Genomic DNA, 72,089 nt, shown 5'->3' with positions numbered 1-72,089 from the left:
CATTCGCCATTTACCATACATATTCGTGTATAAGTAGGGTCTTGAAACCTGAAAACTCGATCATAAAGTCAGACCCTGACTTATACGACTGTTCAAAAATGCGACACTTACATTTTTTTTTTTACATTTCCTCCAATCTCGCACCAGTTTCACAGACACATCGAATTTTGTTGCAGCAGTGCAGTTACCAATTTCTTTCGCCACTTCAATGACTTTTAATTTATTTTTTTTTTTTTATTTATTTATTTATTAATTTTATTACAATCAATACATAGCAATCAAGTTTTTACAAAAAAAAAGAATTATGCTAAGAACAGATCGATCCCCACCCTTGAGAGAGAGAGCAAGCCAAACGGTGTAAAATTTAAGGCTTTTAAAAATACCTAAATCAACAAATTCTCTGTGCTTTATAAAATCATTTCAAAATATTACTGATTAGATCCTGCCATGTTTTGAAAAAGTCTGCACAGATCCTCTAACTGAGTATTTGATTTTTTCCAATTTTAAATAATATAACACATCAGTTTCCCACTGACTTAAAAGAGGAGAGTTTGGGTTCTTCCAGTTTATCAGAATAAGTCTGCGTGCCAACAGTGTAGTGAATGCAATCACAGTTTGTTTGTCTTTCTCCACTTTAAGACCCTCTGGAAGAACCCCAAACACAGCTGTTAATGGGTTAGGAGGGATTGTGAGTCCAAGACTGTCTGAGAGGTAATTAAAAATTTTTGTCCAGAATAATGTTAATTTGGAGCAGGCCCAGAACATGTGACCTAGTGAGGCTGGGGCTTGGTTGCAACGTTCGCAGGTTGGATCATGCCCTGGAAACATTTTGAGAGTTTTAGTCGAGACAGATGTGCTCGATATATAATTTTGAGTTGTATAATTGTATGCTTTGCATATGGAGCTTGAGTGAATTCTCTGCATTGCTACTTTCCACTCCTTTTCTGATATATTAATTGAGAGGTCATTTTCCCAGTGTCCTCTTGGATCTTTGAAAGGAAGGGATTGTAAAAGGATTTTATATATTGTAGAGATGGAGTCTAACTCCTTGAAATTGAGCAATAATTTTTCCAGCGTGGATGAGGGTGCAAGATGAGGAAAATCTGGAAGGTTCTGTTTAACAAAGTTCCTGATTTGAAGATAGTGAAAGAAATTTGTAGCTGGAATGTTAAATTTGGAACGTAATTGTTCATAGGATGCAAAGACGTTGTCTATATAAAGGTCTCTAAGCAAGTTAATTCCAAATTTTTCCAGATATTAAAACTGCATATGTTTGTGAGGGTTGAAAGAGGTGGTTCTTTTGCAGGGTGCCACAGAAAGAAGCTTCTCCGTCTTAAAATGCTTTCTACATTGGTTCCAGATTCTAAGTGAGTGGAGCACAATTGGGTTATTAGTGTATTGCCGATAACGTGTGTTTATTGGAGCACAAAGCAAGGAATACAAAGAAGTACTGCAGGATTTTACTTCTATTGCGGTCCATGCCTGTGTATGTTCTTCTATTTGTGTCCAGGTTCTTATCGACTGTATATTTGCGCCCAGTAATAAAACTGGAAGTTAGGTAGAGCCATGCCGCCTTCTGCCTTTTGTCTTTGTAGGGTCGCTCTTTTGATGCGTGGATGTTTAGAATTCCAAATAAATGAGGTTATTGTTGAATCTAATTGCTTAAAGAACGATTTATTAATGTATATTGGTATGTTTTGAAATAAAAAGGAGCTTAGGAAGAATATTCATCTTAACAGTGTTAATTCTTCCAGCTAGTGTGAGATGAAGGGTTGACCATCTATGCAAGTCTTGTTTAATTTTTTCCATACAGACGACGAAATTTTTTGATAAAGAGCTTTATGTTTACTTGTGATGTTTACCCGAGGTATTTAAACTGTTCTGCAATGATAAAAGGAAGGGTGTCTAATCTAATATTATATGCTTGCGAATTCACGGAAAGAGTACACTTTTATTCAGATTAATTCTGAGACCAGAGAGCTTTTGAAATTCTGTGAGTGCTGCTAAGACTGCAGGCACAGAATTTTCTGGGTCCGATATATACAGTACCATGTCATCTGCATATAATGAGATTTTCTGTTCCAGTCCTTCTCTGCTAATCCCCTTTATCTGATCAGTATTTCGACAATGTATTGCCAGTGGTTCAATGGCAATTGCAAACAGCAGTGGTGACAAAGGGCATCCTTGTCTTGTGCCACGTTCTAGTTTAAAGTAGTCTGAGCAAATGTTATTGATGCAAACTGAAGCTTCTGGGTTAGTATACAGTAATTTAATCCATGCACAAATGTTCGGGCCAAACCCAAACTTCTCCAAAATAGTAAAAGGTATTTCCATTCAATCATGTCGAATGCTTTTCTGCATCCAATGATAATAATATTTCTGGGGTGTTTGATTTAGTTGGTGAGTATATTACATTAAACAGGCGTCAAGATTTGAAGATAAGTGTCGGCCCCTAATAAATCCAGTTTGGTCTTGTGATATTATTGAGGGAGCACTTTCTCCATCCTTCTAGCTATGATTTTAGAGAGTATTTTAACGTCGTTATTCAGAAGTGAAATTGGTCTGTATGATGCACATTGTAATAAGTCCTTATTTTGTTTTGGAAAGACAGTGATTAGTGCTTGGCGAAAGGTTTGTGGAAGAGATTGGTTATCTCTGGCTTCTGTAAATGTTGCTAATAGGAGGGAGCTAGCTGAGCGGAGAATTTCTTGTAAAACTCTGCAGGGTAGCCATCAGGGCCTGCTGCTTTTCCACCTTGGAGTGACTTTATAGCATCCAGTAATTCTGATAATGACAGAGGTTTATCGAGCTCCTCCACACTAATAGCGTCAATTTGTGGTATCTGTAATTTATCCAGAAATGCATTAGATTGTATATTGTCTTCTTTAAACTCAGTAGTATATAGGGATTTATAGTAGTCTCTAAAAGTGCACATTATATTTTTGTGTTCGATGATTTTATCTCCATTCGTGTTAGTAATTACCGAGATTGCGTTGCGCACTTCTTGCTTGTGAATTTGTTGCGCTAAAAGCTTATTAGCTTTCTCTCCATGTTCATAATAATGATGTCTGGATTTGTAAATTAGTTGTTCGGTTTCTTTAGTTGTCAAGAGGTTTAATTCTGAATGTAGAGCCTGCCTCCTCTTATGTAGAGTCTCGCTTGGTAGTCTGGCATGTTCTTCATCTATTTTAGTAATTTCGCTTTTTATCTCTGCTACTTTCTTCGCTTCGGATTTATTTCTGTGGGAAAGATATGAGATAATCTGTCCTCTTAAGAAGGCCTTAAGAGTTTCCCAGAGTGTTCCTGCAGAGATCTCAGGGGATGTATTTGTCTCTAGAAAGAATTCAATTTGTTTGGATATAAATTCAGTACAATTCTCGTCAGCTAATAGAAGCGGATTGAGACGCCATCTGCGGGGTGAGTGTATGGGGCTTAGTAATTTCAGCTCCAAGATCATCGGAGCATGGTCTGAAATAACAATAGCATCGTATTTACAAGATTTAATCTTAGGCAAGAAGTTATTATCTATAAAGAAGTAATCAATCCTTGAGTAGCAATGATGTACTGGTGAGTAGAAAGAATATGTTCTTGAATTTGGGTTTAAAAACCTCCAGGGATCTGATAAGTTGTGATCAGTTATAAACTTTGTAATTATCTTTGCGGTGTTAGTTGCGTTCCCCTGTGGAGGAAGTCTTATCTAAAAGTGGATTTAGAACACAATTAAAGTCCCCAGCCATTATAAGTTTATGAGTGTTCAGATTGGGAATGGATGCAAATAAATTTTGTATAAATTCCTTATCATCAACATTAGGTGCATAAACATTTATCAAAATCATTTTACAGTTAGATAAGTCTCCCATGACCATCACATATCTCCCTTCAGGATCCAATACTACATCTGATGCTACAAATGGTACTGTTCTATGTATGAGAATTCCCACCCCTCTAGTTTTCTTTGTAAAACTAGAATGGAACATTTGGCCAGTCCAGTCTTTTGCAGCGGAACTGATCCTTACTTAGTAAGTGGGTTTCCTGTAAAAATACTATTTTAGCATTTAGACCTGTTAGGTGAGAAAGTACTTTCTTTCTCTTTAATTCGTGATTCAGGCCTTTAACATTCCAGCTTACGAAGTTAACTGTCCCATCATGGAGACACTGATTCTGAGTTTTTGGTGTCATATTATAGTCTTAACTGGAAGTGAAATAGTTTAGGTCTTAATTTCCTATTCCCCCAAGAGTTGTTGCCATGCAGCTTATTATTACGTTGATAGTTATAATTATAAAGATTGAGATGATAGATTAGATATAGATCAAGCCTGCTCTCTTTCTCTTCCCCTTAACCCCCACCCTCCCTTTTTGCCTCCCCAGGTGAGGCTAAAACCCACTTCATGCAGTCCCAGTCCTCTGACATACCCAGAGACAGAGCACGTCCAAAGCACATCAAGCCCCCATGCAGTGGCGCTTTAAGGTTAAAAGATAGAGATATCTGTTACCAATATAGTCTTTAAAAGAGAGAAAAAAAAAAAAAGAAAAGAATTTTGCACTTAATATATATATATATATATATACATACACATATATATATATATATATATATACATACATACATACATATAATCTTCATCAATTTTAGTGCATTAAGATGATATCCCCAGATAATAAACCCAGGTGATGGTGTTAAAGATGTGTCCAAAACAAGCATAACAAGTCTTAATGCAGTAATAGCAATAACAGCAAACCAAGGGTATGATATTGAACAGTCTCATTTAGGGTACACATGAAATAATTAGAAAAGAAAAAAAAAGAGGAGGAAAACGTAATTAAGCACAATAAAACACAAACATTTAGCCCTAGTAATACTAAGTAATGATAAGTAATAAGTAAGTAATAATAATATAAGAATATGAGAATATATGCTGATAAAAACCCGTATTTTAAAACAAATAGATCAGACAGTAGATTATTAATCCTAGCTTTATCATTTACCGCCATGACTCACAATTATGTATCAGAATAGTCCGGGATCAGCTTTCTTAACTCATTTTCTGCCTCCTCCTTGCTAGCGAAAACATAGAAATGCCCTGCCATTCCACTTTCAGTTTTGCGGATACAGGAGGCCGTATTTGACATTGGCTTGCCGTAGCGCTGTTTAATATTATAGAAGGCGGCGTTTGATAGCTGTTGCTGGAGAGAAGTCAGGGAAGACGCGAATGTGGCAATCTTCATATATAATATCTTCCTTTTTTTCCTGAGGAGTTCCATCACCTCTAACTTAAATGATAATCGTTCAAAACGGACTATAAAAGATCTTGGTCGGGGTCTGGCGGTGTTTGATCAGCGTCGTGTAAGCCGCTGCTATCTCAGATTCTGCTTTAAAGTCGCCCCGATTATTTTAGAAAAAGTTCAGTTCGAATTTCACGGGTTTAAACTTTCGATTCTCCGGCAAGCCTTCAATTCTGACATTATACCTTCTATTCCCATCTTCTAAAGCAGCCAGTCTGTCTCCAAGTTTTTCTCCGAGTTTTTTACATTCGAACTGACATTTACTGCTCTTTCCTCGGCACTGGCAGCTAGATGTTCGGCTATTTCGATCCGATTCGTGAATGTCTCACTAAGATGCTCCAATCGATCAGCAAGCGTGCTCAGTTTAGCGAGTTTTTCTCAATGCGCTCTTCAATTTTACCCAGCACCTGTCGAAGTTCAAGCTGTACCTCTTGGCGAAGCCTTTCATTTGCCTGTTGGATTTCCTGTCGCAGACATTCATTGGCCTGTTTCATCTCCTGTTTCAGTCTCTCATGTGCCTTTGCCGTTGCTTTCTCATTAGCCTTCTCGCTTTTCTTTATATCTTGCCTGAGGTCAGCGAGCAACACTTTCAGTTCAGATAGCTCAAATGTGCCTTCTTGTACCGTAGATGAAGCAGCAGACTCTGCTGAAGCGGTGTCCCGCTGCTCCAGTCCCGCGTGATTGCGTAACTGAAGCCGCGGACCTCCCGGCCTTTTCCAGTTTCAGGTAATCCTCTCCAATCGGCGAGCTATCCACATCTGCACTCACGATCGCACCTTCGCTCCCCTTTTCGCTCTCAGCAGGCGACGATGTAGCGGACCGTGGTCCCGAGGAGTCTGTACTTTCGCCCATCTGATCCAGGTCTGTCTCTGAGTAGCCGTATCTCGAACTAGGGCTTGCTGATCGCAGCTTGGATGTAGCTTTAGTCTTCGATTCTTTCGGACCCCCCTTCTTGTTGGCCATGTTTATATGTGTTTACATATACTGTAGCGGTCCCTCTCGGGTTGAATAAATACAGGATATCTCAGAATAATAAGCAAATAATATGAAAAATAGCACCACTGCTAGCGGAGCTCCACTTCAGACGTCCATCTCTCGCATCGGACGAGACCAAAACTTTTAATTTAAAACCAGCTTCATATTTTTTTCCTGATCAAACACTCCATCATAGATAAGGGATGCTCTTACGATAAAGGTGTATGAGGGTGTGAGATACAAAAGACACAAATCAGTGCAAATGTTGCTTCGGAGTAGTTTCGGTATTACTGTATGGTCACGTAGGCATAATACATAGAAAAAAGGCAGTGTTCTCTGTGGTTACTCTTTCAGGTGGGCGTTAGCATATAATCTCTTGGACCAATAGCGCGAGATTTCCACGTTCAACTTATATGACCGACATTATAAAATACCAGAAATTATACGGTAAAATCAAGTTGCGACTAATCTGTGGGAGAACTTATCCACGAGTATATACAGTATGCCATTAATATTATTTCAAATACAATAGAAAGAGTAATGGTCCAAGCATAGACCCCTGATGGACTCCATCACTATCCTCACCACACAGATAGCATTCTTCTCTTATCTCCTACCCATCATCAGCTTAAAAAACAACCCTTCTGCTTACCAATTCTTTACTCTAAGATATGCCTAATACCAATGGAAATTGCTACCATAAAGTGCCTCCTAAAACCAACTCTTAAACAGACAAATGTTGATAATTTTATAAAGAAGAACAAGCAGTTCCATGAATTAATCTTGCTGCACCAAGTTTCCAGAAAAATCACAATAAAGTTATTTTCCTTCAACATTATGACTCAGTAATTAGCTGCAGCTTCCCTAAGACTTGTTGAGAAGAAGAGTACAAATGTGAAGGCACTTCACATGAATTTCTGAGTGTCCCTGAATACATGACAGGAACTGCACGTAATTATCACTCTTGATGCATTTGAATATTGCATGTACCAATCAAAGCTAGAAGGTGCAAATATTTATGAAATTAGTAATTAGAGTAACGTCTGTCCATCCATCAGCTGGATTCATCCAATCCCAACTGTATTTTCAGGGAATTGCTCAGGTATGTATATATTGAAATTACTCTTAAATAATGTATGCATTCTTTAACTTATTAATCAATCCTAAAAGCAATCATTTAGATTAAAATGTATTTATTGTATAGTTGGTACCAGTGACATTTTTGGAATTTATCTCTGTCTGTGTAGATGTTTACATTAACTAAACTAACAACATTGGTCAATCTTCTGGTCATGACTTTTGAAAAAGTACTGCACTGGACACTATCGATGGACCTCACAGATAGTGAGGAGAGGTCTGATACTGTATCACCACTTCTAGCAGGTGTAGCAGTGATGCACAGTCCAGTTTTGTGAAGTCCTCAACACAGATATGAACAACCAGCAATGTGCCAGGCAACAAGACCACTGCTGTAGGTAAGACGCTCCAAACATTGGCAAACCTGAATTGTAGCCACCGATGTATAAGGTGAAGTCAGGCATGGGTAAGATGCGTGTCAAAGAAATCTCACAGTCCAAAAGTTTGTTTTAAAATATTTAGTGAAAGTTAAAAGCAAATAATCCACACAAGAATAAAAAGAAAAATAGTTACACACATAGAATAACGGCAAAAAAAAAGAAAAAATGTATCTTCTATAAACTTAGCTTTTCTTAAGAAGCTTTGGTTATTTCTGTACTTAAAGATTATTTATTTCTTCTTCTGTATGCTTTAAGCATACGGTTCAACACTTAAATCTTTTATTTTACGAGTTACCTCACACTCAAAAGGCCCGTAGGCCGTTGGCACATAGACATGTGCCCAGGCACGGTCACGTGCGCAAGCACGAACGCGAGCACAAACAAAAACACGTTTAAAAAAACGTATGCCTCTGTACCTTACACAAGACGAGGCTAGACACTAACTGGAAAACATTGTTTACTCAAAACTGTTAAAAAATAACAGGAAAATACCAACTCAATTCTATTCACGGGGGTTATAGGAACCTCCCATATTTTATGCATTATCATCTAGTAAATATTCATACATTTTATAGAACTAGGAAAATGGCTCTTACATGAATGAATGATCATCTTTACAGTCTTTTATTTGGTTTGACCCCAGAATGCTCTGTTACCCTTTTGCTACAAAGTGGTATTAGCATTTTCAAAATGTTTAACTGTGGCTCATTACCTGTTTCCACAGATGATGATGTTGCACTCATCAATTAGTTTGTGACATTCACTCCAATACAGTACTTATTAAAAAGGGAAGGTGATGATGACCTAGTAGAAGTTTTTGGGACTTTTTTCTACTTCAATTCCTGATATATTATTAACATATCAGAAGTTCAGAAGTTGTGAGTATGTGTGTCTGACTGCTGGCGGTGTCTTCAGTTTAGGTAGAGAGGTGAATAAGGGCTTTTCAATCTTTGAAACTCTGGGGCCTGTGGGGGGTCTTAATCTGGCCTAGATCATATTTTACTGCCCGAGGTTCGATCCCTGCGAGGGGTGCAGTGGAGTGTGTACACCGGATGAGCCCAAATAAGGGCCAAACACGTGTCGCATACACTTTGCATTATTTGACAGTAAACTATGTAACATTCTCTCACAGCTGAGAGGGCCCATGGAGGATGTTTGCAGACTGGCAGACTAACCACATGCGTTACCTGGTAGATAACCACCCATACAGTCAGATCGGGACTCAGACTACAAATGCTATGAATATATATATATATATATATATATATATATATATATTTATATACACTAGCTGTGTTACCTGGTTTGCCCAGAATTTGTAAGACAACAGGCGTCAGTTATTACAGGATGTATCAGAAGTTGTATGTAGCGAAGTGCTTTTGTGTACACAATATTTGTAGATTTTTCCCCAAACACTGACATTATTGGCTGGCAGTGTGGTGTAGTGGCTAAGGCTTTACAGTTCAAACCCTGAGGTTGTGGGTTCAAATCCTATTAAGTCACTTCACCCACCTATGCTCCAAATGGAAAATGTACGTATCTCAAATGTTGGATGTCTCCTTGGATAAAGGTGTCAGTCGGGTAAACAGTAATAATAATATCAGAAGGTCACTGGAGCTGCTTACTCTTGAACATGCAATACACAATTGCACATGAGTAAAACATTCCTGCATTTAATCAAATTTAATTCCTGCTTTTCCTAGTGACCTGACTTTTGTTAATGGTTATTCAGTCAGTCAGTCATTGTCCAACTCGCTATATCCTAACACAGGGTCACGAGGGTCTGCTGGAGCAAAACATAATTTTATAGGAAACTGTATTCTTTTAAATTGAAACGGGAAATCAATAGGAACAATGTGAAATTTGAGTATATATTATTATCATGTTTAGATGTTTACATCATTCACTCAAGTATTTCTTGTGTTTTAACCCATTCAAAGTAAGAAGACGCACATGCAAATGTAAACAATTTTGAAGACTGGGGGTGTGGGTCCCCTTTAAAAGTCTGTAAGTGTGAGTGAATTTTACAATGAAATAGCTTGTGAGGGACTCATTAAGTTTAAACCAACGTGTTCAATCCCCCATATCTTGTATCCTGGGACACCACATGTGCCTCTACTTCACTCTCCTTCACTTTATGCTTCTAGCAAAACAACACCAACTTTCACAGCCTCGGTGAACAGCATCGGCACTGAAGGATTTAAGTGAAGTTCGTTATCTTCCTTGAACTTGACCAGGCTTTGTCCTTCTATTTCACACTTCACTGTACATGGGAAATGCGATTATGTCCCTTTATCTTGTTCAGGGCACACTCCCCTCTTCTGTTATCCATCCACCCTATTCGTTAGCAGTGCTGTAGTGTGGCCCATCATTTTCTTCTGCTGTGCTGTTCATTTGCATAAAGCCACCTGCAAGTGCAGCGCAGAGTATATATCCTAGCAAAATATTAGTATAAATGACAATAAATCAAAAATGTGCCCACAAATAAAAAAATGGGGCAGCTAATTTTCTTTTTTCTATAACATCACCAAATTTCAATCAAATTAGTATTTTTGAGATTTTGGGTTATTTACTTTTTCTATTGGTAGATTCATGTAGATACATATACATGGTAAATTCATGTCTTTTCTTAGCGGATACCTACTGACCTAGATGTTAAAATCTGCTGTAGTAAGTAATGCTTTTGTTGATGAGTGAGTGACTGAGTCAGTCAACACCACAAAATGTGTAGAAAGTGAAGGGGTCCAAATATAATAATAGTAATAACAATAATATGGTTTCTGTATTATATTATATATAATTATACAATTTATATATGAATTTTTGCAATAAATTGAAGAGATGCTGCTGTCAACACATACCCGTACACCAGCCTGCCTCTCAGACAAGCCATGAAACGTCACACAATGAGTGTAAAGGATCTGATAGCTACCTATGTCTATAACATCTGCAAATATTATAAGGTGCTCTCAGGAGAGTCAAGTGGGATATATTAAATGTCCCTCTATTCATCTGGTAGGACTGTGATCACCACTACCTAAAGAGCCCCGTTATTGGGGTACTGTTGAGAACCTGCTCACCCCTATTATTTCAAATGCTATTTTACTGCAGGACCAATTTCTTCAGACTTAGTGGAAAAAGCAGAAGGGGACTGGAGATGTTTGTGAAAGTGCAATGTTGAAAAAGGGTGCAAGCTACAATTAAAACTAAAAAGTATGATCAAGTTGTTGAAATAAGGGCTGAATTCATCCATGTCACTGCCCAAGAAAGTAAGTTGCATCACCCTGGGTTACTCAGCAACAGAAATGATTCATTTTGTATGAACATCTTAATGATGAATCATTCTGAATGCTGGTGACTTAAAACAAGGAATCAAGTGTCTTTAGGCCTTTTCAGTCGTGGACCATGCTCTGTTCAAATATTAATGCCTTTAAATATAATCCTGTGGTACAATCTGAGCAGGTCTGACCTCATCTCACTGCCACTTGTAAGATGATACACATAATCTTTATTCATAATGACATTCTACAGTGTGTCTGTCAGAAGTATAATAAGAAATATTTCAATGCAGGTTAAAATGACTCAAAGGGCCTCCTTACCAGATTTCCACAAAGACAATCACAAAGCATATATTTAATTTTTGCAGTAAGAAAAAAAAAACATTTTTAGGCTAAACTAAATAGTCAAAAACTAGTATGTCGTGTCAAATGAAGTTACAGGCAGCAGATGGGCAAAAGCGAGAAAATCTGCAGCAGTTATTAGATAAGAATATATCTGATAAGAAAAAGAAAACAACTAGCGCTTTCCACATCAAGCAAGTGGCACAACATGACATTGCCATAGGCCCAAAGATAACATCTATGTTAAAAAAAGTTTAAAATTCCCAATATTTCATTATTATGTTATTGCTACAGCAGTTATCCTCCGAACTGCAACACATTAGTCAGGCACAGTGCAGGTTTAATTTAGACACTTACCTTGTTTGTTTGGATAGTTTTCTGACTTAAGTGAAGAGGCAAACAAGTTAGAAGTACAGGAATACAGTTAACTATGTACTGTTTTTCTAGGGACTAACAGAAGTGTTAAATGCAGGAAATTGTCAAGGATTTCTTAGGATCCCGTTCGTACCATCCTGGGTTCTCGTGGTCAGGGGTTTGTTTTTTTGTATATATTTGCAGTGCAATTATTTTTAGGATTAATAGTTTTCATCCAGTTTAAAATGTCCTGATTCTGATTTGGTCTTTTTAATCTGTTGAATTATTTATTTTGTTTTTGATTGTTAATCCGTTTCATGAATGATGCTTGTATAGTTGTTATTTTTCAGAAAGTACTCATAGTGCCCTCATAATGACCATTTTTGCATCCAAAGTGTTCACATCACTCTTAGCAGTCCTGTCTCCTGTCCTTTGGGCCACTTGTTTCTATGTACAGTAGGCTTGGGCGGTAAAACGGTAATATGGTATCCTGCGGGATCTAAAAATAGCAACGGTGTCAGTTTCAATACCGTTATACCGTCATAAAAACAATGCACTTATATAGGAGACAAGGATTAAATATTAAATATAATTTATTTAATGCCTAAAAATGCGTACGCGATGCATGGCTGTCATCACGTGACAGCGTGATGGAGAAAGAGAGAGGTGGGGAAAGATGGCGAGTCGCACACCAAGTGACCTGGTCTCGAAAAAGAACACAACTTCTGCAGTTTGGCAGTATTTCGGGTTTCGGCCGAACGAGAAGGGAGAGGCGGTAAATACGGACGAGGCAATTTGCAAATTGTCCAACAAAAAGGTGACCGGGTGAGATGGAAATACCTCGAACCTAAGGTCGCATATATGAAACCACCATTCACTCACTGCTGCGAGGATGGACCCGAGTTCACTCAGTGCAACAGTTTCAACTCCTCCCGATGCAGGACCAACAACATTTAGGTCCACCGCCAGTACGCAACCGACGATAATGGGGGCCTTCGGGAAAGCAACAAAGTACAAAAGGGACAGTGTCCGTTGCAAAACCTGTACTGATGCAGTGACAAAATACTTGGCGAAGGAAATGGTCTCTTTCCACACAGTGGAAAAAAAGTCATTTACGGACATGGTAAATGTCCTAGATGCCCAGTACGAGCTGCCTGGACGGAAATATTTCTTACAAACAGCCGTCCCACATTTATATAGTAAAGTTAGAGACAATGTTCAAGTGCTGCTGTCAGCGTCACACAGTTATTCCTTAACAACTGACATGTGGTCGTCAGTTAACATGACACCATATATGTCTCTGACTGTCTGTACTATTACACCTGACTGGAAACTTGAATCCAAATGCCTCCAAACTACGTATTTTCCTGAGAGTCATACAGCAGACAATCTTGCTGCTGCGCTCAGAGCTGCACTTCAGGAATGGCAACTTAACGAGAAAAAACTTTCAGCCATAACCACTGACAACGCTGCCAACATTCATGCCGCAATCAGGTCCCTGCATTGGCCGTGGTGACTTTGGGGAGTATGCTGCAAAAAAAATCTGATGCAATGGTAGGTCCCATCGGCATCGGCACCGTAGAGGACCGAGTCGGAGCTGAAATAACAGCCTACTGTTTGGAGCCAGTTACTCAAGGAGACGAGGACCCACTTCTCTGGTGGAAAAATGCTGCCAGACGTTTTCCCCAGATGTCGCGAGTGGCACGAAAGTACCTGTGCATCTGTGCCACAAGCACACCATCGAGCGGGTTTTCAGCACCGCAGGTAAAGTTGTCGGTCCACAACGTGCCCTGTTAAAGCCGGACAAAGTAAACATGCTGGTTTTCTAGCGAAATCTTGAATAGATTGATGCCACTTGCCATTCGTTCCTTTTCGCACTGTGTTTATTTTTATTTCATTGATTCAAGTATTTTTATTTGGTTTACGTTAAAAACGATATTGGAAAGAAGACGTTTTTGTTTAGGACTATTGCTTTGCAATACTTTTTATAATATGGATGATGTTTATGTTAATTCAACTCTGGTTGACTGTTGTGGGTCGATTTGCCCATTTTATAAGCTGCTCATCTTTGTTATTAAAAGTTGTTCAGGCGGTCTGATTTAATTTAATTGATTTGTGTGCGCGTCTCCGCGGGAAAACTGTTCTGGATGTTTATGTTAATTTAATTCTGTTTGACTGTTGTATTTGCACTTTTTTATAAACTGCTATTTGTTGCTAATAAAAGTTGTTAATATTGTTCTGCATGTTATTTTGTTATTGTTTCAGTATTAGTGTTTGATATTCAGTTTCTGAACGGTTTAGGCACAAGCCAACAGTCTGGTGACGCTGTCTGAGCCTTACGTCACAAATTTTTTTATTATTCACGGTAATACCGTATACCGAGGTAAAATAGGGAGGAGGTTTGACGGTATTAAAATTTGGATACCGCCCAACCCTAATGTACAGTACATCAGCAGGGTTAAATTTGCTGAAATCATCAGCTCTGATCTTTCGTTTCTTGAGTCTCTTCTTTGTCATAGTGATCTGACGAATTTGTGGATGTCCTACACTTTGATTTGAAGTAGAGCAGCAACCAGCATGTTTTCATTTGCATCTCTCTGACAAAATTGTGTTATTCATTTTGTCCATGCAGGGCACATTCAGGATAAACTGATGTGGATCAGTTAGAAAATGTATCTGAGCAATCAAAAAAACAGATATAAGCAAAAATCTGAATGTAGTCACTAAGAGTAAGCTTAATAGACTCTCACGTCTTCTGACATGTGCTTTTTTATATCAATAACAGTTAAATGTGTGAAAATATGTGTGAAATAAACAACAATCCAAAATCAAAAAATAACCAGATATGAGACACAAATCAGAAAAGAGAAAATCAAGATTGAGTCACTTTTAGCTACCATGTGAATGCAGCCTTAAAAAACTCACACCTAAGATAATGGCTGATTCATGTCAACAACAACAACATCCAAAAAACATTACATGCGTGAAAATACTAAACAAGGTGGTCTTAAATTGAGGTTCTATTGCAAATGCTTTTTTGTTTCTATTACAGGAGGGCCCACCTATTCTGTGCTACACCACTGGCGAAAGGTAGAAGAAGGACAACAGAGAGTATGTGTAAAAAATGAGCTCATGAGAAATTTGTGTCATCTGTACAAAATATATTTCTTTAGCGTTAAATTTCCGTTGTCTGTTCATTCATTCATCCATTCATCCATTCATGTTTCCAACTTCTTCTAATTCAGGGTATCAAGGGGTCCAGCTCAAGGTTAGAAGCAACCGTACCACAATGTAACTCACATATTCCACATGTGCTTGGGACCCCAAGAAAACCCGAGGAGATATAAAGACGTTCAGACCGCCGTAACAAGGCGAGAACCACTGGATTTTGCCAGACAACAGTGCTAACTAACCACAGCACTGCCGTGCTTCCAGAGTCAGAAAGTATACAGCAATTGTATTTGTACCGTAAATGTGTATAAAATAAAAAGGCAGATAAAGGCACATTCTGGCATTCTTCATAATTCAGCATGATCTGCTGCTGTGTTTGCTTGTAATAATAGTTTTTTTGAAACTTAAAGTGGGTGTTTTTTAAAACGTATGTCAAGGCCTGTTAGATTTATAATTTCACACAGCAGTAACAGATACTAAGCAAAAAATACTGACACATTTATGTGAAGTAGCTAAAAAACAATGGCTGTAATGGCAAAACATTTCTTGAAGTGCATTGTCACAGCTTTATCTCCTGCTGCTCTCATAGACACTGAATAACGTGGACAGAACCATGGCTTTTCCTTTTTTTTTCTTTCCTTGTATTTGCAGTCAATTTTTTAAGTGAAGTGAATGAAAAGTATTCTGTACATACAGCTACAATAACACATTTTATAAGGCAAGAACACCCATGTTGTGATGCGAAACACTCCAGCCATCACATTCCTAGCACAACTAAATTGAATTAGTTGCATGTGCAAATTAAACTTCCTCATAACTTTCACCCTCCCCTCAACGTTTATAATCTTCTTGCTTTATTTTAATTTTTCAAAGTTGCGGTGAGCTGCTGAGGTGCAATCAAGGAAGAGATCACTATGAAAACACTCCATCATCTTCAAACCTATTGCTACAGCTTAGCTCTGAAATCCAATATGAAGGGGTATTGGCAGGTCATGAGGTGTCACTTTCAATTCTTAGCAGCTTGTTCCTCTTGTGTCTCTTGAGTCGTTAGATTAAATTAAAGGAGCGAACACCCCACGTTAATCCCTGGGCCTGTCCAAATAGAGTTTTAACGTTTTACTAGCCTCAGTTCATGTGTCCACCTCTTTAAGGTGTGTGCAGTGTCCTCTTTGGGCAGGATGCTCCAGGATATTATACAGACCTTTCCTTATTTAATTATTGTAAGTATGTGAAGAGTGCTATAAAAGTTGTTACCATTGGTGCTGATTGAATTCCAGCCTGGTCGCTGTCCACATGAACTCTTCATGTCTGCACAGGTCTTTTTTTCCATTAATCAGCTGTTAGCTCAATATTCAAAAAAAAAAGAAAAACATGCAGGCAACCCCAAACTGGTTTGGTATGAGTAAGCGTGGGTGAGTAGATGTGTGTGGCCAGTAAGGGACTGGCACTCTGTGCTGTGCCTGAAGTCATCAGGATTGATTTTGACTTCAGAAAGTGCAGAAGATGGATGGAGGTAGATTAATGTGCCTGAATTAGTTTTGTATTTTTAATTCTGTCATTATACTGGGGCTTCCACTACATAGTTGAGTTAGATAGAAGTGTGGATGTGTTCTGCATCCAGCTCAGATCAAACAATCTCTAAAACATGCTGGCATTTACCTTAGGAAGTGTCGTATAATGGTACTATATGAGGGGATGAGGGTGACCTGTAATGGACTGGCAAACTTCCCAGGGTCATTCTCCTTCTTGCATTTAATAATAATAATAATAATAATTCATTACATTTATATAGCGCTTGACACCTTCTTGGTAGAATGTGGCTTCCCACAGAAGAACAAGTTCAGGAAACACCTGAATGGACAGAAATGTCAGACATTTTACAAATACGAGGGGAACACTCAGTCCATAAGACTTAGTGGTGGCAGAACAGTTTGATACAATTCATATCCATCATCTGTCTTTCACACAAGGCGACTATCATGTCCTACGGTGACTGTTTGGCATAAGCTAAAGGTTTTAGCAATATTATTTTGCATTTTTGCAAAACATTTCAATGCTTAATTTATTTGAATATTTGAAGTGGCTTCACGCAGCACTACATTATATGAAATTAAGGGATTAATCAAGATAATTTTGGATTAACATCTTTTTTTGTGAAGTGGATAACAAAAGCCATATTTGCATTTAGTTACAAGGGAGCTCTTTATTTTAGATTTTTTTTTTCTTTTCTTAAAATATAACATCCAGGGTAAAACAATAGGCTGTGTCACAGGTGGCTGGGGGTGGTACCCAGCCGGGATGCCCCGGAGGAGGGCTTACGCCTCCCCCAGACCATGTGGGGGCGACTGTTCTGCTGGCTTTGGGGACCACGGAAACGGAGCTTAGAAGCTCAGCCCTATAGGGGCCCGTGGTCACTGCCAGGGGGCGCCCCAATGCCTGAGGAGCCCTGGCCCTCAGCACTTCCTCCACACCCGGAAGTGCTGGGGGGAAGAAGACCAGGGACACCCGGTGCGCAGCCGGTACTTCCGCCATACTGGGGAGTGCCAGCAGAAGATAATCGGGAGGTACCTGGAGCATGTCCGGGTGGGAATAAAAGGGGCTGCCTCCCTCCATTCGATGGCTGGAGTTGGGTGGAAGAGTACAGAGCTCGTGAGGAGAGGAGTGGAGGCAGTCAGAGACAAAGAGGAGGCATTGGATAGAGAGGCCTGGACTTTGGGGGAGTTTGTGGGTTGTGTGCACAATTGTAAATAGTAGACTTGGAAATATACGTGTGGTGGCGCTGAATATGATGTCTGCCTGTCTGTGTCCGGGTCACGTTCCACAGCTGTAAAATACACTCACCACCACTTTATTAGGTACACCTGTTTGCTTGTTAACGCAAATATCTAATAAGCCAATCACATGGCAGCAACCCAATGCATTTAGGCATGTACACATTGTCAAGTCGACCTGCTGAAGTTCAGACCAAGCATCAGAATGGGGAATGAAGGTGATTTAAGTGACTTTGAATGTGGCATTGCTATTGATGACAGACGGGTTGGTCAGAGAATTTTAGAAATTGCTACTCTACTAGGATTTTCATGCACAACCATCTTCTAGGGTTTACAGAGAACAGTCCAAAAATACGGAAAATATCCAGTGAGTGTCAGTTCTCCTGGTAAAAATGCCTTGTTGATGCCAGAGGTCAGAGAAGAATGGCTGGCTTGTTTTCAGTTGATATAAAAGCAACAGCAACTCAAATCATCACTAGTTTCAACCGAGGGATGCAGAACAGCATCTCTGAATGCACAATACGTCACACCTTTAAGCAGATGGGCTACAGCAGCAGGAGACCACAGTGGGTACCATTTCTGTCAGCTAAGAACAGGCAACTGAGGCTATAATTCACACAGGCTCTCCAAAAATGGACAACAGAAGACTGAAAAAATGTTGCTTGGTCTGATGAGTCTCGGTTTCTGCTGCAACATTCGGATGCTAGGGTCAGAATTAGGCGTCAACAACATGAAAGGATGGATCCATCTTGCCTTATATCAATGGTTCAGACTGGTGGCGGCATAATGGTATGGGAGATATTTTCTTGGCACACTTTGGACTCCTTAGTACCAAATGAGCAATGTTTAATTGCCACAGGCTACCTGAGTATTGTTGCCGGCCATATCCATCCCTTTATGACCGCACTGTACTGTATCCATCTTCTGATGGCTAATTCTAGCAGGATAACACGCTTTGTCACAAAGCTCAAATCAACTCAAACTGGTTTCTTAAACATGACAATGAGTTCATTGTACTCAAATGGCCTCCACAGTCACCAGATCTCAATCCAATAGAGCACATCAATGATGTGGTGGAATGAGAGATTCACATCATTGATATGCAGTCGACAAATCTGCAGCAACTTATACTATCATGTTAGTATGGACCAAAATCCCTGAGGAATGTTTCAAGTATCTTGTTGAATCTATGCCACGAAGCAGAAAGGAGGTGCAACCCAGTACTAGCAAGGTGAACCTAATAAAGTAGCCAGTGAGTGTAAAAAAATTATTACTTAACTAGCTGTGTAAGCCTGTGCTGTAAAAAGCATAGGGTCCTATAAAGTATTGAAATCGTCAGAAAAAAACTGAAATGTAGAGATGACAGGTAATTTAAAGGAGCTACTCTGAGTGTCTCTCTCCTTGGAGGTTTTGTTTTGCCACTAAGCAACTGTCTTTCTTCAGAGGTTTCGTTTTGCCGATGTGCTCGCCTCACTTCTCTATTAGCCATTAAGTGAGTGACTCTTTCTTCGGAGGTTTCGTTTTGCTGACGTGCTTGCCTTTGTTTGTGTATCCCTGGAAGTGGAGCCCTCACCCTGACTCTACCTCTCACTTCTGGGACAGACAGACACGCACACTTCCACGCGTAGACATTTATATATAAGATAAGAGCGTACTTGAGTTTTCTTTATTTTTGTAATGTGAGTTATAAGTCACTTAAAGGGGAACGAAATGCTCATCCATCCATCCATTTTCAAACCCACTTAATTCAGTTCATGTCTATACATGCAGGAAAGGCACAAGGTGGGAACCAATCTGTCAGCGGGCTTGCTCGCTCACTCACTCATTCATGCCGGGCCAGTTAAAAACAGTGTCTACAAAATACTTCATAAATTCACAAAATCATTATAGTCATCTCTTTTCTGAATGTAATGTGTAAATTTTAAAATTGCTGGGAACCAGAGACTAACACCTCAGCATCAAAGACAAGGTGGAGTTCAAATGGAGCTGGTGCAGGGCTGCCTCACTTAATGGATATTTCCATGCTGAAACGGAAAGAAGGTAAAAAGGACAACGTTACCCTGCATAGACTTCATCGACTGAAAAGGAAGGAGCGGGTAACATACATAAGAGGGGGACAGGAAACAAAACCAGGGCAGATGATTGAAGAAAAGGTGATAGTAGGTGAGAAACAAAAGAAATTAGAGAAGATGAGGAAAAAGATTCAATCATTAGTTGATGAAAGGAAATCAGCGGTGAGTTTACAATAAAAGGAAAATAGGCAAATTTTGTTTAATGACCTGTGGGAGAGATCAGATTCGGGTGGAATGGTAGACTTTTACAGAGCTTCAAAGACCCTTTTCAGAAATAATCAGAAGTTAAGCTCCCTCTCACATTGCATCACACATTTCTCCAGGTCTTACTGACACACTCATTTCTTAATCTTTCTGTATCCGATGGAGAGCCCTGCCTTCAATTCAGAAACATGACCCAAACTCTTAAAGATAATGGTCCTTTATTGTGTTTTTTACTGGGTTGTGTGGTTCGCTGTAAAGTCCTTGCTTGACAAAGCACCATTCCATGTAAAGTTGATTCTTTATGCTTTAAAAAATGTATTAATATATAGAAAAACAAACTGATATCTTTAATTTATGGTAGGCTACCTAGCAGGACACTAACAGATTAAGGAAACCTGAACTTAGCCTGTGTTATTGTATACAGCAAGAGTCATACTAAAATCAGGAGCCACTGGTATTTCACAAATCTGTTACCATCTATTCATGGATATTTACTGTATAGTGCCTGTTAGGGATCTAAATAAATAAAAGTTCTTTTTGGAACCTTAATGCCGATGGGTCTTTTGGGAACCAGAAATGGCTTCCCTATGGCATCGCTCCAAAGTACTGCTCTGGCACTTTTATTTTTATGAGTGCAGTGTGAATGGATTCTGGATGGTGGCCTCCAGTCATTTCTATTTAACAACATTTTAGCCAAGAAATGTGTGCATTTCGGTTGTGTTCAGTTCAGGTTGCCATGACTTGCCATGGATTATGTGACCCGTGAGGTATTTTTTTCCTGGACGTTTTGACAGTGTTTGCCGTTTTCCAGTGTTGGTTACCACTTGCTTACATTAAAGCATAAACTTTGTTAGCTCCATTATGTGTGAAAACATGAGATTTCAGATTTTTCTCAGCCATCACTACATTGGCTAGGTAACCATTTTTGGGTGGAGTATTCCTTTAATAGAAAACTGTGAATAATAATATGTGGACTGACAGAGACGTCCTTCTTTTGCGCTTCGGTGACTTGTGCACTGTCATGTATCAGCACATTATATTTCAGTATAAGTACTCCATGAGAACTGTTCTATTTTGATAGGATCTTAAGCAGTTGGTGTGTTAAAAGCTTTTCTTTGAACAGCCAGTTTAACCTTCTCTGAAATCTTGGATTAACTTCTTAGTGACCTTGCAGCTGCACTCAATTTCCAGTCCCAGGTTTAAAGTTCCCTCAATTTGCCAGCATGGCACCACTGCTTTGTTGTCTCGGTTACCCAAGCGTCTCAGTGTTCACCTGCACCTCATTTGCTTCGCTTTCTTCCTCTGTTCTGTTATTAAAATCTCCATATTTATGGAGTTATTGAGGGTCTGCTTTGGAAAAAGAAAAGAAAAAGTTAAAGATGATTTCCATAATAAAAAAATTGAAAGTTAAAGAGATGAATGTTAGCTGTTTAGTCGTCATTAGGTGTTAAGTATCAGGACATCTCATATAAAACTTGTGATGCAATGGAAGCAATTAACAATGCACAGGAAATAATTACTAGGATCTAAAGTATTCGTCCTTTCATTGGTCATACTTTGTAAGTTTACAGTAAGGGAACATAATGTATATATAATTGTGCACTTTCCATAGATTACCTCAATAACCCCTGCAATCTGTAGGTGAAAAAAAATTTGTATCCTCCATGCTTTTATTCAACATATCCTGGCAGCATCAGCCACAAAGCAGACAACCTGACTGAGACGCACTCTGCCATACTGACACTAGCCTATCTAGAGGGTCAACAAAATATCACTGTCTTTGGAATATGACAGGGAAAACAGGATATCCAGAGAAAAATAACAACACAGACGCTGGGAGAAATGTAGAAATCCACTCAGACAGTGACCAGGGGAGAGCAGCCCTAACCATTGTGCAGCCAAAATCTTCTAAATTACTATTTAATTTTTAGAAAATGACACTGGGTAGAGGCAACTTTTGTCAAAAGTTACAGTCATTTATCTTTAGGCTATGTCTTTACCAGCTTTGCATACCTAGATACAGTATAACATTTTCTGGTCATTCTTCAAAGAAAACCGCGGCCTGAGACTATTAACTCCAGCTCCATTTTCTCAAAAGGATTCAGGTCAGAGCTTTGACTGAGACACTCCAGAATGCTGCTCTTTTGTTTTTAAGCCAACCCAGTGAGCCTTTGAGTGTAAGCTTGGAGTTGTTTTAATAAGTTTTTATTATTTTAATAAGTCCTGGAATTAAGCCTGCAGAAAGATCAATTGTTTTCTAAGCCCTAGGCCCATTTCCAGATAGACAATAGCAGCATGTTTCCACATGGACTTTTTCTGTGTTTTGCTGAATTCATCAAACAGTGGCTAAGGCAAATTACTGTTTGAAAGCAGGCATAAGATCAAAAAGTACGGGAGGCACTAAACACACAGAAAACAACTGGAAAGCCGACATGTGGAGCTGTAAATAACTGCAGATACACAGCACTGGTCCTTTTAGTAACAACGTTCTTTAATGTGGAACACACATGCAAAGACCTGCTATTGAGCTACATTATTTGTATGAAAATGTGCTATATAAATAAACTGACAAACAGATCGTATTTCTATTTAAAAACATTAAATGTAACCGCTTCCATGGCGATTATTACAATCCCTGCCTTGCTCTGCTCCAGTTAGCAATGGTCTTTCATGCTTTATTCACATTTTCACATATGGATTGTCGGAATTTGACAATACCGTCATTCAGCATTGTGGGTCATGTTCAGTACGCAAATACGTATGTGAATAAAGTGGGCGAATATGGCCTGGATTGGACAGCAGTGCAGTAGCTCTACACTTGATCCATGTAGCACACACTAGTACACAGTGAATCGTGCCACTTTGAATTTACTGCTCACTGTGGCCTGCACAGAAACCGAAAACAGAAGATGCAGAGTGAATGTATGCAACACGTGTCGGCACCATAGAGACAGCGACTGATCTGGAAGTCATGGCTAACCATTGCATCACTGAACAACGATGTGCCATACGAGTACTTCTTGGTTTAGGCAGCACCACATAGAAAAAAAAACAAATTGCTAAGCCACACAAATTTTAACCAACTACACCTATAACCCTATTCTAACCTGAAACTTCTGGACATACTGTAATGACCTACCTTGCACTAATCTGTCAACTGAATCAGTTTGCATATGCTCTTCAAAACCTATTTTGACTCCTATGTGAAAGCCACAGAGTGGTACACAGCTCACATTGGATACCATTACCCAAGTGGGATACTATAAGCACTAGATCTCAACTGTAAATGTGACATGATCCCCTAGTCTGCAATTTGGCAGCAACAATCCTCTTCTGCTGTAGTTTAGGCTCCTGGGATTTGTAATTGTTGCAGGAATGTCTACAGGATTGTGGATGACAAAGCAGTGCTTCCTGTCAGGATGGATTGGCATTGGAAGTACTCCTGGATCTAATCTTATCAGGACCTCCATCTACTCAGTCTGAGGAGTTTGGAGTCTGGTGAGTAGGAAGAGGTGGAAAAGGAGGTCAGTATGTAGCCATCGGGATGAGCTGCTTAGATTCTCACCATTTTTAAAACAGTGATTTATTTATTTTATTTCAGGGACACCATGGCACCCCCAATTTAAACTGACTGAGTGGGTGAACCAGACCCTGAAGGCCATGTTCACATCTTTTGTCGGAGACCACCATCATGAGTGGATTAAGCAGCTGTCTGAATTCCAGTTTGTATTGAACATGGTAGTGCATGAGGTTACAGTTGAGGCCCCTGCATACAGGGTGGTCCATGTCTAATTATGCAGATCCAGTTCATCTGGATGACTTTGTTTTATGCGGGGATGATTCCAGTTCGGCGCGAAGACGATTCTTTATGTCATCAGTTCGCACACTTCTCGAATGGTCCATGATTTTTCGGGTGATTTTCTATGTAAGAAACTTAATAAGTTAGAGCGTAATGAAAATTCCATAATTAGATCTGGACCACCCTATAGTTAGCTTTAATTTACGGGTCCTCTACAAAGGGTACTCGGTCACAGTCCACTCAAACCAGACTCACCTAGTTATGAAAAGCTCCAGACCATCCACCTCATTACACAACGGTTGAAGAGGATGATGATGGCAGCCCAGTGCAGACAATCTTGGTCATACAACCTTGTGTCTGCTTTTTTCTCATTTAATGAGAACGCCTGGATCAGGATGCATCTCCTCTCCAAATCCACAATGGCCAGGGTGTGGCAAATGTAGTAGTACTACTTAAATGGCCTATAAATTCCAATAGCCCTGATAGTATTACGCCATTGGGCAACTTCAGAGTGGCACAGGGGTTGCTGGGAAGAAGAATGATTAGGTGTTATCTTTAAAAAGGAGCTGAAAGACTCTGAAATGAATCACAATCTTCTGTGTCTATTTGGTCTCTACACTTCACATCTGATGGATTACAAATACAACCACCGTGGATTACAGCTCTTTCCGGATTTATGTGCTTGTCTTGTGCCTGCTTGTCTAAGCGATTTCGTCTTGGTTGGATACGTCCCAGTCAAGCCAGATCTTCACACAATAACGGGAACTTTGAATGACAAAACCATACCTTTCATTCAAGAGGAAGTGTTTCATTCTACTCACATTCATCATCCACCCCAGGTGTACTGGTCTGTGTTTGGACTGAGACGGTAGGGGTAATTGTCGCAGTGCCTGATGTTTCATTTAGTTTCACTTGTTCTGTGTTTGTTAAATAATTAGCACTGCCGGGTGACTTTGGGTGAGATTTTGTGCATGTGTTATTTGTTTATGGATTGTTTTTTGCTTTCTTTGTTTAGGTAATATATTCTTTGTCTATTCATTTTGAGCTGCTCTATTACACGTCTCTGTTTGTAAGTGTGTGAATTGGGCCAAGGCTCTTTGTGTCCCTAAGGTCCTTGAAATAAAATAAATAAAGCACCATTTTAAAAGCAGTGAGAATCTGAGCAGCTTATTCCAACTGGAAGAGAAAGACTGGAAGAGAACAGGAGAGAGATAGTTAAAGTCAAGCCACGGTCATGTACAGGGAAATTCTTACTTGCATGGCTCCTCTGAACAGTTGACAATAAAGCAACACCAACAAACACACACAAAAAAAATGTCATGCAACATACAGTATGCACATATAGTCATATTCTATATATACAATATGAATTTGCAAATACTATATACAGCATTTATACACATAATTCATTATATGACAATACAGTACTTGTTCTTATGATTGATTGTTCAACAACTGCCCCTGAGTCTACTGTGCTAACGACAATGGACCTGTGATGTGTGCAGAAGGGTTGAGTGACAAACATGGCTGTGCAGGATGGCGGAGGTCTTTAATTATACTATTTGCCTTCTAAGTTAGTGTGTTGTATGTGTCATTATGAAAATGGCAGCTGAGTACTGGTAATACCCTCTGATGCCTTCACCTTATATATTTAAATAACCACCATGAAAAGTATATGTAGGCCCAATTTGACATAGACTATAAGTTTGGCTCTCCTTTGCTGTGCCGTGTTCACTCTGTCCATTGTACCCTCCCTATTGTGTGTTATTTTGCTGGAAAATTGTCTTCTTGTTACTGATCTGAACTATAATGGTTTTTTGCTGTTGTACTCCATCTGCTTCAGGGTACACACTTTCTTCATCCTGAATTGCCCTTCTGCACATTACTGTTCTAAAGAGACATCATTTAAGTATTTGTGGCCTTTCCTGTTGGTGGCTATTGTCCTTTGACCTTACCAAGGACTTTTAACACAGAGAACTGCTGCTCACAAATTTATTTGTTCATTGTGCCATTCTCTGTGTTTTAAAGCCTTTGACTCATTAAAGAAATCTGAAGCTTCTAATTGACGGTAGTGAGGTAAAGGGAGATGTTGAAGGATCTCCTTGGATAAATCTTGTATGTGGCTATTTTTGATCTATTTTGCATCTGAGAAGCTCAGCTTTGGTCATTATTCCCAGGTATTTATATCTCCAGAAGAAGTATTTCAGGCATTCAAAACATTCTCCACCATTGGTGGAGGACTGCATGAAACTTGGAGTTCTAATAGAAAGCCCTGCCGTTTCTCGTAGGAGCCGCCAGAGGAAGCTGTGGGGGAGGTTTCGTCATTTTAGGAAGGGTCCACCTGTCCGCCTGAAGTGCTACCCATTATGCAATGAGGTAGAAGTGGAAGTATTCCCGGGTCTGGTATAAAGGAAACCACTCGAGAAATCAGTCGGGTGGAAGAGGACAAAGCTCACTAAGGAGGAGTGGAGGAGGGGGATGAGAAAGAAAAGAAACATTTTTGCTTTTAATTGTGCTTGTCCAACCTTTGGAGAAGTCTATGAGAGGCACTTGTGCACAATCTATCATTTGGTTGCAGTGGTTGTTTGTGGAGGGCTGCAATGTCTCCTGCTGGTCACAGTATATATTAAATCAAAGAGCAGTGGGGAGGTCCAAGTGAGAAGTAAACGGTTGTGATACACAGCTACTTACTGCCAGTAGACCATACCGTACCACTTCAAGCCCTGCTCTAGAGGTATTATAGGGTAACTAGGAGGCTTGTTGGGGCTCTGTTCTAGGAGGTAAACATTTTTCACATTGACTGCTTGGGGTTCGGGTCTTAGGTTGGGGTTCTGGCTTGGGCACCTGTATGCTGTCATGACTATGCTTTGCTCTATGTCCACTTGTCATTTCCTTCTTCAGCATTGGCTTTTTATTTCTCTCATTCTTTCTTGACATCTAATCATTCAGTAGCCCTGTGGAATGCCCAGGGCCTGGGAATACATGTTAGCTGAGATCAGCAGGAAAAAGATGGCACAATGTGTAGTGTATTGACAAACACTTTAGAAATCAAACTTTCTACTGTACTAAATGAGATAATCCTCCAACTGAAAGATTATGAGATCATTTTGGCATTTCTGCTTAATAAACATGTCAACATTTTACAAATTTGTCCCTGATCTGAATTTGGTTGATTGCTTTTAATTCCTTAACCTTAACTGCCAAACTATTCTTGTTATTTTCTCCTTGTCATTGCACTTATTCTAGGATTGTTTTATTTCTCAGTTGTAAGCTGGATTCCTCCCTGATGGACATTTGGAACAGGCATCGCTCTCCATTTACCGCTGTGCTATGTTTCACTTTAACCTGCCATTGCTTTTTGTACATGCTGCCTGCTGGCAGTTTAATTCCTCCCTACTTCAGAATCTAGAGTTTGGTACTGTACAAATCTTTTCTCTGTGTTGAACGAGATTGTAGAAAAAAATTCAAAATCTGTAACTGTCATGATCAGGCTCGAGATTTTTTTTTTTTTTTGATCTTTGAACCTTAAAACATATTCAGGTTTAGTTTCTGGGGTTTTGAGGCTAAGTAATCTATTGGTTATATTAATTTGTTTTAACACCATGACGTTAACTCAATGGTTCATGGATAATTTTGTTGTCATGTGTATGCCACTGCTAGGTCTCATGACTGGGAGTATGAAACGTGTGACCAGTGGCGTCTCTCCAGGGGTGTTTGATGAGAGACCAAACAACCTGCTCAATGAAACGATCAGGTCTCCACGGACTGAAATCACCAAGGATACACCTTTCCGGGACAGCATAAAGACTAGCATTGTAGTGTCAGTTCTATTTTTTAAATATGAGTTTACTTTTTCTGCGGTGGGCTGGCACCCTGCCTGGGGTTTGTTTCCTGCCTTGGGAACCTGTGTTGGGTGGGATTGGCTCCAGCAGACCCCCATGACCCTGCAGTTAGGACATAGCGGGTTGGATAATGGATGGTTATTCATTTTAGGTAAATTGCTATAAAAATAGTCTAACCCTCTCGATGGAAATCTCCTGATTGTTTTTTATTTTACTGTATGAAGAGCTTTCTTTTTTAACTCAATTTTCTTTTAAATTTCCATAGCATGGATCAACATATCACTTGGTCCTAAAATTGAAAGGTGCAAATTAATGGTGATGCTAGTCAGTTGTACACTGCACTGACTTTGCTCTTAACGGTTGTTTTTCTCTTAATTTATTCCTTTAATTCTCTCCTGTGGTGACTACACGTAGCTCAGGCAGCCTTAAGCCTTTTGGTTTGTTATATCCTTAAAGGGCTGGCCTGTGTTTGGAGGGTAGTGGATGGTGGATGGGGATGGGGGATGCTTGTATTTTTAGTTCCTCAGAACTTGATATTTGAATAAAAAGAAAAAAATGAAATAAAAAATAGAAAACTAATCAAGCTCAATGGCTGTTTAGATTAGATTAACTTTGTTAGTCCCTAAGGGGAAATTCAAATGCATACCACAGCAAGACAAAAAATGTAAAATACGTAGATAATGACTCAAATAGAATAAAACATACATACAATAAAGTAATAATGCAATAAAGACTTGTATTCTGCTCTAAAATAACTGAAGTAAATTGAAAGTTGTACTATTTTCCTATGGTTTTTGGCTGGAGTGAAAGAAGGGACGTTGGGAAGGGAGGGCCTAATGGAAGCATGCAGAAAAGATCCCCATGGATGCTTCTTATTACACCCTGAAGGTATGTGCCTGTGGTTAAAAGTACTCCAAGAAAGCACCCTCAGGAGGGGGATAGGCAAAATTATTTGTGATGGCATCCAACTTTGCTACCATAATCTTTTCCGCAACAGCTTCCGCAGTGTCCAGTGATGGAGCTGGCCTTACTGATAAGTTTGCTCAGGAGACCACCGTGTAGAACACCACACTTGCTATAACGAACTGGTAAAACATTTCCAGCAGCTTGCTGCACAAATCATATGACCCGAGTCTCTTCAGGAATACAGTCTACACTGGTTCTTGTTATACAGCACTATTTATATGGACCCCCAAATATTTGTAACTCTGCACCACCTCCACTTATTCCCCCTGGATGGTGACTGGTCTTAGGGCCACCACAAGATGCCAGAAGTTCAGTACCAACTATTTTGTCCTGTTGATGTTGATCTACAGGTGGCTACCCTTGCACCACAAGACAAAGTCCTTCACTGGCCACCTGTATTCTGACATGTCTCTCTTATCTACACAGCCTATGATGGAGAAGTCGTCGGAGAATTTCAGTAAATGGCAAGTGCTGCTATTATACTTGAAATCCGTTGTGTAGAGGGTAAACAAGAAGGGAGACAGGACAGTTTTCAGAGGTGCTCCATCTCTGACACATTGCCCTTAACCTCACAAGCTGCTGTTTTTTGGTCATGTAATCCATGATCTAGGACTGGACTCAAGACTGTGGAGCATCAAGGTTCACAGCACTTTGCATGCCCCTTAGCCTGAAAGGCAATGTAGTGTTAAAGATACTGGAGAAATCAAAGATGATGATGCCGATTGTGGTGCTGGCTTTGTCCAGGTGGGAGTAGGCTATGTGGAGCACATAAATCAGTTCATTCACCACAACTACCTGTATATGAGCCGGGAAGGTAAAATGCAGTGGATCAAGATAGTCTGTAATCAGGGGTAGGAGATATTTCAAGACTAGCCTCTTACAGCTCCTCATCATATTCCATGCAGTTCTTGTGTATTTGTAAGTAAATGTTTATGTTACTGAATACTTTAAGTTGTATTTTTTACTTGCAGTCTTCATGCGATTAAAGCTTTTGACTTTGCCGCATGCACAGGCTGGGATTACATGTGAATGAATTTCGCCCCACAATAAGCAAATCTGGCAGGGCTCTGTGTACACGTCATGCTCTTTATTAGCTAGAAGAGAAGAGCAGGCATCTTGTTATTGTTGAGCTATAATAGTAATACATACCGGATTACACCTTACTGTCAGGATCTCCTATGTCTCTAAAGGGAAGTATTATGGATTTTAATGGAAAATGGTAACAAACGCAAAGGAGATAATGGAAAAAAATAGTAATGCTAGCAACTGTGATTTCCATTGTGTGTAAAGGGGTTACATAATTATTAGGGAACATATCTATGAAATCTCTTTTGCAACATGAAATGTGTGAAGTGCATTCTTACTTCAATTTCCTTTAGTAGATCTTTATTTTGTTGGTGAATGTTTACAATATGGGCTTTGATTTATCATGAAAGCAACCAAAAAAGGCACTTCAGCCTCCAAATTTTATTTTTTATTGGTGGAAAAGTTAGTTCTGGAAATGCCTAATAAACTTATTTTACATGTACAGTACACCATGCAATACTTATTAGTGCAATCCTAAATATGGACTGGGTGCCTCTGTAAAGGATTCAACACCGAAACTTGACAATGGATGAGACCAAAGGCTTTCGGTTTCTTCCACTGCAAGGCCTGAACCTCTGAATACCCTAGCAAGGGAAGAAGCCTGCTGCTGCTACCAGGATCACAGAACACAGCCCGTTCCCAGTTTGCTACCTCTGAAAGGATTTTACCTGAACGAGCACCACTTATATATATATAACATCTTAACATTTATGACCTGAGTTACATTTATAGTGACAGTTAACAACAGGGCAGTTTCAGTTAGACATCACCCAAACACTTTTTGCAATCTAAATGTATGCTTATTTGTAGAGAAACCATGCATATGAAATACTAAAAATCATACCAGAAGAAAACATAAACCTGAATGATTCAAATCAATGTCGCACAGCATGCTTTGCGACAGGTGGCTAGTTCACTTTTGGTTACTACTGTCTTTGTCTTCTTAAGTCAAATGTGATGTTTGTTCTCTCTTCTCAACTCTTTCTTTATATACCAGTGTTGATGTCTCTGACAAAGATGTTCAAACCCTTTTCATTTATAAAATGCCTCGGTGGCTGATAACTATAATTACATTGGTCAAAATCACATAATTTCTCCTTTCCCATGGTCATCTTACTTGTCAGTCAAGCTACCTTTATCTAAATATGAAATCATATTGACAGGAAGATCCCAACCCTTTATTTCACATCTTTTTAGAAGCATATACACATTGGTTGGTTTATCTGCAGTATGTTAAGTGTATACATTCTAATAATAATATCTCTTTTAGGATTTTGGTCTTGTTTGTTGTTGGAGATCTGTTAGCAGTGGTGATTTTCTACCCTTTTTAAAAATACCATTCAGAGATATCCTGTATTTACTTCTAATAACACCACACACAAGTAAAAAATAACCATAAGCAGCAAACAAAGGGCTCAGAAAGAAAAGGAAAAGGATAAGGCAGCAAAAGCCCTGTCAAAGACTAAACCAGCCTCAAGTTCATGGTATGGCCTCCCAAGGGCAGACCTGGAACAGTTGGGCAAAGGTATGGACCGGCCAGGATCTGACACTACAGTGACAGCTCCAGCCAAGAGCGCTAGTGGGGGAGAAACTGCAAGTGAGGAGGGCAAGGAGTATTTGTCAATGCCAGGAGGACTATTGGAGCCGAGCATGGCCTTTTTATCCCCACATTCAACTTCAACTAATACCCCCCATGAGTCTGCCACATCTTCCCCCTCTGGACTTGCAACTCCGCCTGCAAAGATCAAGGGTGATTGAAACGCACTCTCTGATCTGAAGGTAATTTTTACCTTGCTCAGGGCCTCGCTCTGGAGGGATCATAAATAATATAAAATCAGAAATAAGGAAATAAAGAAAGGAATAAGGGTCCTAAACGAGAAAAATGAGACACATCATCAGGATATAAAAGACCTGGAGATACATTTAAGTACTAAGTTTACTATAACCTTTACAGAAATGGTATGAGAAATTGTTGAAAAAAATACAAGAAAATTTGAGTAAGTTAGAGAGGAAAATTAGAACACTAGCTGTTCAGCTTGAAGATGTCAAGCAATCATTTACAACTTATACTGAATCAGTTGAACAATCGGCTTCCATCACGGATAAAAAACCAATGGCTGCAAAATCAGAATGCAAAGTGCTCACTGACAAACTGGCTGCGCTGGAAGATAGATGTAGAAGGAACAACATCAGTATTGACAAACGGGAAGTCCCAACCTTGTGAAATTCATAGCTTAGCTATTATATAAAACTGAAAGTGGTTATTGAAGATTAGTTTTGCATTTTTAGGTCTCTGGATGAAGCAGATAAAGAGTTAAGAAAGAGCTAAGAAGACTGACACTCTTTTGAAACATGCAACCATGAGTCATACCGTATTCCAGCAAGGCACAAAGGCTTGCATTCTGGACCGTTTATAATGTGACATTTTTTGCCAAAACTATATGTTGTTAAATTTATTTATTTATTTATTACTTTTTTCCACTTCAGCAATCCCTTTCCTTTTTTTTTTTAGCTGCCACTGATATTTATTTAATTAATTATATGCACATTTTGGTTTGGCTACTATGGCTACATCTTGGCTAATTGGTTACCGAAAAGTAAATGGCTATTGATAGTATGTTTAAGCTATAGTTATTATATTGATATTACTTTCCATTAATTATATGAACACTTTAGGCTCCACAGTTTTTTTAACAACATACCCTTGTTTTATTATATTTGAACTGTTTAACATCATATCCTTAGTTTATTGTAACTGAACTGTATCTGCACAAGGTTTCTCAGTTTTTAAGCTTCTCTACAGCGCTGCTGGGGGGTTCGATTTGCTCTAGACATGCTATGTCTCTTGGCATGTCAGAGGACTAGACTGGGACTGGGGTTATCGGAGGATCAGAGCAACACCATTTGTCTTTATTATTATTATCCAAATAACTGCTGCTTTACTTTTGTAAGAATGTGAAATGTACCTTAACTTAAGACTACAACATATCAACAAAAGTTCATAGGCAAAATTTCTATAACCAAATATTGAAATTTGTTACCTGTAATGTCAAGAGTCTCAATCATAAATTAAAGAGAAAGAAAGCACTCTCGCACTCAACAAGTCTAAATGCCTAAGATAGTGTTTTTACAGAAGACCCACTTATTAAGCAAGGACCAGTTTCAGTTGCAACGAGATTGGTCTGGACAAATTTTTCACTCCAGCTATAAAAAGAAAAGCAGGGGTGTGAGAATCTTATTCCACAGAACTATTCCATTTGTAGTGTCAGATGCAATATCAGATTCTGAAGGGAGATATGTCATGGTGACAGGTAATCTATCTAATACTAAAATGATTTCGATTAATACCTATGAACCTAACATGGAAGATATGCCTTCTTCCAAAATATATTTGCATCTATCCCTAATGCAAACACTTATTATAATGAATGGAGACTTAAATTTTGTTTTAAATACAGGTCTGGATAGATCCTGAGCTACAACAGAGATATCATCTAATACTGCAAAAAGACCATAATGTATCAGGCCCATGGAGGTTTTTAAATTCTAACCTAAGAGCATATTTCATTTTTTCATCCATACGTCATTGCTATTCAACAATTGATTATTTTCTCAAAAACAATCATTTTTGGTCAACTATCAAATCTTGCAAGTCCAATGCTTTTATAATCTCTAACAATGCCCCTCTGACCACTGTGCTTAAATTACTGCACCCTAAACACTCATCACGGAGCTGGTGTCTTAACTCCTTGTCAATAGCTAATGAGAACTGCATAGAATTCATACCATTTTACTGAGACAAATGCATCCTCGGAGGTCTCAGCAGATACACTCTGAAGGCATTTTTAACACTAGAATCCCTGAAGCCTACAAAAAAAGTCATGATGCCGGCCCATCTTAAACTCCTTCACACCTCTTCATCAGTGTCTTTGTTTTGCTATCCCATCCCCCCACTGATGCAGCTGAAGTTCTTCCAGCTCAAGTCTGTTTATCTGGGTGTGAGGTGTTAGGAATTGTATTGGGTAAATAATATATCGTTATTTGAAATACAGGGTGCTCCAGATTTAATTATGCAATTATAAAAACACATCGCACCCGCTGTTCGACTGACAACCATCTCCCTGCCATTTTGGAATGCAGGGCAGGTGCTGCCATCTTTCGACAAGAAAATTTTTTTTTGTGAATTCTCTATGTAATAAACTTAAGTTATACTGTAGCATAATGAAAATTGCATCTAAACACTAGCGTGGAGAGTCGCTCGTGTACTGAAGAGTCTATAGCTGCAGGTGGAAGCTGCCGTCGCTGTACTTTGTATATCAGAGCCAGATCAAATGTTATTTACCTATTTACCTTGATTTATTTACTTATTTCCTACAACGTAAAGTCACAAGTAGACTGCAGAGCTTCCCATGTACATATACAAAGTACAGCAACGGCAAAAGTGCAATGTGTATTCTTTCTCCAATGTAGAACTGTGGTCATCATCTGAGTTCACCTCTGTTATAGCACATCTTTATGTGAAAACAGCAGTGTCACATTTATGTGGGATTGTGAATGCGGCTGAGAGAATAAAACTGAATAAAAAAACCAAAGCTAACCTTTACAAGTATCATAAATTTACACCGGCTGTTACAGATTCAAATCAAATGTATGTTTTTATTCTAAAACAGTAAGAATAAGAGCAGCTCTCTTCTCAAAACAGACTCGTCCAGGGTCGAACCCATGAAATTTTGATTACCAGCCAACAATTGATACAATTGCACCACCGAAGCGGTCGTATCAAAGGGGTGTGAATGTCACACCCTAATGCAGGTTCTTTTTCTGCAGTTATATTCTTGAATAGAAGCGCACTTGCGGCAGTGGGGGGGATGTAATAGTAGGCTGCTTGCTGCTTATCGACACATTTACAGGACAAAAGATGTTGGCGGAGAGGGATTTAAGGTGAGACGGATCCATGAGTTTTATATTAGGCTTTGGTAATTCTAGTGTTAAGAGAACAGATTATTTCATATCTTTCTCACAAAAATAAACTGGAAACCAAGAAGGTATCTGAGTTAATCAGTGATATTTCCAGAATACATCTAGAATATGCTAAATCTCCAAATAAAGCACTTTATAGGAAAAATCAGGTTTTGCAATCACAATTTAACCTCTTGACTACTAAAGAAATGGAACAGCTTATCTTTAAATTGTGACATCATTATTATGAACACGGAGAAAAGGCCAATACACTGTGTGCACAATTATTAGGCAAGTGAGTATTTTGACCATATCATCATTTTTAATGCGTATATTCCAACTCCAAGCTGTATTAACTTGAATGCTTATTGGATTTAAGCACGTCAGGTGATGTGTATTTGTGTAATGAGGGAGGGTGTGGCCTAAGGAGATCAACACCCTATATCAAGGTGTGCAGAATTATTAGGCAGCTAGTTTTCCTCAGGCAAAATGGGCCAAAAAAGAGATTTAACTGACTCTGAAATGTCAAAAATTGTAAAAAGTCTTTCAGAGGGATGCAGCACTTTTGGAATTGCTAAGATATTGGTGTGTGATCACAGAACCATCAAACATTTTGTTGCAAATAGTCAACAGGGTCGCAAGAAACATGTTGAGAACAAATTAGCTGCCAAAGATTTGAGAAGAATCAAACGTGAAGCTACCAGGAACCCATTATCCTCCAGTACTTTCATATTCCAGAGCTGCAACCTACCTGGAGTGCCCAGAAGTACAAGGTGTTCAGTGCTCAAAGACATGGCCAAGGTAAGGAGGGCTGAAACCCAACCACCACTGAACAAGAAACATAAGTTGAAACGTCAAAACTGGGCCAAGAAATATCTGAAGACAGATTTTTTCAAAGGTTTTATGGACCGATGAGATGAGAGTGACTCTTGATGGACCAGATGGATGGACCTGTGGATCAGTAATGGGCACAGAGCTCCACTCCAACGTGGAGGTGGGGTACTGGTATGAGCTGGTATTTTTAAAGATGAGCTAGTTGGACCTTTTTGCATTGAAGATGAACTCAAAATCAACTCCCAAACCTACTGCCAGTTTTTCGAAGACACTTTCTTCAAACAGTGATACAGGAAAAAGACCATGATTTTTATGCAGGCCAATGCTCCATCACTTGCATTGAAGTTCTCCACTGCGTGGCCAGCCAGTAAAGACCTTAAAGATGAAGGAATAATGACATGGCCCCTTCCTCATCTGACCTAAACCCTATCGAGAACTTGTGGGCACTTCTTAAACGCTAGATTTACGGGGGAGAAAAACAATACACCTCTCTGAAGAGTGTCTGGGAGGCTGTAGTCACTGCTCCACAAAAAGCTGATCGTCAACAGATCAAGAAACTGACAGACTCCATGAATGGAAAGGCTTATGACTGTTATTGGAAAGAAGGGTGGCTATATTGGTCATTGAGTGATTGATTTATTTTTTTTGAAATGTCAGAGATGTTTATTTGTAAATTTTGAGGTGTTTGTTTATTATTCTCACTATAACAGATGAAAATAAACAAGTGAGATGGGAAAATTTTCATTTTTCCTTTAGTTGTATAATAAATCTGCACACTAATAGTTGCCTAATAATTGTGCGCACATATGTATTCCCCTGATGATGTTCACACTCACATTTCCGTTGTGAAACATTCAGGTTTCAAGTTTATTAACATTTTGGATTGACTGATAGCACTGTGTTTGTTCCATATTAAAATTAATCCTCAAAAATACAACTCGCCTAATAATTCTGCACTCCCTGTAAGATCATAGCCCAACAAATCCACAAGCAAGAAATCCATAATGCAATAACAGCAATTAACAACACAGACAAAGAAAAAAATCATTGACCATAAAAATATAACCTACACAATATGAGAGTAGTATAAGTATTTATATTCTATTCAATTTAAAGAAGATAAGACACAATTAAATGAGTTTCTTGATTTATTGCAAATACCACAGCTAGATACTCTTAGTACTATGGAACAGGATAAACCTCTGACACTCTCAGAATTACTAGATGCTATAAACACACTACAAAGTGGGAAAGCAGCCAGTCCTGTTGGCTACCCAGTGGAATTTTCTAAACAATTTTCAAATAAATTAGCTCCACTATTTTTAACAACATTTATAGAAGCTAAAGACAAAAAATTCTACCTCAAACCTTTCGCCAAGCATTAATTACCATCTTTCCTAAGAAAAATAAGGACTTATTTCAATGTGCATCACACTGACCAATAACTCTACTGAATAATGATGTTATGATACTCTCCAAAGTGCCAGTCAGAAGGACTGAGAAAGTGCTTCCTTCTTTAATATCACAAGGCCAAACCAGATCTATTAAATGCAGAAACTTAACTCATAACCTTCGATGTTTGCTTAATGTAATATATTCACCCATTAAGTCTAATACCCCAGAGATCTTATTGTCTTTAGATGCAGAACAAGCATTTGATATGGTTGAATGGGATTACCTATTCACCACATTGCAAAAATCTGGGTTTGGCCCAATCATATGTGCATGGATCAAGCTACTTTTTACTAGTCCAGATGCCTCAGTTTGTGTTAACATTATTTCAAATAAGAAAGTGGTACTCGACAAGGATGCCCCTTATCACCTTTGCTCTTTGCAATCACCATTGAACAACTGGCTGTCTACTTTGAAATGCATCAGGGGTAAAAGGGAATCTCAGAGAAGGTCTTGAACAAAAAATATCACTATATGCATATATAGGGATATGTATGCACTACAGTGCATCCGGAAAGTAATCACAGCACATCACTTTTTCCACATTTTGTTATGTTACAGCCTTATTCCAAAATGGATTAAATTCATTTTTTTCCTCAGAATTCTACACACAACAACCCATAATGACAACATGAAAAACGTTTACTTGAGGTTTTTGCAAATTTATTAAAAATAAAAAACTGAGAAATCACATGTATTCACAGCCTTTGCTCAATACTTTGTCGATGCACCTTTTGCAGCAATTACAGCCTCAAGTCTTTTTGAATATGATGCCACAAGTTTGGCACACCTATCCTTGGCCAGTTTCGCCCATTCCTCTTTGCAGCACCTCTCAAGCTCCATCAGGTTGGATGGGAAGCGTCGGTGCACAGCCATTTTAAGATCTCTCCAGAGATTTTCAATCGGATTCAAGTCTGGGCTCTGGCTGGGCCACTCAAGGACATTCACAGAGTTGTCCTGAAGCCACTCCTTTGATATCTTGGCTGTGTGCTTAGGGTCGTTGTCCTGCTGAAAGATGAACCGTCTCCCCAGTCTGAGGTCATAAGAGCTCTGGAGCAGGTTTTCATCCAGGATGTCTCTGTAAATTGCTGCAGTCATCTTTCCCTTTATCCTGACTAGTCTCCTAGTTCCTGCCACTGAAAAACATCCCCACAGCATGATGCTGCCACCACTATGCTTCACTGTAGGGATGGTATTGGCCTGGTGGTGAGTGGTGCCTGGTTTCCTCCAAACGTGATACCTGACATTCACACCGAAGAGTTCAATCTTTGTCTCATCAGACCAGAGAATTTTGTTTCTCATGGTCTGAGAGTCCTTCAGGTGCCTTTTGGCAAACTCCAGGTGGGCTGCCATGTGCCTTTTACTAAGGAGTGGCTTCCGTCTGGCCAGTCTACCATACAGGCCTGATTGGTGGATTGCTGCAGAGATGGTTGTCCTTCTGGAAGGTTCTCCTCTCTCCACAGAGGACCTTCGGAGCTCTGACAGAGTGACCATTGGGGTTTGGTCAACTCCCTGACTAAGGCCCTTCTCCCCCGATCGCTCAGTTTAGATGGCCGGCCAGCTCTAGGAAGAGTCCTGGGGCCTCATGTATAACGCCATGCATAGAATTCACACTATAACATGACGTAAGCACATGTGCTTATGCACAGAAAAATCCAGATGCAGGAATCTGTGCGTACTCCAACTTCCACGTTCTTCCGCTCCATAAATCCCGGTCAGCGTGAAAAGTAACGTTCGTGCACGCGCCTTCTGTCCCACCCCAACTCCTCCCAGAATTATGCCTCTTTGAATATGCAAATCAATATAAATCGCCCTTAAGCTCAGCCATCTGTGAAAAGACAATGGGAAAAACACGGGGGAAAATATAAGAATTTCAGCGAATACCAAGTAGAGGCAAAGGAAAAACATACTATTTGTTCAAATAAACCGTGGTATAATCAACAAAGTGAAGTTGATCGAGTGACATCGCGTGTTGGAGAAACTTGAAAGCTCACGTTTACAAAGTCGCACAGTGCCGGAAATAAAAAAGAACTTGTCAGATATCAAAGTCGCCATGAAAAGGCGAATCGTAGCCCAATGTCTGTCATATGAAAGCTTATTAGGGCACAGAGGAAAAAAAGGCACACAGTGGGAAAAAGCACGAAATGTCAACTTCAATCTCGAAATTTCCACTTTAATCATGTAGTTTATTTTGTCATTAAAGTAGAACATCATAAACTTCATCTTAAAATCGTTTAATTAACCAGTTTCTCAAATCACATCGTAATTAAAGTAGCACGTTAAATGCTTTGTTTTGTATGTGATCTTCTCTGTGCTCTATGTGTGTGAATCACTACGTGCTTCTTAAACCGGTTCTCTTCCTCCGACTGGACACAGAATCCATTACATTCATGATATTACAGCTCTGAATAACTAAAATACTGAGATGTATACGTGATATAATTTTCATGATAGGAGGTAAAGCACGTTATTAAACATGGGTTTCACGGCACAGTGATTGTGCGCGACCGTCAATGAAATTATTTATTGCAGCAGTACTCTGGGGCGGCTCTAGACTTGTGGCGGCCCTGGACAGAGAAAGAATCGGTGGCCCCTTTGCCCGCCAATGTCAATATGGCATCTTATGCACGGTGGATGGCCATATCAGTTGTAGACACTGCATAGCCGCCTCATGCTCATGACACAAGCGTTTAACTTTTGTCGAAATTTGACGCTGCGTTTTAAGCTGTGTCGTCACCTGGTTCTGCTTCAGCCTCACTACAAACCAAAAGTGAAGGCGCTACCTACAACCACACGATCATTCAGGAAGTGGTCCCCTGAGGCAGAGCAGGCTCTGAGAGACTGCTTGGGAACTACAGACTGGAATATAATGCAGGGGTCACATAGTGAGAACATTGAAGAGGTTGTTGACTGCACAACTGATTACATCAACTTCTGTATGGACATTGTAGTTCCAGTAAGAACAGTACGCTACTATACTAACAACAAGCCATGGATTACAAGTGACATCAAGGGCCTCTTGAACCAGAAGAAAAGGGCTTTTAAAGGCAGTGATCAGCATGAGCTGAAGCTTGTGCAGAAGGAACTCCAAGTCCAGCTCAGGGCAGTGAAGAAGCAGTACAGGAGAAAGCTGGAGCAGAAGTTGCAGAATAACAGCATGACGGAAGTGTGGGATGGGATGAAGATCATCACTGGCTGCAGCTTGAAGCGGGGTGCCACCATCGAGAGAGACGTGGAGAGAGCAAACCAGATGAACAACTTCTTCAACAGGTTTGACCACCCTAAGCCACTCTCACCTCGGAGAACTGCATCCTCCAACCATCCTTCTGCCGATACTAGCATAGTAGAGACATCCCCACCCACCCTGCAGGTGAGCAGAGACTGAGGAGTAGCTTCAGTGACAGATTTTTGTCACTGTCTTGATCCACTGACAGACTGGGGAGATCGTTCCTCTATGTGACTCTTCAATTGCACCCAGGGGAGTAAATGCTAACATTATTCAAAGTTATTGTCTGCTTTAACATGCATTTTTATTACTCTTTAATGTAATATTGTTTTTTGTATCAGTATACTGCTGCTGGATTATGTGAATTTCCCCTTGGGACTAATAAAGTATCTATCTATATTCAATTGGCATGGCCGCCCCTGCAGTCCTTGCTTTTCTTTTTCCAAGTAACCGATCGCCACACAATCAGCTCTGTAACAGACGTTAAGCCATCTGAAAGCTTAGAGCGCCGATTCTTCAAAACGTTTAAAGAACATTGAAATATCTTCGTAGTACATGTTTAATTATTCTATCCTTCACGCCAGTCCCAGTGAAGAATATAGATTATTTAAATGAAGTTAAAGTTTTATCTGTATAATATAATAAACATATTTTGCTGCATTTCATCTTAAAAATGATATGAATCATCATATGTAAATACGCGCTTTATAAAGTAGCTCAGGTTGTGCGATATTATAACTGCAATGCAAGTTTACAGTGGGGTGATTGTACTTATAAGTACAAACAGTTCTACAAGGAGCAATTGATTGAGTGTGTTTAAAGTTTTTGGGATGAAACTGTTTCTGAACTGCAAGGTCCGTACAGGAAAGTTTTTGAAACATTTTGCTGTGGCTGAGACAGCGTGTGCTTGATACTGTATACCGAAAATTCTCTTTCCAATCAGCTGCTGCTGTGAATACCCACTCAGATACAGTGATCTAAATACTTCGAGTGGTGCAGTGAGAGTAAAATAAAAAGATGATCCGCTGTGGCAACTCCTAACGGGAGCAGCTGAAAGAAGAAGAAGAAGAAGAAGAAGGTGCAGTGAGAGTAACAACGCTAAAGCAGTTATGATATTTGGAATACTATGGCTATCACCTGGACCATTATATTGTTACAAGTTAATTACAATCAGATGCATTACACTAATAAAAAATATGCAGTTAGTTTCAGTGTATTTATAAAGCCGTGTCAGGAAAATAAAAGAGTAACCACACAGGAACAGTAGCACTGCTTTGACGCTATGTGCCGCCAGTCTGCAAAACCGAGCGTAGAACTTGCGTACGACAAGGTATGAGGTACCGTGGAAATGTGCGTGGCTTTACGCCAAGTGTAGGTTTTATACATCGCGATTTGAATGTGGAAAAGTTCTTACGCAACATTTCTGTGCGTACGCACTGTTTATACAGGAGGCCCTTGGTGGTTTCAAACTTCTTCCACTTACGGATGATGGAGGCCACTGTGCTCATTGGGACCTTCAAAGCAGCAAAAAATTTTCTGTAACCTTCCCCAGATTTGTGCCTCAAGACAATCCTGTCTTGGAGGTCTAGAGACAATTCCTTTAACTTCATGCTTGGTTTGTGCTCTGACTTGAACTGTCAACTGTGGGACCTTATATAGACAGGTGTGTGCCTTTCCAAATCATGTCCAGTCAACTGAATTTACCACAGGTGTACTCCAATTAAGCTGCAGAAACATCTCAAGGATGATCAGGGGAAACAGGAGGCACCTGAGCTCAATTTTGAGCTTCATGGCAAAGGCTGTGAATACTTATGTACATGTTGCTTTCTCAATTTTTTTTTTTTTTTTTTAAGTAAACTTTTTTCACATTGTTATTATGGGGTGTTGTGTGTAAAATTCTGAGGAAAAAAATGAATGTAATCCATTTTGGAATAAGGCTGTAACATAACAAAATGTGGAATAAGTGATGCGCTGTGAATACTTTCCAGATGCACTGTATAACCTGACCCACAAAATTCTGTGCCAGCAGTCCTAAAAGACTTAGCAGATTTTCAAAAGATATCGGGGGTCAAAATCAATTTGAATAAAAGTATGCTCTTTCCAGTGAATTCTTTCGAAAAATCAGTTTAAATACCTAGGGGTAAATGTCACAGGAAAATATAAAGCTCTTTTTCACCAAAATTTGACCATCTGCATTTAAAAAAAATAAACAGGATGTGAATAGATGGTTTACCCTCCATTTATATTAACAGGGAGAATCAACATTGTTAAGATCCTTCCAAAGATTCTTTTCCTATGTCAAAGCATCCCCATATACATTAACAAATCATTTTTTTAGACTCAATCATAACTTAATTAATTTGGAATTCAAAACATCCATGCATGCAAAGAGCAACTCTATAATGACCTAAAGTAGAAGGGGGCATGGCACTACCTAATTTTCAATTCTGTTATTGCACTGTAAATATGCAAGCTATAAAGACCTGGAAATCGACACAAATTAATGAATTTACACAAGCCTGGACTGCAACAGAAGTAACATATTGTAGTACTTCTTTATATTCCCTGCTATGTGCCCCAATTAATACAAGTTACCATCATAATCCAATTAGCCTTCATTATCTCAGAATATGGAACCAAAGGAGGAAGCACTTTAAGACAGAGAAGCTTTTATGTGTTGGACCTCAACATGACAACCAACGTTTTACACCCTCTCAAAATTATACACAGTATTTAATGTGTGGAAAATGTCCAGGGTTAAAATGCTTAGAGACTTGTACATAGATAATGTCTTCGCATCCTACGAACAATCACGCTTCAGATTCAACCTCTCATCAACACATTTCCTCCACTACTTTCAAGCTAGAAACTTTGCTAAACAGAACCTGCACAATTTTCCTCACCTACCACATTGTCCTATTCCAGAAGAAATATTAATCAGTCTTGGACACTCAGATAGCATTTGTAAAATTTATAAAAAAACTTTTAAATCCCTTCCTTTCAAATACCCCAAAGTAAACTGGGGAAAGGATAGAAGACAGCCATGCACAGAATACACTCCAACTCCATATGTGCAAAGTACTCAATTATTCAATGTAAAATCTTTATCCGGCACATTTATCTTGCTTAAAATTGTCCAAAATGTTTCAAAGACAAAATTCAACCTGTGAGCATTGCAATCGAGCTCCAGTCTCAATGGGCTACATGTTCTGGGTGTGCACCAAATTAACAACATTTTGGACAAAAATCTTTGCATGCCTATCAGACAGCCTTGGCGCCACAATCACTTCTAACCCATTAACAGCTGTGTTTGGTCTTAAAGTGGAGAAGGACAAACAAACTGTAAATTACACTATTACACTACTAGGACGTAGACTTATCTTGCTCAACTGGAAGAATCCCTCCCCACCATTTTTAAATCACTGGGTAACTGATGTTAAATACTACTTGTAATTGGAAAAAATCAAATTCTCACTTCACAGAGAATCTGTTCAATAACATTTTAGAATAAGCTTCCAGTTCAGTGAAAAGGGTACTCTTCCATTCTTGTTTCCTTTTATAGAGTAGCTCTGGGTACTGGCTCTCCTCTCTTTCTTTGGGTGGGGGTTGAATTTTGCTTTGTTTGATTTGTGAAATTTGACTTAATTGTTGGGAATGTTATCTGCTTCTAATTAAAATTAAAATAAAATATATATATATAATGGGTGAAGCATCTTTTGTGATTGTCATGTCTGTCTGTCTGTCTGTGTGAAACAACTCAGTTCCCTGTGGACCAATTTTGTTGAAACAGGTGACACTTATCCTTCAAGGAAGCTTGTTGAGACAATTCAATTTTCGTTGTGATATTCTGAACAGATTGCACTGTACACAGTTTTAAAATTTCAAAATCTTCCATTGAAAAGCCTTGGAAAATTTGCAGACTTTTCTATCTTAACATGGAGAAACATTCTGTGTGACTTTTACTATGATTTAGTTTGCTGTTTCAGTCTTGCCTTGACAGCGGTTACACCAACACGTAAATTTTGTAGATTTACCTTTTTTATCTCTGATAGCCGCTACTGATGGCAAACAGATCCCCAATACAAGTTAATGAAACACTAATGGACTGCGTGCACGGGTAGGAAATCACTGTCACCGGCTTGACTGCATGCGCAGGTCTGCAATCCTCTTATCAGCAATTCCAGGTCGGTGCGTACAGAAACTGCTGTATGCATCTTCCTCCTTCCTATGCTTTAAGTTGTAACAAAAACAAAGGGTTATCTACATATGAATGAAGTACCCTGTAGCATGTAAATAAACATTTAGTCAGTACTATTTAACTTACACAAAACCAAGCTCACAGCTCCATTATCTGCAAATTATAATGATTTACTATTTCACTGTCACTATAATTTATTAGGGTGGGAAGACATCCAGGTGATGGACAGTTCTGTTTCAATAAATAACTTAAGTATATCAAAATGTTCCAGCATTAACAGGCTGCCCATCAAATAAAACATTGCTCGGCCGAAACAAACACTGTCATAATATATTTATAATTAAAACTCCAGTGGGAAAGCTTTATTAAGAACTTGTGCTAATTTTAAATAGAATCACAAGAGAGATGAAGAAGCAGACAAAACCAGACAGTAGTGTCGATTCATATATGTTCATTTTGGATTTTTTTTTTTTTTTTTAATTTAGGTTATGTTAATCGGCAATTGCAAATTGTCACTGAGTGTGAATAAGGGGTGTGAACATGTGTGACTGACAGTGTCCCATGTGATGAACTAGAGTCTTTTTCAGGCCTGTTTTCAGCATTTTGCTTAATCCTAGTGAGACAGACTTTGGCCCACGCCACCTTGAAATGCAACGAAAAGGGTCTAGAACTAACCTACTGAACTTAGTCCATTGAGGGCTTCAGTTCCTGCACAGTCCTTGAACGAAAGTGAATGTTACACCCTTTTCTAATGTGTTTAGTGTTTTCTTTTACATTTGCACATCTCAAAGTGTACTTCTCCATCTCCATCTTCAGAATTCTCCATCTCTTGAAAAGCACATTGCCATTCCTAGGAGTCACTGTCATGTCGACCAAACTCATGTTTAAATATACACTATAAAAAATAATGTTCACTTTCACTGTGTATTGCTTTAATAAGAATTATTTATGAGAGCTTTGAAATCACTTCCTTTTTTCCTGCATCCTGACTCACCAGGATGTTGTTCCACAGTTCGTCTGGCATTCAATCGTTTGTGCTCAATGCATCAGATCTATTTTGAAGATGGTCTCTAAATGCAGCTGACATATGTTCAAGATCATACTTTGGCTCTTGTGGCATTGCTTTCATTTTCTTCAACTTTAGCTTGAACTTGCATATGAGCAGTTAGCAGTCCGTTCCACAGTTGGCTCCTGGTCATGTTCTCACTTTCAAAATTTTACTTCTCCATTTTCTCCTTACACAGATGTAGTCAATCTAGTTTCTGTGCATCCCATCCGGTGAGATCCATGTATACAGTCTCCATCTATGTTCATGGAAAAAGGTGTTTACAAGGAATAAGTCATTGGCTTTGCAAAATTTGATCATGTTTACTCTAGCATCTATTCCTATCTCCAAGGCCATATTTCCCAACTATCCATCTTTGTCTCCCACTTTTGTGTTCCAATCACCAGCGATTATTAGTATGTCTTGACTGCAAGTCTGATCAATTTCAGCCTCCAGAAGTTGGTAAAAATCTTCAATATCCTCATCTGTAACCGTAGTGGTTGGTACATGCATTTTTATAATAGTTCTGTTGACTGGTCCTCCTTGTAGGTGCATAGATATTATCCTGTCACTGATAGCGTTGTACTACAAGACATATCTTGAGATGTTCTTTTTGACAATGAGTACGATGCCATTCTCTTTGATTTGACCAAAGCCAGTCCATTTCAGCACACTGATACAAAGGATGTCGATATTGATGCATTCTATTTTATTTTTGCCAACTTCCAATTTGCCAACTTTTATGCTTATCACATTCCAAGTTCTTCATTTTGAGTCGTGCCACATCACAGGAGGCAGCGCTTCTTCAGTAGCATATAATGAGTGCCTTCCAACCTTGAAGAGACACAGTATCGAAGAAGCCCAGTCTTTGTCTCAGGTCACTGTGTCCAAGTATCATAACCATATAAAAACAGGAAGACTTGGACCTTTGTCGTTTTGTAGAGATATTGGGAGCACCACACCCCTTTCCAGCAACCTCCTGACTAAACCCGCTCTTTCAATCTGTCTGCTGACTTCATATAAAGAGTCACAAGAGACATAAATGTCATTGCCTAGGTAAGTAAAACTATCAACAAGGTAGACACTCTCTCCGCAGACAGACACAAGGTAGATGGCTGTGACCACCATGTCATGGTTTTTGGGTCCTGGTTTTTATACTGGGCACTTAAAAGCCCAGACACTCAGGCTCCTCGCTAAGTCTCTCGAGAGCCCCTATCAGTAAAGTCAAGATCAGTGAATCTTTCTTTACCAACAGATGCCCCGCAGCCGCTGGATCCCACAACCCCACCCAACACCCAGTCCATGCAAGCATTGAACAGAGTAGGAACAAGAACACAACCTTGACGAACCCCTGAATCAACTGGGAAAATGCAGAGGTTCTGCATCCACTGTACACAGCACTCACAGTACCAGTGTACAGGCCGGCCATGATATCCAGCAACTTTGGGGGGATCCTGCATAATCAAACACTATACAAATCAATAAAGGCTGCAAAGAAACTCTGATGATATTTGCGTTTGCAGTAGATGAGAACCCTCCATGCCAAGATGTGGTCAATGGTAAACTTCTTAGGCATATAAACCAGACTGCTCCGGTCATTGGTAGATGAGCAAGTGATCATAGAGTATTATCCACCTGTAGGTGCTCCAATCTAGGATGGGCAGTTGCCAATATTTTTTGAATGAAACGCAGAATATGAGGGTCAATAGCCCACCTCTTCCTAACTCTCCTCTTATTTTTTTTCACCCTCATCCACTTTTCCATTTTCTCTTGTTTTTAATCTAATTAAGCAGGACCACACACTTATAATTTTTTTATATATATTATTCAAATTATTGCCTTTTCCTTGAAATGACCTTCCTCACATTTGGCAATAAAATGAGAAACTTTGTGTTGAGTTACTTGTTGCAGTCGTTATTGAATTCAGTCTGGCCAATTAACAAGAGAATAATCTAAACAGATTTCAATTGATAAATCTTTAATGATTTGAGGGATTTTATACAAATGCACACTTGACAGTGCTAATTTAAAGCAAATATGAAGCTTGATTAAAAATCCCCATGGCTGGGAAGATAAATGTTTGAATAATTTATCAGATTTAATTGACATGACTATGATGTTGTAAACAGAACTGTTTTTATGTTCGTAATGCATTCTGACATAATGAATTTTTGGGAAAGATCCAAGAAAGACTTAGCTGCCAGAATGACAGGAAAAAAATGAGTCCAGTTCAGAAGGAAACATTGTATGCATTGACTGAACTTTCAATACGCTGAATGTTAGCTTTTTATTTCAGAAATGTGCAAACTGGGAAAACACTACAGGGTAGCTTCCAACAAGCACTAAAAAGGAAACGAAAACAGATCAAGCAGGTCAGGTAATGTTCTTCAAACGCACTCGGCACAATCAGGGTAAGCGCCCAGGGGTAATCATTCACTCTGACCCTTTAGACAAGGTGGATATAGTGAGCAAAACGCATTGTAATTCTGTACATATATTCTCTGTGTCAAAAATGATAAAAATAGTCACTACTGCTCTGTGTGCTTCACAGATTAAAAAAAAACAAAAACAACACCACCATGGGAGTCCCACCTGACTGCAAGTGTTTGTCTATGTCAGTGTATTGAACTGCAAAATCTACTCTCTGATTTTAATAAATGGCTGTAATTGTATGGATTTTGGCTAATATATTTTATAGGAGGGCACTTCTTTATCCATACATTGAACCAGCCCCATTACCTCACATTGATTTTTCCTTTGTATAGTGCCTTTTATGTGCTTTATGAAGTAACTGACATGCATCCCATCTTGTCGATTGTTACTCCTTTGTCTCATTTTTCCTGTCACACTCATTCACTCATCTTTAAAGCTACCTACTTGCTGACAATGCACCTTCGTAAAAGTCTCACCCCTGTTACTCAGCTATCAAGGGTCAGGGTTCTTTACATCCCTCTTGCGGTGTCACAGTGTGTTTTAAACTTGTAAAAGGAAAACAAATGGGTTAGAATGAGGTTTGAGGTTTCAGAGGATACCCAGTTTAATGTAAGCATCGAATAAATAAAAGAAAAAGCACACATGTGCAGTAAAGAATGTGGCCACAGCTGCCGGCCACACGTATAGAAAAGCGTACTGGTGTTGGAGCTCCATTGCACATATAAGTTAGTCCGATAATGCACACTGACTGAGGGTCGGGCGAGAACTAAATACTGGTGCGGCTTCAAGCGTCACAGTGGTACTGATGTCACAGTTCCTCCGTGGATTTCTTCTCCATTGTAAGGATGGAAACAGAAGATGTGTCACCAATGGTAACACAGCCTCAGGCTTCCCTGGATATTTTCTTTTCGTAAAACAAATGAAATACTCTCCAAGCTCATGTGACTGGCCAACTCCAGGAAGGCGGATAAAAAAAGGTAGCTTTGCTGTTTGTTGTTAACTATTTGTTCATTTCTTTCAACATTACTTCTTGGTTATTAACTCCTTTTGGGGTTTTTTGAGATCTTGAATCTATTTCTATATATTTTTTTCATATTCAGCTGTTTGAAGATCCCTAAAAATATTTTGCATCTTCTCACAACGCCATTTTGGTCTTCACAGGCAATCACTATTTTATACTGTTTTGTTGTGATGGATGCCATGATGTTACTATGTGTGACATTCAAAGTCATGCAACACTGCTACCCACTTCTGAAACCACATACTGTATATGTGATTATCTTTCCCACACTACAAGAAGAAAAAACACTTTTTATTTTTTCTCGATTAAAGACATAACCTATATTCTTCTCTAATAATTTGATACTTGCTAAAAATGTCTACTTGCAAAAGTAATAAGAAAGCCACCCGGAGCTCAGAATGCACAGATAATTTTTAGAAAGACAATATGAACATATCAGCACAGCAATATTATGTGTTATCTTTGACGATTTATGAAAAAGTCTGTGTTGAAAAAGATTCAAGCAAACCTAATCACTTGATGGACTTTGAATTAGTCTTTCTAGACTATGAGCAGCACACAGGGACAATGTCAGGTATTTTCCACCACCACCACGCCCTCTATGACATGAGACAGTCTGCTGCTGAAAATGCCTAAAAAAACAGACAGGCAGGGGAGAAGGAAGAGGGATGCTGAGGAGAGAGTGGATTCTGAAAGATAGTACCACAGTTTCTCTTTGAACAAACAAAGCACGTCAGACTTTCACATATGTTAGAACATTAGAACAATTCTGGTGAAAACAGGCCATTCAGCCCAACAAAGCTTGCCAGTCCTATCCACTTAAATCTTCAAAAAAAAAAACAAAAAAAACATTGAGGTTTGAAAGTCCCTAAAGTTTTACTGTCTACCACACTACTTGGTAGCTTTTTTCCATGTGTCTATAGTTCTCTGTGTGAACAAAAACTTCCTAATGTTTTGGTAAAATTTACCTTTAACAAGTTTCCAACTGTGTCCCTGTGTTCTTGATGAACACATTTTAAAATAACAGCCTGGACCCACTGTACTAACTCCCTTCATAATGCTAAACACTTTCCTCAATGTCTCCTCTTAATCTTCTTTTGCTTAAACTGAAAAGGCTTAGATTCTTTAATCTTTCCTCATAAATCATCCCCTGTAGCCCCGGAATCAGCCTAGTTACTCTTTGTTGGACTTTTTCAAGCACTACTATGTCATTTTTGTAGCCTGGAGACCAAAACTGCACACGGTACTTCAGATATGTGTTCAGTATTTAAATGGAGATTATGTAGCAATTGAGTGCATGGCTTATGTCACTGTTAACATGTTTCAAACAGCTCCAGCACAACCTGCAGGACAACTAACCTTAGAGAAAAAGAATTAAACTGATTGATGATGTTATCGTCAGGGAGGGAGTGGGACGTCACTGTTTTAGCTGTGGAAGCCGACAGTGCATTCCTTTAATGTTTGCTTTAGCCATAGAGTGACCTCATTGTTAATAGCCATGCATCGTAACAATGCACGAAAGAGGTGTATTTCATGTAAAAAAGCACAGATGGAATTGACCTTGCTAATTTGGCAATTCTTTGGCTTTAAGGCTAATAAGCATGTTGAACCAAAGGATTTAACCCGCATTATCTGTTGAGTGAGAAGTAGGCTTGTTGTTGCAAAAGAGTCAGAATCTGATGAAATTTCTGTCAGAAAATTGGAGATCAGTCTAGTTTTTCATAAACTTGCTTTATTGTTTGAGTGTACTCCATCTAATGAACTATGAAAGTCTGGGGAAATGCTGTTAGCACAATCACTAAAAGCTCCTAATATCAACTGTTAATCATTGGAACTTTTGGACTTAGAAAAGCACAAAATACAAGAGGGCCATCAATGTCAACCTTTGACTCATTCAGGTGATCTTTAGTTTGGCAAGTCGGGTAGAAGAGGATGGAGCTGGAGTGAGGACTGGAGGCGGCCAGGAGAGAAAGGCACAGAGACTGTGAGGCCTGGACTTGGGGGAATCGGTGCAAGAGGCACCGGGGTGTGAGTGCACAGTTTGTAAATATTTGTAAATAAACAGTGTGTTGGGTGATGAACAACATGTCTGCCTGTCTGTGTCCGGGCCAGCGTCCACAATATATATATATATATATTTCAATGTGCCCTGCAAACCAAAATACTTAACTACTGTTACCTGTAGATTATTCTTTCACAGCAGTAATGGCAATGTGTGACCCACCAATTGCACAACCATACTGAAGAAACAAACCCCCCTCCTTTGAAAGCCACCCACCATTACACAGAGTCACTTACCTCGTGGAAGACTGATGTATGTATCATGTAGAGCTGATCACACAGCACTGAATGCACTGATGGGTTGTTTATTCTAAGAAGACCGGATAAGGAGTTAAAGTCAGCACCAGGAACAAGATACTGTAACGCCACTGCAACATGCTTTTCAACGGGTATTAATTTTTTAAATTACATATTTTTCTTCTTAGCAAAAGCTGCAGTCTTTCACAGATACAGAAAAATATGAGGTGGTCAAACATGGTCATCAAACAATCCGAGCAAAATATTAGTTCACCAGTCTCGACTCATTCATGCATCCAGACTGAGCAGAACGAAATCTGTAACTGGTGCAGTTTTATAAAACAAACTCTACCTCTGTTGTCTTTGCTGAATAATATGCCACAGTTGGCTTCTTCTTCACAGTGTTCCTTCATTATCAGTAAAAATGGATTGCCGTGTTGAATCCCTCAACAGAGAAAAATGTCACATTGCTAAATTGCATTTTCCAAGGGAAATTTAGTGCCTGCTAAAGACGCATTTAAAGTAACTAGAGTAAAAACAATGCATGTACAATATAGTTACAATCATTAACCGATAAATTACAAGTGCCTAGTGCAAACAAGGCAATTATGACATTTTTAGTCATGTAGTGCAAATCATCAGCAAAGTAACATCCATGAGAGATGTAAGCTATTAGTCATTGATTGTTGATGATATCACTTACTGGTACAAGCCTAGTGGATATACAAACTACCTATGACTAAATTACATAGAACCTACATGAGGAAACCCACAATGCTTGGTTCAAGTAAACAGATGGACCTTTGGCTTTTATGACACCAACAATGGCTTGAATTAACTGCCAAATTTGTGGGAAATATGTGCACTGTTTTGATGGATGTACACTTCAAAAACAGAGCAAAATACAACAAATGAAAGGCAGAACAAAAATGGAATTTATGTATTATCACCCGATTAGTGAGGCTAACATAAGAGAATTTTTTCAAGCTGCATTGGAATTCAATGAAAATTCATAAAATTGTGAATCCTAAAGACCAATTCCTCTTGTAAATACCGCCACTAAAGTCCAAGCCAAGGTTTTCCAAATACAGCTAAGAATGCAAGCCTCCAACTGTTTCATCAAAAGTAGAGAATCACAATCAAATTTACAACGTATGCATAATATTATGTAAACTTCATTTGTCATTTCTGTATGTGTATCTTATATGTAAGTATGGATTAAGCTATTAGTGTATACTATAACCCAAAGGATTTGGCTCATATAAACACATCAAGCACACCCTCTACCAGGAATACTTGTCATTGTTGCAATGATGCCACTCACTACTTGGTTTTTGATCAACAGTAGATTCGTGGAATCATAAAGTAGGAATGCAAGCAATCTGAAATCTTCAAATAACCAAACATCAATATCTTTGAGAAAAGGAAGAAAAACACAAGTACCTGAGTAAACCCCAAACACGCACAAAATACTAGTTTCACGCAGACAGCGTCTGGTACAAAATTCAAACACAGAATGCAGAAACATTAATTTAGAGACACTGTTTTTTATTTAGCTGGCCACCACCAAATGTGTGAAAATAAATATTACAGAATAAAAAAATATGTATATGTAAAACACTGTATCTTGTGTGAAATGAGAAAACTGAAACAAGATTGAGTTGGGGTCCTAGCCACAGATGTCAAACTGTCCAGCTTCATTCCTACAATAGAGCCTGCCTTCCTAACAAATTTGTCCAGGCGTGAGGCATCCTTCTTCTTTATGCTGCCTCCCCAGCACACCACCACATAGAAGAGGGTGCTCACCACAACCGTCTGATAGAACATCTGCAGCATCTTATTGCAGATGTTGAAGGATGCCAACCTTCTCAGAAAGTATAGTCGGCTCTGTCCTCTCTTGCACAGAGCATCAGTATTGGCAGTCCAGTCCAGTTTATCATCCAGCTGCACTCCCAGGTATTTATAGGTCTGCACCATCTGCACACAGTCACCTCTGATGATCATGGGGTCCAGGAGGGGCCTGGTCCTCCTAAAATCCACCATCAGTTCCTTGGTCTTGCTGGTGTTCAGGTGTAGGTGGTTTGAGTCGCATCATTTAACAAAGTCCTTGATTGGGTTCCTATTTGCTTAATTGGTGCCATGACACAAAGGAAAAAAAGAACTCCTTTCTCTTCAGAAGCTGGTGCAGAAGTGAATGGCGCCTTCTGGTGGATGCATCATTTAAATAAAGTCAAAGGCTATAAGGCGTGTGGCTTTTGCAGTGCAAGAAGTGGCCTCATTGGCCTTCCTGTGGCTTCTCCCCCTCCATTCTAAAGGAACAGACCTACACAAAGTTAATGGCTGCATCACACTCGGTTCTTTCCTCATATTAGTCCAGCAAGAACCTGTTAAACACTCCCCATGCTCGCGAGTCTGACCCCTGTATTAGAATTTATGTTTCACTTCATCTGGTCATTCGGCTTGTTCTTCCGCGCCTTTAATGGATGACTTTTGCTGTAGCGTTTTTTGCTGGTGGCTGGTGACTTTTTCCCTTCGTTCCTGTGTCCTCTTAGAGCTCTAGTGGCATTCTGACTTTTTAAATTCCATGTTCCTCAGCTCTCTTTCATTACAAATGTAAATTTGCATTTTAATGTAGTGTTGCCCTGGTCATATTATTTTCATTACAAATTGTCACTTTTTCAGTGACTGAACTGGAAGTTTCTCATGGAGAGAACAGAAAAAAAATGGGCAGACCTCACCATACAGCAGTACAAAAGTATACAAAAAGTGAATAACCGTGAGCACCCTTCATACTTAGTTTTGTTTGAATTTATTAAGGTTCCATTAAGAATGCAAAAAGGCTGTTTTTTTTTTTCCTCTCCTTGATGTCATCTGGCCACAAATATCATCATTTATAGGATAAATTGCTATGGTGGACCAATGCCTCAATTACTCTGGATACTTTTTATTTTTCATTGTTTTCTCATTGTTGTTATTTTTATTTCTTTCAGTATGATCCTACTATTAGCTTTTGTATATAAAAGAGGCTCTCCTTTTAAACTCAGACTTGCTTTATCCTATTCAAGGTTGCAGGATGCCAGAGCCAATCTGAGCAGCATTGGGCATGTGGTCGCCAGTCCATCCCTGGGCCTTTATATATATATATCCGACGGTATGTTTTATTCTATTTTTTGTAAAGCACATTGAATATATATTGTATGATGTTATATGAAATTTATTAACATGTTGGTTTCATCATTTAACAGCATATGCCATTTCCATTTTCAAATATTTTTTTTCAAAAAATGAATTGAATGAAGCATTTAATTACTTGTGTCATGCAAATGCTTTTCCCTATCCACCCATGTATCCATTTTCATGTCTACTCCATCATGGCCAGGTAGCAGAGTGCTCAAGTGCTCACCAGCAACATCAAGTGCAGCACAAGAGCCAAGCCTGGGTGGGATAATAGTGCATCACTGGGCCTACATGGGCCTAAACCTGCACCACTGGACCAGTTTGCTTTTCCCAGCACATCTTTGGACTGGAAACACAAGGAGAACATGGAAAGTGCAAACAGAAAACATCCTGACTACAAGCACAAATGGCATCCAAGACTGGTGAGACACACAGCCAATTCTGTTTGTTCTGTAAGAAAATGTAATGTACTTAAATTGGATTTTGGTTCAGTGTCACCACTTTATTTTTTTAAACGATTTGCCACATTGAACACGTTGTGTCTCTTGGCCATAGGAGCTTGTCAATCTTTAAATGGAGTTCACGGAAAACAAAGCACTTGCAGCCTGAAGAAGCCAAAGGCGGACAGAAAGAAACTGAGAGTAGCATCACAAGCATGGCCTGCAGAAATTCCCACGCTTGAAGGGCTTACAGAGAAAAGGAGGAGGCCATGCCATGCAAGTGGCAGACAGAATCTCAGTTACCTGAAGGGGACGAGCTGCTGTCATTTTAGATTTTTGTATTCTGCCTCCTTCATGGAAAAAAAAAAATAAATAAAAAATTGTGCCCAGTGTGGCATTGATTTGATTGAACACAATCTGTGTGGGAGACTCACGGGGTCAGGATGGACCAAGGTGTGAAACAGTTTTTAGATTTTTTTTTTTGTTGTGTTTAGTGTCCATTCTCCACTCATCTATTTTCTGTAGGAGGTGTTTTTACTTATTATGTGCCTTTGGTGTGATTTATTAACATAAATACGAGCTTCTCAAACCTGCTTAATCCAATTCAACATCCTGTGGTTTGGTAGCCTATTTGTCTTTTAAGTCATTTTTCAATATCCTACATCAAGAGTGCAATTCTGCTGCACTTACAGTATGAGGCCCAAAACAGAGGAAGGAAGGAAACGAAAAAGAAAGGAAAAATGACGTGTTTGCTACCTTCCTCATCAGTAGACCAAAATGTCACTGATCGTTCATGGATGGACCTGACCGGGTAAAGTGACAGACGAAGCCTCTTGTGTCTTACCTGAGCAGAAACCATTTACCATTTTCAGTTCATTGTAATCTTGTATAGCGCTCTTCAATGAGTGCAGACACAGAATGATGTCTCAAGTTCTTAGGTGAAGTGTAAAAATAAACTTTACAAATTACTACATAAGAATTACTTTGCAAGTTGAAACTGAATATCATAAATGGAATCCAACACTATATGTGCACGAATGAATTGTTGGACTGTGGCTAGATGACAACAGAGGAGAGGAAATTCATTTGAGACTCAAAGCTCATCGTGTTTTCTCTTCTGTTCATTTGCACCTTTGACATGAAGGACTGGATTAAATGGTTTGATTGCATTAGGCTTTGCCAGGCAGTGTGGTGTATGGGTTAAGGCTTTGGCCTTCAAGCCTTGAGGTTGTGGGTTAAAATTTACGCTACTGACAATGTGTGACCCTGAGCATGTCTCTTGACCTGCTGGTGCTCCAATTGGAAAACCAAAAGAAATGTAATTAATTGTATCATAAATGTTCTAAGTCACCTTGGATAAAGGTGGCAGCCAAATAAGTAAATATTTACATTCATTTTGTTGTTTCGGTTTGGATACTTTGTGACCAGGTCTTGATGTATTAGATTTTGATGTCTAGTAAAGCTGAATCATTCAGCTTTTGAATGAATGGATGATGGCATTTCTTAATGAAACGTCTGGCCTGCATGACGGTGCTTCTGATGGTGGCACACCTGGGTATTCCACCAGCTTTCACTTATAAGCTCAGAACTGACTTTCAGCGGTGATAGTTTGTAAGCTGCAACACACACAGGCAAAATTTTCATCTAAATACGAACTCTGGTTTGTGTGTGTCATCACATTTAACACATCAGTTGCTTTTTTGAAATACAAGTTATTATTGACAAAGAAAGAGGAAAACTCAGATTTCCTACTTAAAGATGAAGTCATTTCGGATTCTGTCACCTCACTGGAAAAGGAAGACATCAGAAGCTGAGAATAACACAGGCTCACCTGTTTGCCATGACAGCAACAGATAATCGGATTCCCTCAGCAGAGTGGCACACTGTAGAGCACCTGCTGAACGCGCGGAGCGTCGGCATTACAATATATCATTTTCACATCAAAGAAAACTTTTCCTTCAAATGAAGCTGTAAAGTTGTCTTGTGCTTTATTAACTTTCAATCAATAAACATGCAGTTGGTAAGGTAATCAGGAAATGCCTCCAATTGGCTGACAATGTATCAAAGCCAGTGCTTCAAGGCAACAGCAAGCTCTAACAAGCAGTTTATTACCGGTAGCTGTTACTGACATTAGTCAAAACCAAGAAAGATAAAATAGAATAAGAAATGCAATGCTGGAAGGGCCTTCGGCATCATGTTCTCCTATCCCTTTTGAAAACCTCACGCCTTCCTTTGATATGATAACAAATATAAATTGTTTAAAAACATCAAATGCAAAGCATACTAAAAACCTGACTGTCATGGAGCCAATCTATCTGGGAGTGAGTGACGCATCCATAATATTAGCATCGTGTTAGCAATCTGGAGTGGCCTTTTTAAATGCTATTCAGATGGGTCCACATTTGAATTGATGCTTATTGTACATTTCTGTATTACACGACTGCGTGTGTCACTTTCATCTTCTCTCTTTGTTTGTTTCCACTCTAATGTTTGTTGCAAGCGCTTGCCCTGTGTGGCGCACGGTTTCCCTTTTTGGGGTTCACTTCTCTAATCTCTAATAAAAATAAAACTGCAACTGAAGAGAGAGTGAAATGTATGTGTGTGTGTGGATTTATAATTCTATATCAGAACATTACAAGAAAAATGTAAGCACACAGTCTATACTTCTTAAAGTGCAAATTACATTTCGTCGTTTCCCTGTAATAAATAGGCTTGAAGAAAATTCAGACTTTACTTTAGCAGGCAAGGATTTCTTTCAATGCCACCAACTGTCACATTCAATGTTAATATAATGTTAAAATTTGCCACCTTTTCAAGTCAGCAGCTATTGTGTCTGCAATATTTAGACCAGAAGTCATTCACAGCCTGGATAGAAATGTACAAATTAAGCATGTCCACCCTGCTTGGAATGATTGCAAGTGCTTGGGAATATGATTTGCAAAATTAAGCAGGGTTTAGTTAGGAAGAAACTTGATTGACACACATGCGCACACACACACACACACATATTATATATATATATATATATATATATATATACACATACATATTTACCAAAAATAAAAAATCACACACACAAATATATATATAAGCGTCATAAATATAAGTACACACATACATATACATATTATTATTTATATATATATATATATAAATACTAAATATACTGTGACAACTCTACAGGCTGTGCCAGTCACCAAACCCGACACAGACAGGCGCAGGAGGCACACTTATAAAAACACTCATGATTTTATTTTTGTTTCTTCACTTCTTCCCCATTCCCACAAGTACACAACACAATCCAAAGCACAGCACTGCACAATACTGTCCTGTTCGATTCTTTTTCTTTCTCCTCCACTCCTCCTTGGCAAGCTTTGTCTTCCTCCTCCCATCTCTGTTGGCCACTTATATAAGTCACCCAGAAGTGCTCCAGGTGCTCATTGCCCCACTTCTGGGTGTGACGGAAGCCCAACAGGGCTGTATCCAACTCCATCTCCCATGATGTCCTGCAGGAGTCCGAGGAACCATTGCCACCCAGGGGGGGCTGCCATCTAGCGTACCGGGGAAGGTGATGCTCTGTCCACACTCATCCCCCGGTCCTTCCAAGTCATAGGCGTCCTGGCCATCCATTACATATATATATATATATATATATATATATATATATATATATATATATATATATATATATACACACACACATACATATATATACAAATACTAAATTTATATACATACAGACACACGCACATATAAATCAAAGATCACTTGTTCATTGAACTGAAATCACCAATTCCAAATAACACAACTTAACATCAAAGTATTACCATCTCAAAACCTTGCATTTGAGATGAGTGATCTAACTATCAATTGATACAACTGCTCTAAATGATAAGTAATGGTTACATTCCTCTTAAAGCATAGTTTTATGGAAACTGAGTAACAATATCCTAAATAACGAGATCCTCTGACACCAATTGATTACTGCTGATTGATTTCGCCTTGTGGGACGAGTATGAACAACTGGAATCCATAGCAAGATAGCGATACTCTAACATGGAGCAGGCAGATGGTCATGATGAGGAAGGCGGATGGTCACAGGACTGGCAGTGGACAAGCACCACTTCTGAGAGGTGGGCTTGGAACTCACCAGAGAGATAGCCATAGGTCCTGTTTGGGAGGTGTGGGGGAATGTGGAGATGGCTACAGACAATGACAGTGGCAACAACTGTAAAGAGTTCCCCAATGAGATCAGAGCAATGGTTGTAGGCCATGTCAAAAATCATGGTATGACAATGACTGACACAGCTAGAATGATTCAACCAAACCTCAGAAGATCAACTGTGGCCTCAATCATCAGAACCTTCTGTAATTAGAACTGTAAGGCTTCAGCATGCACTACAGTGAACATTACAGTACTGTAGGCTACTCTTAGTTGTCAGATGATTGTATACCGCATGCCAATGTGTGGTACAGAGTAGGTTATGTGACTATGTCACTGTGTTCTACAGTATGAAAACATGTAATTTTTCCTACAGAATTGAGACTAATAGTGCCAAATAGTGGAGGCAGAGGCACACTCCTAACTGACAAACAAGAGCGGGCTATGGTCACTTTGGCTCGGGCCAGAAATGACATTCACTTTACAGAAATCAGATAGTACATCCTGGACAATGAAGACATCTTCAACAATGTGGAAGCCATAAGTTTGCCAACCATTGCACGCTTGCTGAAAAAGCATCAAATGTTTTTAAACCAGCTACTATATACCATGTGCCTTTTGAGATAAATGCAGTCAGAGTGAAGCAATCAAGGTCTGAATATGTTCAAGTATAGTCAGTGTCATGATGCCAGTTTCTGAAAAATTTCCCACCTTTGTAATATAATCAGTGATTCTTTTTCGAACATATCCTTTACATAGAAGCTGATGGCCCTGGATGGTGATGGAAACCATTATAAATTCATTTTTGTGGATGAGGCAGGCTTCAACTTGGCCAACACAAAGAAAAGAGGTCAAAATTTCGTTGACCAGCAACCATCGAAGTAACCAAACAATGTGGGGTCAACTTCAACATGGGTGCAGCTATATTAGAAGATGGTGTGCTGGGACACAAACCTTGTATTGGCTTATACAATGAAGAGCTCCTTGTAGCATTCCTATGTGAGCTAACTCCGGTCACTAGAGCTGTTGGTGTGACCTATGTTATTGTGTGGGACAACATTAGGTTCCACCATGCTCAAATGGTGCAGGCATGGTTTCGGGCCCATCCACAATTCACCACTGTGTACTTGCCCCCATACACTCCTCTCCTCAACCCGATTAAGGAATTTTTCTGGAGGTAGAAAGTGCATCATAGGTGGCCGCATCAACTAGTAACCCTTCTCCAAGCCATGAATAAGGCATACAAAGACATTACAGCAGACCAGTGTCAGGCCTGGATTCACCATGCTCGAAGGTCCTTTCTAAGATGTTTGGCAAAAGAGAACATTCATTTTGATGTGGATGAGAACCTGTGGCCAAATCTGCATGACAGACTTGATGGAAATGAGTGACACCTGTAATCCTCTGCTTTGCAGGTGAGGAGCACTGCAGTTTGAATTACTACTCTAGTTTTTTTTTCTTTTTTTGTAGCTAATTGTTGCTTTCATTTACTGTAAAAGGAACCTGTGTTGTGATTTAAAACATTATAATTCATCAATACATTTCAGATTTGTTCAATGATTCCACTGAGTCTGTAGTATTCTCTCTAATGGTCCTTTTACAGTGACATTACGTGTAGCACCATGATATATAAAATATTCTGTACTTCATAATCTAATGGTTGTATGAACCACTACACAGTGACATTATTGGTATCTTGTGTGTGGGTGATCTGAAGAAATGTTGCCATGATTCTGTAAATGCAAGGTTTCTTTAACAATATGAATGCATAATGCAATATTTTGAACACCCGGAAGTGCTGCCAGAAGAGGAGCTGAACTCGCTGCTGGATGTTAATCAGGGAGCACCTGGAGCACTTCCAGGTGCTGTATAAAAGGGGCCGCCTCACTCCACTCAAGAGCCAGAGTCGGGTGGAAGAGGATGGAGCTTGCTTGGGAGGTGTTGGAGGTGGTAAAGAGGGAAGAAAGAAGTCTAAAGGACTGTTTGATGGTGATTGGTGCATTGTATTCTTGTGTGGTGCAATAAACGTGTGTTTTAAGGACATTCTGTGTCGGCCTGTTTGTGTCCAGGTCCGAATAACATACAAATATTAAATATTTAAACTTGCATACACACATATACAAATATGAAATATGCATATACACACACGCACATATTATATATATATATATATATACTGTATATATATATATATACATACACATATACATACAAATAGCAAATATATATACAGTACATACAAAAATACACACACACATATATGTACAAATACTAAATATATATATTATGCTGTACATATATTGCATATATGTATAAAATGCTGTATTAAATGCAATACTGTGTAACATCCTTTCATTTTACATACCATTGTTGTGAGACAATTCTTTGCAGCCTTGGGTGTAAAACACAAACGATGGGTGGAATAGCAGTCTGTGGTAGGCCAATATACAGTAGAATCAGCAATGAAGCTAACCGGGATGTCTTTGGGATGATGGAAGAAATCTGAACAATCAAACATGGCAGTAATATGCAGATGTGCCCAGTGGTGCGTCCAGTGGGATTCACAAGGCAGTTGTGTTATACCACTTCATCCAGCTGGCAGTACTAAATAGAAGAATTCTGTGTAAAAGAAAAGAATATACATGAAGCTAAATGAAGAAATGAGAGTAAAATATTTGGTAACACCTTAGTTTAGGTAATTCAAAAATGCTTCTATTAGTCATTTACTATTATGTCTCCAGACCTTAACATACACTTTTTTGGGTCTTCATAACATTTAAAAAGCATCAGTAAAATGTTTATTCATCTCTGCAATGTGAACGACTAACAAAACTTCACCTTGGAGTTGGCTGAGTAGGTTTAACTGAGACACATTTCTCTTGATATAACATAATTAGTAGAAGACTTGTGAATCCTTCATATCAATACGTCATTTTACAATCATGTCAATATGCCACACTGCACAGAGATGAATAACACATCTACTGATTTTTAATAAGCATTATTAATACCAAAAGAAGCCTTTGTTAAGGTGTTAAGAGTAAATAAATAATACGTGCATTTTTACAGTACTAAGTGTTACCAAATATTCAGTTCATCCCGTGTGTTTGATTAGCTAAGAGCTAAGGAACAGTCAGTGCACAATGGTGGGAGGACAAGCAAAAACTGCTGGTGACACAGGGCAAGAAAAAATGTGCCCAATCCTTTGACTATTCAAGCAAACCCCAGCAAACTGGCCAGTGTAGGCCTCTGAGGGCGTGGGATGACATACTATACACACACTGGCACACTTCGAAAAATGATCAAAATAGCTTAACAATTTGCGTTTAAACTCGCAAAGTTTTTGTAAAAGCTCTCTACCTTGCGAACCTTTGGCTTTGATGGTGGTATCGCCTACTGTACGTCTTGTTGCAGGGGTAAATTTCTTCTGATCATCATATCAAGCCGAAAAGCTAATGCAGCAATAACCGGAAAAACAGCACAGAACAGTTTATATGTTTCATTTTGTTAAATTCTTGTTTTAATCCTTTACTAGGTAGGATTACACTAAGAAAGAAACATAAATACACAGTATTGTGTAAAAAAAGAAATCCATATTTCAGAGAAAAATATTAAGTAGAGGGGATAATCAAGCAGATCAACGGAGGATCATGGAAGTCAGTAGCTGTATTTTTTTTACATTAACTTATAATCCTTTAATTTTTGTCTCCTTTGCTGCAGCCTGTTCCTTTGTCTGCCCGGGTGTACACCTCTCCTCACTCATCATTGTGAATCATTTGAATTCCACTGTACAGTGTCACCTGCTTGGTAATCTGATTACTTTATGGAAGAATTAGTATGTATATTTAATGTAGAAGGGTTTTAATCTTGATGAAAATAATCTTAAGGAACAGTGAGAGGACTGCTCATATGTCTGCCAGATATGCCAGTAACATGCTAATAAATGACAGATGATTTATGTATCTGGATTCTTTTATTTATAAAAATAGCAAGTGGACTGATTTTTGATATTAATAATACAAGTGAATCCACTTTGATTAGACTTCTGTGGAGAGCTGTGCACATTCAGCATTACAATTAAATCTTCTGATGTGAAATGGGGATGACATGCTAATGAAGCAAGCCAGTGAGCCTGAACCGGGAATGTCCAACATCATTACAGGGTATCTTAGATGAAGAGTAATTATATGAGGAACACTGAAATGTCATTAAAAATCTTCACTAAGTGATTTAACCTACTCTTTCTCACTAATGTTGCATTTTTAGAGGCTAACTGAACAGAAAGTTCCTCTTCAGAAGTTATAAAAAAGCTTTTTAAATATGCCTCGATTTAAAAGCGTAAGATACAATCGAGCGTCTTAATTTAATTTGGTGCATCAAAATCCAATGCTGGTTATGTAATTGAAATCTCTTTTTTTTTTGTCTTTTTTTAAATAAATTCGGATGAATTGGCAATTAGGGCTGGGTCTGATTTCCATGAGATGTATTGAAATTGATAGCCGGGGCTCGTGAAATATTTCAGTCTTGCCAACCCATATTACATACAGTTGTCTCAAGTTGCATTTCGAGTCTCGAGCTGACAAAATAGCAATAACGTGTAAAAAATTGCTTAATTGCATTATTTTTTATTATGGCTTAATTTCACATTTCCTCACTGTTATAGATACAATTACAATAAAACATTCAGAAGTCACTAAAAAAATAGATTGCAACGAAAAGTTTCTGCAGGAATGAAATGTGAGAAGCAAAATGAAAGCTCTGCCACAGGCGCAGATTTGGAAATATCAGCAGTTTTAAAAATCTTTGTACTTTCCTGCTGCTTTTTTCCATTTGCAAATATACATACTTATTATATACTTATTTTATACTGTATATATATATATATATATACACACACACACACATACTGTATATATACATATATACTGTACATATAGACAAAATACATGGTCAGTTTTTGCTGGAATGTTCCATTATGTCTCATCAGTTTTCATAAAATAACATGCCGATGTATACAACATTTGAGTGACAATGTAGCTCTTGACTGTAATTCAAATTTAAATTTTTTACAGAAATTATTTAAAAAAATATTTTTGTTTAGTTGCTTGTCATTACTTTTGTGCATGATTCCATTTCCAAAAAATACAAACTAGTTTAATTCTTTTAAGCAATTACACTTTCAAATGAGCTATAGAACCACATTTGTGTGCAAAACAGAAGAATTACATGAAAACTTGGATTCGTAACAATTTGGCTTGTGATCTTTCCTCAGCTCAATTTCAGAGGGCTATGTTGTCCTTTCCATTTTCTGATGTTTATTTCAAGAGATTTTTTAAAAAAATATAGTTTACATTGTGTGTTGAGCATGATAGTGCACCATGATAAGACCCGCCATACCAATGTCAGGGACAGGATGGTGTTTATTCTTTACAAAGTGATTCCCCTTTTTGCAGAGGAATGCTTTTCAAATACAGGTCATTTTTTTCCTTAAAATATGTATTTAATACCACATGTAAACACTTCTGTATAAACTCAGATGTAACAGGTCCTCGTCCATGCTGGCTGAAAGTCTAGTTTTACGTTTGTACATTCCAAGAGAATTGGTATGTCTGAGCTCATGTCTTTTTTTAATAAATAGTGACGTGCTGTAATCCAGAACTAAGGCAGCCATGACTTTAAAGTCTGCTTCTGTGCGTTTCAAGCTGACCCTCCAGCAGTGTTGTTACAGGACTTTGCCCCTCAGACTTGGTGGATGGTTGTAATGTTCTTACAGTGAACCATTAGGGCAGGATCAAAAGCAAAAATAGCAATAGCTATAACACATTCAATTAAATCACCTTTTCCTCCATCGTGAGTCATAGTCTACCCCTGCAAGTGTCGGTACCCTCTTGGTTTGTTGTTTTTTTGGTTGTCCTCCCAATAAGTAGCAAGTATTACCCAATGCCTGAGTCAAGCAGGTACCCCATGGAATTTTGAGTGCAATAATATTCATACATTGTACTGGAGAGTGAGGGATGGGGCACCTCTTGAAGTTCACAGCAGGAGGTCCCGGTACGCTGCAGCGAGCAATGGCAATGGACAACTTCCACTACTCTGTACTGATGTGATATGTTACATACAACTTTGTAGCAGCGCTACTTAAATTTCATACAACTCCCAGCAGCCTTGGTAGTATTTCACCATGGGCAGCTTCAGAGTGTCCCAGGGGTTGCTGAGGAGGAATTTAATTAGGCACTCTGTTAAAAAAGAAGCCAAAAAGATACCATAGGGATTGTGATCTTCAGTGTTTATTCATTTCTTTGCTACTCACCCTACTTTTGGAATACAACCGCTGTGAGATTACAGCTTCATTCTGGATTTAAGTGATAGTCCTGGGCCTGCTTGTTCAAGCAATTTCACCTGGGATGGTAAATGTCTTCATCTAGGGAGTGCTCCCAAATTCTACAGATCGTCTCACAGCAAGAAGAGAACGGTAGGACACAACTTCCATAACATTCAGGAAACTATTCGATTGGCATCTTGATTCATTCTCTAAATCATTTTATTTGCTTGTATGGCACTTGTTTAATAACATTTATTACATATAATACATAGTTAAAAGTGTAGCTCTTAATCCCGTATGTTCTTTCACTCTAATTACCTGCAGTTATAGATAAAGAAGGGAAGGAGGGTGTGCTAAACTATAGTAGTGTACCTGACCACAGAGTGGGAAGTGTATGGTATTTGAGGCATTTTGGTTAAGTCTACATAATACAGAACATTGAAAAAGGGAAAACAGAGTCACCATAATACCCCATACGACAAAGCAGGTGCATACCAGCCCACTTCATCCCCTGGTTTCATCCATCCATTATCTTAACTACAGGGTCACGGGGGTATGCTGGAGCCAATCCCAGCCAACACAGGGCACAAGGCAGGGAACAAATCCTGTGCAGGGCACAAGCCCACCGCAGGACACACACACACACACACCCACACACCAAGCACACACTAGGGACATTTAGGATCGGCAATGCACCTAACCTGCATGTCTTTGGACTGTGGGAGGAAACCGGAGCGCCCGGAGGAAACCCACACAGACACGGGGAGAACATGCAAACTCTACGCAGGGAGGACCCGGGAAGCAAACCCAGGTCTCCTAACTGTGAGGCAGCAGCTACCACTGAACCACCGTGCTGCCCACCCCCTGGTTTCTGTGATTAAAATACAGACAGTTATTCACCGGCATCATACTGGATACATCAGGCTGGCAAATGCATAAAGTATCTCTTCAATTCTAAACCCTAAAAAAAGGCCCTGCTCACAAACTTATGTGACTCATGATCAAAGGCCATCGCTTACTCTAGGCTGTCCAAGACCACATGGATGTGACAATCTATTATGAAGTGGACCAAGTATCTGAGTAGGGCCAGGCTACTGCAATTCTGCAATTGCAATTGCAATTCTGCAGTCCATATTTTTGCAGCTTTCATCAGATAATTTCCCTAATGACCACCTTCAGCTGTTCGGCTAATGCTTATTATAAATTTGTGATTGTTTAGTACATTTTTTTCATTTTTTTTGTGCTTTCTGGCAAAGTTTACTTCAAATTACACTCTTTGGTTCACTGAATCCAATTGTTATATTTATTTTTTTACTAGAATGTAGTTTTAACATAGTTGAAAATATTTAGTATCTTTTCTGTTGCAATCTTGCTTTCTCCTTGGGTGCTGACACATAAAGTTAGTTGAATGTTATGAAAAAACTCTGTGTGCATAGTTAGTAATTCCTCAAAACCACTCGGCTATTGGACTTAGGCTTCTGATTAAAGAGTTCAAATTAAAGGTACTGTTTTGGACTAAAAACAGGATGAACTTTTGGTTACTGAATCACTGACTGGTTTATCAACATTTCCTATCTTGGTCACATCAATTCACTCTGTTGGCGTTCCTTGTGTAAGGCATAATAGTACCTTGATGAGGATCTTATAATCCACATTCAGGAGAGAAACTGGATGTTAATAGCCACCTCTATCCCTGTTCAGTTGGAGCAAAGTCATACCTTCCCTCAACAATGGACAGCCTACCATGTTGGAAAAAAACATACTTTGACTATTGCAATGCAAGGTGTTAAAAAGGGCATATGTTATCTGGTGTGTGGCTTAATCACAAAGTCAAAATACTAAGATAACTCATAAACATCACCAACAGTCCAAATACAATGCAGTTGTAAGGTACAACTGTCGCGTATACAGTAATCCCTCCTCGATCGCGGGGGTTGCATTCCAGACCCCCCGCGATAGGTGAAAATCCGCGAAGTAGAAACCATATGTTTGTATGGTTATTTTTATATATTTTAAGCCCTTATGAACTCTCCCACACTGTTTATAAATATTCCCCGCAGAGTTATACAGCATAATCCCTTTGTATTCTCTTAGATATTAGGTAAGATTCATTGAAATTATGTATATAAACACACTGTTTATATACAGTAAAACCTAAATATTAAAGATATTGAGTGTCTCCGATATCACATATGTTACAGCCATTACGATAGACAGGCCACCACCAATAAATACGTACAATGCAAGAAAAATAGTATACAGTAAATGTGTGTACAGTGACACTAAACCTACATACATGTACTAAGTACTGTAAGTAGAAAATTAATGATGGTTACTCACCAACAATGTCCGATAACAATGAGTTTAATTTTACTGCTCAACAAAGGAGAGAGTTACAGCCCTTAAAGGAGCCACTTCAGGCGATTGTGTAGCACTGCCGTTGTACGTCTTCTGGCAGTCTTCAATCCAAATCCCTAAAGCAGATTCCATCCAGACTACTGCCTTATTACATCCACTAACAACTCGTTTTCCGCCCTGGTTAAAAGGACACTGCGGCCGTAGATCTTATATTCCTTTCCTACTTTTTAAATAAAAAGAATCGTAGCCTTCAACAAATCCAAAACGTTTACCTTTTCGGCAATCATTAACATCTTCCGTTTGCACCCGGGCACGGCCCCTGAAGCAGTAGCAGATCGTTTTGGAGCCATAATGAAGGTCTTGACTATGCACAAGATAAACACAAAAGAGCACAACTCTTTACACAGAGAAACACGCTGATGCTGAATGAGCGAGACGAGACTTCCTGGTTAACACTGCATTCAGCAAGCAGGAACTTAACTGCGTGCTCTGATTGGTTAACTTCTCAGTCAGGAGAACTTAACTGCGTGCTCTGATTGGTTAGCTTCTCAGTCATCCGCCAATAGCGTCCCTTGTATGAAATCAACTGGGCAAACCAACTGAGGAAGCATGTACAGGAAGTAAAAAGACACATTGTCCGCAGAACCCACGAAGCAGCAAAAAATCTGCGTTATATATTTAGTTATGCTTTCATATAAAATCCGCGATAGAGTGAAGCCGCAAAAGTCGAAGCGCGATATAGCGAGGGATTACTGTACCTCTAAAAGACCATCCACCCAAACACTGCTGCTGTGGCATCATACTAAATCAGTTCTTCTTTCCATCTACATATGATTAGGATGGAGAGGATCCACTGCTGCACAGCTTACAGCTTATTCTTGTAGTAAGATAGGAAGCTAAACCTGCACACATATAAAAAAATTGTACTCACCAATCAGAGCTAAGTATGGATTATTAGCTTTTCCTCACTTCTGGTGACAAGAAGGTGAAGCTTCTGTGAAGATATAAGTGACATACTTGTGACTCAGGGAAAAGCTGAGTGACAGTCCTCTTAATACCTTCCATTCCTCATAGATAAGTGTTTGGACATGAGGACCACGTTTATGTCTGAGGAAGATTCTCTTTACAAACTGGAAAATTCTCAAGGTGAAAAACAACCAGAAAACTTAAGGACAGTGAACATATATGTCTCAGTGTCACCAGCGATATTCGCTCTTATGGCTGAAGCAATATTTCTGGAACATGATTTATCAGACAGTTAGGAAAGGCCTGGGAAAATTATATAAAAAAGCCGTAACAACCACTCATGATCATTACCTTATTTATGGAAGCAAATCTGTGTAAAACAACACAGTGAGAGCAAATAAAATAATAAAAGGTTACAGTTTCCAGCCAGTATGCCATTACTCTTTGGGTATTCCTCATCATTTTGATTCTCTCTGTCTTTTTTCCTCTGCCCCATCCACCTTGCCCAATGTCATCAGGCTACTAGAGGACTGAGAAGAGAGGATTTTTGTAAAGGGAAATCATAGGAAAGAGTCAAAGAGAATTTCCCTCATGTAGGATTTTTAGATAGTGCCACTTCCTCTTCGCTGGGGAGAGAACAGACAGACTCATTGGACTTCTGTTCTGTCGACTTACTGCTTCTGCGGTCATCCTAATTCAGTTCTTAGGTGCGTTTTATGAATGTTGCTTCTTGTCTTGGCTCAGGTATTTCATCAGGTTGCCCTTAGAATTGCCCCAGTCTATTTTGTATCGCCGCACTACTGCTTTTTTACAGGCTGTTCCTTTGACTGACTCCAGTACTTCAAGCACTTTTCCCAAAGACTGCTAACTTTCTACTGTTTTGCCAGGCAGCAAAACATGTGGTAAAAGTCCTGATTTGTTTAAACTGCTTTAGGTTAAATGATGAAAAAATCCAAAGGCCGAACCTTGGCAAACATTTTACATGTTGATCAGACACACAAGTAAGAGTTTTACTGTACTCAGTTTACACAACAATAAATCTGAACTTGGTGTTGCGACTGAAATGATAAGGTTAAAGATGCAGGGAAGTCAAGTAAGTTGGCTCAGACTCCTGGGTAAAGGTAGAGAAGCCCTGTGATTTGGCTTGGAACTACACTTGCTACTTCTTAAGATGAAGAGGAACAGCTTTATTGTGAGCTTCTGGTTAGAAGGCCTTCTGCAAGGCTGCCTTTGATGCTCGATTAAGCAGAGACCCAGAGTCAGACCCCAAATCCTCTGGAGGAACACCTTCTGCAAAAGCTGAAATACATTTTGAATTTATTCACTTATTTATTGATTTTTCTGCTCTTCTTTCAGAATATTCTCTTCTTAGAAAATGTGGGATAGCAGGAGTTTAATGATGCCCCAGATAGGAAACCAGTTTGTCCATCATAGATATTGACAGTCGATGTCTGAATGATGCGAGGAAATCCAAAGTCAGTGAATTCTGACTTCAATGTACTGTCAGTCCAGGAAGATTTGTCAAACTGAGTGCACCACCCCTAAAATAGGAGTTTTATGGTTTGTAATGTCGCATGTTGGTACACGGGTTTTTAAAACTGTAGTGAGGCTGCAGAAGATCCTTTACCCTTCTGATATGATCTACAAAATGAATTATGCAGCACAAGTCGGTCAGTTTATGCGATTGGGACTCCTTCATGGCAAGGGTAATGTGCCTTTACAATGAATGCCTCACTATGCCTGCTCCATCGTCATTAGACAAGTCAGACGTTTCTTTCTTTTTTGTATTTCTAGTGTGCGCTCGAGGAAAGCTGTTGTTTTTTGTTTGTTTTTTATTGAACTTATCTAAAAAGCTAAAGTTTCCTCTTGGGACAAGTAAAGGGCAACCATCCATCTTTCTGTCTATCTATCCATCCATCTACACTAAACACAATGCAGTGCTGTCAGCTTATAATTTCAAGGAATAGAATTCAAATGCAACTTTCAACTGAGCCAGCATGGTTTTGTATGAACGCGCATCTAATGGCGTGTGCCAAGCTGAGACTTTGCATCTCATTCATGGTTGGTCACATCCAGTCACAAAACACCATTATGTATTGTGGACTATGGCCGGACTTTCATCCCGGCGAATAACCCCACGCTGAAAGATGGAGCCCACCCAGCGGCGTAGAGATGCCCCGAATTCTAGCAGGGCATCATGGACATTGGAGTTTTCCTTCACAGCCCTGCTGGATACACTGGGGGCCACCAGTGGACGCTGCAGGGAGGCTCAAGGATTGTTTAAAATACAGCCCGGAAGTGCATCACAGTCACGGGGACAGAAGAAACGACATACTTCCGGGTTGAAGAAAAGGAGTTTTTATCTGACCCGGAAGTGTTACCAGTCACCTGGACAGAGAGAGAGAGAAACACTTCCGGGTCAAGGACTTTGGGAGATCCCAGGGTTGAGCTGGGTTGGGAGGAAGGGAACAGCACGTCTGGGAGTGGAGGATTGGTTATTGATTATTGTGTTGAATTTATTATTGTATGAGTATTATGGAATGGAGGGTGCTTAGTGCACATTATTGTTCAAATAAATTTAATATTTGGACTTTTACCTGGTGTCTGGCATCTGATCTGAGGGTTCAAAGGGATGACAGCGCCCCCTATCTGTCACAGTATATTATTACGCTAACCTTTTTGAAGTAGGGCCCTTTCTGGATTTGGAAACATCACTTCTTCATGCAAATTGGATTTTGGCTTCTAAGTGCACAGGTTAGACATGCAGCTATTAAAGAAATGATCATTATTGTCAACAAAGCAGTGGCTTTATGCACAGACCAAATCTGATCTGTGCCAGCAGGTCATAAAGTATAAAATCATATAGTTAACAAAGGCCAGAATTCCATTTTCCTAGGACTTCTTATGTCAAGGAGTTGCAGAAGGAATAAGCCGGTGCCCTTTGGTGATGAGTTTGACTGATAAAGGATTAGAGCCTGACAGTTGTGAATGTGTTATTTATTCAGTGCGGAGGTCAGGGCGTCATTGCATATCACACCTCGCATCAGTTCGGGTTTGAGTTTGTTTTGTATGAAATAGTCACTAAGCATGATTGGCTGCAAGTTATCACTAATGGCCGTGAAGGTTTAATAAACTCACATATTATTTCTCTTTAAAAGCTTTTCTGTCATTTCATATTGTTTCAGTTGTGCTGATTATATGGCCTCCTCTCTTCTATTGCAGTGAAAAGTAAAATAAAAGCCTAAGTGAATGTTTTAAAAAATGTAGTAGATCAGTGCCTCCCAACCATTGGGTCTGCTGCTAGAGGGTCACTAGTTGCTATTGTTTATAATGGTAGAGGGTCACAGTGGGTAGCTGCTCTGGCGATCGCATCTTGATTCCCCAACCCAACTCTGACAATTGCACTTGATTCTCCAAGTGACATCCCCCATCTTTAGTGGGTTGCAAAGACACTTACATCGGAAAAAGTGGCTCATAACACCAAAAAGCATGAGAAACACTATACAGCAGCAGATAACCACAGTGCTGCTATGAAAAA

Source organism: Polypterus senegalus, chromosome 8, assembly GCF_016835505.1.
Source record: "Polypterus senegalus isolate Bchr_013 chromosome 8, ASM1683550v1, whole genome shotgun sequence".
NCBI classification, from domain to species: domain Eukaryota; kingdom Metazoa; phylum Chordata; class Cladistia; order Polypteriformes; family Polypteridae; genus Polypterus; species Polypterus senegalus.
The sequence above is the reverse complement of the archived record's forward strand: the minus strand, read 5'-3'. Positions refer to the sequence as shown.